Source organism: Melanerpes formicivorus, unplaced genomic scaffold, assembly GCF_026170545.1.
Source record: "Melanerpes formicivorus ecotype bairdi unplaced genomic scaffold, bMelFor1.0.p_v2 SCAF_86, whole genome shotgun sequence".
Classification (NCBI taxonomy): domain Eukaryota; kingdom Metazoa; phylum Chordata; class Aves; order Piciformes; family Picidae; genus Melanerpes; species Melanerpes formicivorus.
The window spans coordinates 2,619,213-2,690,134 of record NW_027142438.1 but is presented as its reverse complement, the minus strand read 5'-3'; the positions used below and the strand labels follow the sequence as shown (position 1 = coordinate 2,690,134).

The 70,922-nt window shown below is 51.2% G+C and overlaps 1 long non-coding RNA gene across 1 annotated transcript; it reads left to right on the top strand.

The window, feature by feature from the left end:
- The first annotated feature begins 22,779 nt into the window (after nt 1–22,779).
- Nucleotides 22,780–44,324, top strand: LOC137454845 (uncharacterized). Its single transcript, XR_010990689.1, has 3 exons — nt 22,780–22,830; nt 27,350–27,469; nt 43,876–44,324. It is a non-coding gene; the product is annotated as an uncharacterized lncRNA (long non-coding RNA).
- Nucleotides 44,325–70,922: the final 26,598 nt, after the last annotated feature.

Genomic DNA, 70,922 nt, shown 5'->3' with positions numbered 1-70,922 from the left:
AACTGCCCTGGCAGATTCCAAACCCATTGGGGCAGGATTTAAGCATCAGGAGAGGTAAATGTGGGGAAAAAGACTCTTAGAAGCTTGCATGAAAGAAACAAAGGGAGGAGGCTCACTACCAGGAGGCTCAGGGGTGACCTCATTGCCCTCTACAACTACCTGAAAGGTGGTTGTAGCCAGGAAGGGGTTGGCCTCTTCTCCCAGGCAACCAGCACCAGAACAAGGAGACACAGTCTCAAGCTGCGCCAGGGGAGGTTTAGACTCGAGGTGAGGAGGAAATTCTTCACCGAGCGAGTCATTCGTCATTGGAACGGCTTGCCCAGGGAGGTGGTTGAGTCATCGACCCTGGAAGTGTTCAAGAGGAGATTGGACGTGGCACTTGGTGCCATGGTCTAGGCATGGGGTCTGTGTTGATAGGTTGGACTCGATGATCCTCGAGGTCCTTTCCAACCTAAGTTATACTGTGATACTGTGATACTGTGATACTGTGATACTGTGATACCAATCCAAGCACCCCAGGAACCTGTGGCTTGACTTGGAGATTTTCCTGCTGCAGAACAGAATGGGTTGGACTTGGGGTTTCTTTGTCTTCTTGTTGTGTTGGTGTTTTGTTATTTTGTTCCTAGCAGATGATGACAGAGGGTGAAAATTAAGGCATTGGAGCACCTTGCTTTGTTGCCATGTCAGGAGTGAGCCCCAGGAAGTCTTTCAGTGGCACTGTGGCTGTGCTGCTCTAAATGCTTGCTGCTGGTGCTGGGGGAGGGGAGGCCAAGCTGCATGTGAGCAGAACATCAATTAATGGAGAGGAGAGACTGGGAAAAGCAGGAAAACAAGACTCCAGTTATCACATCCCAGAATGGCAGAGCTTAGAAGGGACCTCTGGAGCCCAACCCCCCCCCCCCCCCGCCAGGGCAGGCTTTAACCTTCCAAACAGTTCAAACCCTCAGGAGGTACCTCTCAAGCTGTTGGATGCTCACAACCCAAAGCCTTTTTTTTCTGCCAGCTTGAAAAAATTCTTCCTCCTGATTTTTCTCCTCTGGTGTTTTCCAGCAGATCTGCATGGGGTCCAAAGAGGACCAGGCTGGAGGAGGCCTTCAGCAACCTGATCTTGTGGGAGGTGTCCCTGCCCATGAGAGGGAGCTGGAACTGGATGATCTTGAAGGTCCCTTCCAACCCAACCCATTCTATGAATGTGTGGTGGAGTCTCCATCTCTGGAGTCATTCAAAACCCACCTGGATGTGATCCTGTGCAACCTGCCCTCTTCTAGCATGGGGGTTGTACTGGATGTCCTTCAGAGGTCCCTACCAACCCCTCACATCCTGTGATGCTGGAGCAAGATGTGCAGTGAGGCTCAGGGTGGAAGGGACCTCAGAGCTCCTCTGCTCCAAGCTCCCCACCATGCCCAGGGACACCTCTCAGCTACACTCAGCTGCTCAGGGCCTCATCCAGCCTGGCCTGCAGCACCCCCAGGCAGGAGGCAGCCACAGCCTCCCTGGGCATCCTGTGCCAGAGGCTCAGCTCCCTCACACTGAAGAACTTCTTCCTCAGCTCCAGTCTGACCCTGCTCTGCCTCAGCTCCAAACCATTGCCCCTTGGCCTGGCTCCAGACCCCCTCAGGAGAAGCCTCTCTGCAGCCTTCCTGCAGGATCCCTTCAGGTCCTGGCAGGCAGCTCTGAGGTGCCCCTGGAGCCTTCTCCTCTGCAGGCTGCACAGCCCCAGCTCCCTCAGCCTGTGCTCCCAGCAGAGCTGCTCCAGCCCTGGGATCATCCTTGTGGCCTCTTCTTCCTTCCCATTGGAAAAGAAACCCCCAAATGGAGCAGGACAGAGCTGGCAGTGCAAAGCTTCTTGTGGAGAGATTGCTGTGGTGTGATATGGAATGAAAACCCTCAGGGCTGCTGCTCTTTCCCTAGCCAAAACAAAAAGGGGTTTTTAACAAATCCAGGTCAAGGTTTGATTCTCACCACCTCCCCTTCCCCCTTCCCCCCTCCCCACTGTTATTTCTACTTTAGCAGCTCTCCACATCACGTCCTTGGCTGTGCCATTGCAGCCTGCACCACCCTCTGTCTGCTGCGAAATTTATTGATCTCATTAGAAGATAAAAATGACAAAGATAGATCAGAATGTTTCTGAGAAATGTAAAACCATTAGCAGGTCATTGTCAAAGGTAGAACACGTCCTCTTAAGCTGCTTAGCAGCCTGGTGGCAGCCTATGATACAGGGATTAACCTGTGCCAGGAGTGACTGAGGGGCTGGCAGGGGATGGTTAATATGCAGCCTGCCTGCAGAGCTTGGGAGCTGCCTCATCCAGCGATGCAAAGGGGAGATAAAGAGACAGACAGGAAGGAAACAAAGGGCCAGGAGGTTGCCTTCCCCCTCCTGGAGCTTGGGCTCTGGGAGAGAAGAGTGGGGCTTAAAGCTTTGGGCTGGAGCTAGGGTTGGTTTGGGTCTTTTTGGTCTGCAGTTAGGGTTGGTTTGGGGTCTTTGGTCTGCAGTTAGGGTTGGTTTCATAGTTTCATAGTTTCATTCAGGGTTGGAAGGGACCACAAGGATCATCTAGTTCCAACCCCCCTGCCACGGGCAGGGACACCCCACACTAGATCAGGCTGGCCAGAGCCTCATCCAGCCTGCTCTTAAACACCCCCAGGGACGGGGCCTCGACCACAGTATCACAGTATCACAGTATCACTTAGGTTGGAAAGGACCTCGAGGATCATCGAGTCCAACCTGACACCGCAGACCCCATGACTAGACCATGGCACCAAGTGCCACGTCCAATCTCCCCTTGAACGCCTCCAGGGTCGATGACTCAACCACCTCCCTGGGCAACCCGTTCCAATGCCGAATGACTCGCTCGGTGAAGAACTTCCTCCTCACCTCGAGTCTGAACCTCCCCTGGCGCAGCTTGAGACTGTGTCCCCTTGTTCTGGTGCTGGTTGCCTGGGAGAAGAGGCCAACTCCCTCCTGGCTACAACCACCCTTCAGGTAGTTGTAGAGAGCAATAAGGTCACCCCTGAGCCTCCTCTTCTCCAGGCTAAACAATCCCAGCTCCCTCAGCCTCTCCTCATAGGGCTTGTGTTCAAGGCCTCTCACCAGCCTTGTTGCCCTTCTCTGGACACTCTCAAGTGTCTCAATGTCCTTCTTAAACTGAGGAGCCCAGAACTGGACACAGTACTCAAGGTGCGGCCTAACCAGAGCAGAGTACAGGGGCACTATGACCTCCCTGCTCCTGCTGGCCACACTATTCCTAATGCAGGCCAGAATGCTATTGGCCCTCCTGGCCACCTGAGCACACTGCTGGCTCATATTCAGGTGGCTGTCGATCAGCACACCCAGGTCCCTCTCTGTCTGGGAGCTCTCCAGCCACTCCGACCCCAGCCTATAGCTCTGCATGGGATTACCATAGCCAAAGTGCAGCACTCGGCACTTGGACTTGTTGAAAGCCATCCCATTGGACTCTGCCCATCTTTCCAGTCGGTCGAGGTCCCTCTGCAGAGCCTTTCTACCCTCTAATTGACTAACATCTGCCCCTAACTTTGTGTCATCTGCAAACTTGCTGATGACTGACTCTACCCCTTCATCCAGATCATCAACGAATATGTTGAAGAGGACAGGGCCCAGCACTGATCCCTGGGGGACACCACTGGTGACTGGCCTCCAGCTGGATGCGGCACCGTTCACGACCACTCTCTGGGCCCGGCCCTCCAGCCAGTTCCTAACCCAGCACAGAGTGTAGTGGTCCAATCCACAGGCTGACAGCTTAGTCAGCAGTTTGCTGTGGGGGACGGTGTCAAAGGCCTTGCTGAAGTCTAGGTAGACCACATCCACAGGCCTCCCCACATCCACCAGGCGGGTCACCTGATCATAGAAAGAGATCAGGTTGGAGAGGCAGGATCTGCCCTTCCTGAATCCATGTTGGCTGGACCTGAGCCCTTGGCCATCCTTCAGGTGCGCAGTTATTGCTGCCAGGATAATCTGCTCCATCACTTTCCCTGGCACTGAGGTCAGGCTGACCGGTCTGTAGTTTCCAGGTTCCTCCATCCGACCCTTCTTGTGGATGGGGACCACGTTGGCCAGTTTCCAGTCATCTGGGACCTCACCAGTGAGCCAGGACTGGAGGAAAATGATGGAGAGTGGCCTAGCTAGCACATCCGCCAGCTCTCTCAGCACCCTAGGATGGATCCCATCTGGTCCCATGGACTTGTGGATATCCAAGTGGCTCAGCAGGTCCCAAACTAACTCCTCATGGATTTCCAGGGTATTACTCTGCTCCCCGACCCCAACGCCCAGCTCCGGAGACCACTCGTCCTGAACTCCTGCCTTGCTGTTAAACATTGAGGTAAAGAAGGTGTTCAGGACCTCAGCTTTATCCTCATCCTCAGTAACTGTGTTCCCCTCCAGGTCCACTAGGGAGTTCAGGTTCTTCCTGCCCTTCTTCTTATTGTTAATATATTTATAAAAATGCTTTTTATTGTCTTTGACTGAGGTGGCCAGCTTCAGTTCCAGCTGGGCCTTAGCCTCCCTAATTTTATTCCTACATAATCTAACAGCTTCCTTGAACATACTTCGAGAAGCCTTCCCCTCCTTCCAAAGGTGATACAGCCTCCTCTTCCCCCTTAAATCCTCCAGGAGCTGCTTGCTCATCCAGGCTGGTCGCCTTCCCCGCCGGCTTGCCTTCCGGCACATGGGAACCGCCAATTCCTGTGCCTTCAAGAGCTCCTGTTTGAAGTAGGTCCAACCCTCCTGAACCCCTTGGTTCATGAGGGCTGGTACCCAGGGGACTTTGCAGGCAAGTTTTTTAAATAGGCTGAAGTTCGCCCTTCGGAAGTCCAAGGTGGAGGTTCTGTTGGTGCTCCTCCCAATCTCCCTGCATATTGAAAACTTCACTATCTCGTGGTCACTGCACCCTAGGCAGCCTCCCACGATCACATCTCCCACCAGCCCTTCCCTATTGCAGAACAGCAGGTCAAGCAGAGCCTGTCCCCTGGTAGGCTCACTTAACAGCTGTGTCAGGAAGCAGTCCTCCATTCTCTCCAGGAATCTTCTGGACTGCCTCCTCCCTGCTGAATTAAGTTCCCAGAAGATATCTGGGAGGTTGAAGTCACCAACAAGGACAAGATCAGATGATCTTGAGACAGCCTCCAGTTGCTTGTAGAACAACTCATCAGCCGCCTCATCCTGGTTGGGTGGTCTGTAACAGATTCCAATCAGGATGTCAGACTTGTTAGGTTGTCCTCTGATTTTGACCCACAGGCTCTCAACTACCTCATCTTCCACCACAAGTTGTGTGGCAGAGATTGACTCTCTAATATACAGAGCAACCCCTCCTCCTCTTCTCCCTCGCCTGTCCCTCCTAAAGAGCCTGTAACCCCCCATTGTAGCACTCCAATCGTGGGTGCTGTCCCACCAAGTTTCTGAGATGGCGACTACATCATAGTCGCCCTGATGGATTAGGACCTCCAACTCCTCTTGCTTGTTGCCCAGGCTGCGTGCATTGGTGTACATGCATCGCAGCTGGGTTCCTGACTTCTCAACTGACCCTACCTTGCGCCCTACTCTTACCTCTGCAGAGGGACCGATTGCCTCACCCACCCCCTTCAGACCTAGTTTAAAGCCCTCCTAATGAGCCCTGCCAACTCCAGTGCCAGGACTCTTTTACCCCTTCTAGATAGATGCACCCCATCAGGACCCAGCAGGTCAGGTGCAGTGAAAGTTGCCCCGTGGTCATAGAACCCAAAGTTCTGCCGCTGGCACCATCCCCTGAGCCAATAGTTGATGGTGTGGGTTCTCCCATTCCTCTCAGTGTACACCCCTGACACTGAAGGAATTGAGCAGAACACCACTTGAGCTCCTGCCCCATCAATCAATTGTCCAAGGGCCCTGAATTCCTTCTTAATTGTCCTAGTGCCCTTCCTGTCAATCTCATCACTCCCAGCCTGTATTACCATCAGAGGGTAATAGTCAGTGGGCTGGATTAATTCAGGGAATCTCTTCGCAATGTCCCTAACCCCTGCCCCTGGTAGGGAGCAGACCTCCCTGTGGGATGGGTCGGGACGACATATGGGTCCCTCAGTACCCCCCAGGAGAGAGTCCCCAACAACTATAACCCTTCTCCCTTTCTTTGTGGAGCTAGTCGTTATAGCCGGTGGGGACCGCTTGGGCTTAGGCTTCCCCCCAGAGCTGGCCGTTACAGCTGGTGGGGTCCGCTTGGCCTTAGGCTCCCCTCTGGATGGCTGCTCTTCAGCCTCAGCCCTCTCATCCTTACTGCCCTCAGCCTGCAGGGCCTCATACTTATTATGCAAGGGCAGAGGAGGAGGAGGAGAGGGTTGGGGTGGATTTCTCTTGCCACCCCTGGCAGGGACCCGTATCCATCCCTCTCCGCCTCCAGGAACCCTTCCCTCAGCAGGGGAGATCTGCAGAGCCTTCTCCCGCAAGTCTAACTCCCTTTCGCTTTCCCTTATGGTCCTTAGCCTAGCTACCTCCTCCTTCAGCTCGGCCACTTCATCCTTCAGCTCTGCCACCATGCTGAGGAGAAAATTCACCTGCTCACACCGGACACAGCTGTCCTCTCCCTCCCCCTCTATTCCAAGTGCCAGGCTGAAGCACTCTCTGCAGCTGACAGCCTGGACTCCAGCATGTTGGTGAAACAGCTCTGTCTGGGCAGACGCTGCTTTTTTACCCTTCGTCCGAGTGACGACCATGATGCAATGTTTAAGGTTCGGGTTTTCTGTTTGGGATTTTTTTTTTTTTTTTTTTTTTTTTTTTTTTTTTTTGTCACCCGGCTGCTAGACAGCTACTGAGCCAAAATGGCGCCGCGCGCACAGCCCGGGCGGCTTTTAAAACTGCCGCGGCTGACGTCAGGCTCCCGTGACCCGTGCAGGCTCTCGTGAGCACGATCCTGCCGGCTCCTCCCCCTACTAGCAGTCCTCCCGACCCGCGAAGCCCCGAAAGGAAAGCAAAAGCAAAAGAAAAACCCCGAGAAACTCACAGCTTAAGCGGAGCGGTTCCGGACGAGCGGTCCCGATCAGCTACTGAGCCAAAATGGCGCCGCGCGCACAGCCCGGGCGGCTTTTAAAACTGCCGCGGCTGACGTCAGGCTCCCGTGACCCGTGCAGGCTCTCGTGAGCACGATCCTGCCGGCTCCTCCCCCTACTAGCAGTCCTCCCGACCCGCGAAGCCCCGAAAGGAAAGCAAAAGCAAAAGAAAAACCCCGAGAAACTCACAGCTTAAGCGGAGCGGTTCCGGACGAGCGGTCCCGATCAGCTACTGAGCCAAAATGGCGCCGCGCGCACAGCCCGGGCGGCTTTTAAAACTGCCGCGGCTGACGTCAGGCTCCCGTGACCCGTGCAGGCTCTCGTGAGCACGATCCTGCCGGCTCCTCCCCCTACTAGCAGTCCTCCCGACCCGCGAAGCCCCGAAAGGAAAGCAAAAGCAAAAGAAAAACCCCGAGAAACTCACAGCTTAAGCGGAGCGGTTCCGGACGAGCGGTCCCGATCAGCTACTGAGCCAAAATGGCGCCGCGCGCACAGCCCGGGCGGCTTTTAAAACTGCCGCGGCTGACGTCAGGCTCCCGTGACCCGTGCAGGCTCTCGTGAGCACGATCCTGCCGGCTCCTCCCCCTACTAGCAGTCCTCCCGACCCGCGAAGCCCCGAAAGGAAAGCAAAAGCAAAAGAAAAACCCCGAGAAACTCACAGCTTAAGCGGAGCGGTTCCGGACGAGCGGTCCCGATCAGCTACTGAGCCAAAATGGCGCCGCGCGCACAGCCCGGGCGGCTTTTAAAACTGCCGCGGCTGACGTCAGGCTCCCGTGACCCGTGCAGGCTCTCGTGAGCACGATCCTGCCGGCTCCTCCCCCTACTAGCAGTCCTCCCGACCCGCGAAGCCCCGAAAGGAAAGCAAAAGCAAAAGAAAAACCCCGAGAAACTCACAGCTTAAGCGGAGCGGTTCCGGACGAGCGGTCCCGATCAGCTACTGAGCCAAAATGGCGCCGCGCGCACAGCCCGGGCGGCTTTTAAAACTGCCGTGGCTGACGCCAGGCTCCCGTGACCCGTGCAGGCTCTCGTGAGCACGATCCTGCCGGCTCCTCCCCCTACTAGCAGTCCTCCCGACCCGCGAAGCCCCGAAAGGAAAGCAAAAGCAAAAGAAAAACCCCGAGAAACTCACAGCTTAAGCGGAGCGGTTCCGGACGAGCGGTCCCGATCAGCTACTGAGCCAAAATGGCGCCGCGCGCACAGCCCGGGCGGCTTTTAAAACTGCCGCGGCTGACGTCAGGCTCCCGTGACCCGTGCAGGCTCTCGTGAGCACGATCCTGCCGGCTCCTCCCCCTACTAGCAGTCCTCCCGACCCGCGAAGCCCCGAAAGGAAAGCAAAAGCAAAAGAAAAACCCCGAGAAACTCACAGCTTAAGCGGAGCGGTTCCGGACGAGCGGTCCCGATCAGCTACTGAGCCAAAATGGCGCCGCACGCACAGCCCAGGCGGCTTTTAAAACTGCCGCGGCTGACGTCAGGCTCCCGTGACCCGTGCAGGCTCTCGTGAGCACGATCCTGCCGGCTCCTCCCCCTACTAGCAGTCCTCCCGACCCGCGAAGCCCCGAAAGGAAAGCAAAAGCAAAAGAAAAACCCCGAGAAACTCACAGCTTAAGCGGAGCGGTTCCGGACGAGCGGTCCCGATCAGCTACTGAGCCAAAATGGCCACCTCCCTGGACAACACATTCCAGGGTTTCACCACTCTCATGGTGAAGAACCTCCTCCTCACATCTAGCCTGAATCTCCCCACCTCCAGCTTCATTCCATTTCCCCTAGTCCTATCACTACCTGAGATCCTGAGAAGTCCTTCCCCAGCCTTCCTGTAGGCCCCCTTCAGATACTGGAAGGCCACAATTAGGTCACCTGGGAGCCTTCTCTTCTGCAGACTGAACAGCCTCATGTCCTTCAGTCTGTCCTCATAGGAGAGGTGCTCCAGCCCTCTGATCATCCTTGTGGCCCTTCTCTGGACACGTTCCAGCACCTCCACATCCCTCTTGTTTGGGTGTACTGGTCTGGAGTTAGGGTTGGTTTGGGTTTATTGATCTGGAATTAGAATTTCTTCGGGGTCTTTGGTCTGGACTTTGGGTTAGTCTGAATTTCTTGTTCTGGAATTATGGTTGGTTTGGGTTATTGGTTTGGAATTCGAGTTAGTTTGGGGTCTTTGGTCTGGACTTTGGATTGGTTTGGGTGTATTAGTTTGGAATTAGGGTTGGTTTGGGATCTTTGGTGTGGAATAAGAGATGGTTTGGGTTTCCTGGTCTGGAATCAGGGTTGGTTAGGATATTTTTGGCTAGAATTAGAATTGGATTTTGTCTTTTTTTTGGTGTTGAACTGGAGTTGGTTTGGTTTTCTGACCTGGAATTAGAGTTGTTTGGGGATTTTGGTCTAGAATGGGAGTTGTTTGGCACATTTGGTGTTGAATTAGAGTTGTTTTGTTTTGGTTTCATTTGGTCTGAAATTAGAGAGGTTTTGGAGTTCTTTGCTCTGTGGTTAGAGTTGGTTTGGTTTGGTGGTTGGTTGCTTTTTGTTTTGGTCTGGAATTAGGGCTGTATTATTTTTAAGTTGGGTTTTGCTTCCCCAGGCAAAGGATCCTCTTGTGCTTTGCTCTAAGCCAGGCTGAGCTTGGCTGAGACCCTAAGCCAGCTGGTGCACTGGGTACAAGAAGAATTCCCCCTTCTTTAGAGGACATTTGCATAGTTACCATCAGTATCTCTGCTCAAAGGCAGGACCGGCAGAGGGCCCTGGCCAGGCTGGATCCATGGCTGAGGCCAGTGGGGTGAGATTCAACAAGGCCAAGTGCTGGGTCCTGCCCTTAGGTCACAACAACCCCATGAAGGCTGTAGAGTGGCTGGAAAGTGCCCATCAGAGAAGGACCTGGGGGTGCTGGTTGACAGCAGCTGGAGATGAGCCAGCAGTGCCCAGGGGGCCAAGAAGGGCACCAGCAGCCTGGCCTGGAGCAGCAGTGTTGTGGGCAGCAGGAGCAGGGCAGGGATTGTGCCTCTGGATCAGCACTGCTGAGGCCACAGCTTGAGTGCTGGGTTCAGTTTTGGGTCCCTCATGGCAAGAAGGACATTGAGGAGCTAGAGCAGGAGATTCTTTACCAAGAGGTTGGTGAGACCCTGGAAGAGGCTGCCCAGAGAAGCTGTGGCTGCCTCATCCCTGTTAAGTGTTCAGTGCCAGGCTGGATGTGGCCTTGAGCAACCTGGGCTGGTGGGAGGTGTCTCTGCCCATGGCAGGGGGTTGTAGCTGGTTGAGCTTTGAGGTCCCTTCCAACAGAAGCTATTGTATGATTCCAATTCAGATTGCCTAAGCCCCCAGAGCTATTTCAGTGTCCATTCTCCTGTCCAAGATGAAGCTCCAGAGGCTCTGCAGGTCCTTTCCTTGTCCCCCATGCCCGCTTCCTGCAGAGGGAAAACTCCTCTCGTGTCCTGGGATCAGCCCTCCCAGCCTGGCTTAGTGCAAAACGCTGATGCCCACTGGCTTTAACACCATTCCCATGGCTGGTGCTCCAGGGGCAGGGCTGTTTCCCATGGCCTGCTCTCCCAGGCTCCTGTAATCCTGCTGCTGCCAGCCTATGCTTGCGAGGGATTAAGGCGACCTTGAAAGGTTGCAGTAAGGAGCTGCCAAGAACAATCAAAAGCCTGAAAATCCTGCCTGCCATTGGGGGATTAAAGGAGCTCAGGGCTGCTTAGGTTGTCTGAGGGAAGGTTAAGAGGTGACTTGGTCATGGGCTCAAAGTCCCAGGCTGAGAAAGGGTTTTCCCATACAGAGGCAAAGCCATCACGAGATCCAGGGGTGGAATGCTTCATCCTGGAGAGGTTCACAGGAGGCTGAGGCAGCTGAGACAACTTCTGGCTTAGGGAGCTGCTGGAGTCTCAGGCATTTTGCTGGTTCCAAACATCATATTTATGGTTTTGTTTGTTTCTAACTGTGTCCAGTTCTGGGCCCCTCAGTTTAAGAAGGACATTGAGACACTTGAAGGTGTCCAGAGAAGGGCAACGAGGCTGGGGAGGTGTCTGGAGCACAGCCCTGTGAGGAGAGGCTGAGGGAGCTGGGGTTGCTTAGCCTGGAGAAGTGGAGGCTCAGGGGAGACCTTCTTGCTGTCTACAACTCCCTGGCACTGGAGTTGGCAGGGCTCATTAGGAGGGCTTTAAACTAGGTCTGAAGGGTGTGGGTGAGGCAATCGGTCCCTCTGCAGAGGTAAGAGTAGGGCACAAGGTAGGGTCAGTTGAGAAGTCAGGAACCCAGCTGCGATGCATGTACACCAATGCACACAGCCTGGGCAATAAGCAAGAGGAGTTGGAGGTCCTGATCCATCAGGGCGACTATGTTATAGTCGCCATCTCAGAAACTTGGTGGGACAACACCCACGATTGGAGTGCTACACTGGGGGGCTACAGGCTCTTTAGGAGAGACAGGCGAGGGAGAAGAGGAGGAGGGGTGGCTCTGTATATTAGGGAGTCACTCTCTGCCACACAACTTGAGGTGGAAGATGAGGGAGTTGAGAGCCTGTGGGTTAAAATCAGAGGGCAGCCTAACAAATCTGACATCCTGGTTGGAGTCTGTTACAGACCACCCAACCAGGATGAGGAGGCTGATGAATTGTTCCACAAACAACTGGAGGCCGTCTCAAGATCATCAGATCTTGTCCTTGTGGGCGACTTCAACCTCCCAGATATCTTCTGGGAACTTAATTCAGCAGGGAGGAGGCAATCCAGAAGATTCCTGGAGAGAATGGAGGACTGCTTCCTGACACAGCTGTTAAGCGAGCCTACCAGGGGACAGGCTCTGCTTGACCTGCTGTTCTCCAATAGGGAAGGGCTGGTGGGAGACGTGATCGTGGGAGGCTGCCTAGGGTGCAGTGACCACGAGATAGTGAAGTTTTCAATATGCAGGGAGATAGGGAGGAGCACCAACAGAACCTTCACCTTGGACTTCCGAAGGGCGAACTTCAGCCTATTTAAGAAACTTGTTTGTAAAGTCCCCTGGGTACCAGCCCTCATGAACCAAGGGGTTCAGGAGGGTTGGAGCTACTTCAAAGAGGAGCTCTTGAAGGCACAGGAACTGGCAGTTCCCACGTGCCGAAAGGCAAGCCGGCGGGGAAGGCGACTGGCCTGGATGAGCAAGCAGCTGGAGGATTTAAGGGGGAAGAAGAGGCTGTATCACCTTTGGAAGGAGGGGAAGGCTTCTCAAGGTATGTTCAAGGAAGCTGTTAGATTATGTAGGAATAAAATTAGGGAGGCAAAGGCCCAGCTGGAACTGAAGCTGGCCACCTCAGTCAAAGGATAATAAAAAGCATTTTTATAAATGTATTAACAATAAGAAGAAGGGCAGGAAGAACCTGCACTCCATATTGGACCTGGAGGTGTACACGATGACTGAAGACGAGGAAGAGGCTGAGGTCCTGAACACCTTCTTTGCCTCAATGTTTAACAGCAAGGCAGGAGTTCAGGACGAGTGGCCTCCTGAGCTGGGCGACGGGGTCGGGGAGTAGTGTAGTGCCCCGGTAATCCATGAGGAAGTAGTTTGGGACCTACTGAGCCACTTGGACACTCACAAGTCCATGGGACCAGATGGGATCCATCCTAGGGTGCTGAGAGAGCTGGCAGATGAGCTGGCCAGTCTGCTCTCCATCATTTTCCTCCAGTCCTGGCTCACTGGTGAGGTCCCAGATGACTGGAAACTGGCCAGTGTGGTCCCCATCCATAAGAAAGGTCGGATGGAGGAACCTGGAAACTCCAGGCCGGTCAGCCTGACCTCAGTGCCAGGGAAGGTGATGGAGCAGATTATCCTGGCAGCAATAACTGCGCACCTGAAGGATGGCCAAGGGCTCAGGTCCAGCCAACATGGATTCAGGAAGGGCAGGTCCTGCCTCTCCAACCTGATCTCCTTCTATGATCAGGTGACCCGTCTGGTGGATGTGGGGAGGCCTGTGGATGTGGTCTACCTGGACTTCAGCAAGGCCTTTGACACCGTCCCCCACAGCAAACTGCTGGCTAAGCTGTCAGCTCGTGGCTTGGACCGCAACACTCTGTGCTGGGTTAGGAATTGGCTGGAGGGCCGAGCCCAGAGAGTGGTGGTGAATGGTGCCACATCAAGCTGGTGGCCAGTCACCAGTGGAGTCCCCCAGGGATCAGTGCTGGGCCCTGTGCTCTTTAATATCTTCATTGATGATCTGGATGAGGGGGTCGAGTCAGTCATCAGCAAGTTTGCAGATGACACCAAGTTAGGAGCAGATGTTAGTCAGTTAGAGGGTGGAAAGGCTCTGCAGAGGGACCTCGACCGACTGGACAGATGGGCAGAGTCCGATGGGATGGCATTCAACAAGTCCAAGTGCCGAGTGCTGCACTTTGGCCATGGCAACCCCATGCAGAGCTAGAGGCTGGGGTCGGAGTGGCTGGAGAGCTCCCAAACAGAGAGGGACCTGGGTGTGCTGATCGACAGCCAGCTGAATATGAGCCAACAGTGTACCCAGGTGGCCAAGAGGGCCAATGGCATCCTGGCCTGCATTAGGAATAGTGTGGCCAGCAGGAGCAGGGAAGTCATTGTGCCCCTGTACTCTGCTTTGGTTAGGCCACACCTTGAGTACTGTGTCCAGTTCTGGGCCCCTCAGTTTAAAAAGGACATTGAGACACTTGAAGGTGTCCAGAGAAGGGCAACAAGGCTGGGGAGAGGCCTTGAGCACAAGCCCTATGAGGAAAGGCTGAGGGAGCTGGGATTGTTTAGCCTGGAGAAGAGGAGGCTCAGGGGTGATCTCATTGCCCTCTACAACTACCTGAGAGGTGGTTGTGGCCGGGAGGGGGTTGGCCTCTTCTCCCAGGCAACCAGCACCAGAACAAGGGGCCACAGTCTCAAGCTGCGCCAGGGGAGGTTTAGACTCGAGGTGAGGAGGAAGTTCTTCACCGAGCGAGTCATTCATCATTGGAATGGGCTGCTCAGGGAGGTGGTGGAGTCACCATCCCTGGAAGCGTTCAAGAGGAGATTGGATGTGGCACTTGGTGCCATGGTCTAGTCATGGGGTCTGTGTTGATAGGTTGGACTCGATGATCCTCGAGGTCCTTTCCAACCTAAGTTATACTGTGATACTGTGATGGGAGGTTGTAGCCAGGTGGGTGTTGGTCTCTTCTCCCAGGCACCCAGCAGCAGAACAAGAGGACACAGTCTCAAGCTGTGACAGGGGAGGTTTAGGATGGAGGTGAGGAGAAAGTTCATTCCAGAAAGAGTAATTGGCTCTTGGAATGTGCTGCTCAGGGAGGTGGTAGAGTCACCATTACTGGAGGTGTTTAGAAAGAGGATTGGATGTGGCACTTGGAGCCATAATTTAGTTAGTCCTGAGGTGTTGGGTGACAGGTTGGACTGGATGATCTCTGAGGTCTTTTCTAAACTTATTGATTCTGTGATTCTATGATTCTATACCTTGACCAGGATTTCTGGGGCTGTGTAGAATAGAATAGAATAGAATAGAATAGAATAGAATAGAATAGAATAGAATAGAATAGAATAGAATAGACCAGGTTGGAAGAGACCTTCAAGATCATCGCGTCCAACCCATCAACCAATCCAACACCACCTAAACAACTAAACCATGGCACCATGGAGACTCCACCACCTCCCCAGGAAGCCCATTCCAATGGGCAATCACTCTCTCTGTATAGAACTTCTTCCTAACATCCAACCTAAACCTCCCCTGGCGCAGCCTGAGACTGTGTCCTCTTGTTCTGGTACTGGCTGCCTGGGAGAAAAGACCAACATCCGCCTGTCTACAACCTCCCTTCAGGTAGCTGTAGAGAGTAATAAGGTCGCCCCTGAGTCTCCTCTTCTCCAGGCTAAGCAATCCCAGCTCCCTCAGTCTTTCCTCATAGGGCTTGTGTTCCAAACCCCTCACCAACTTTGTTGCCCTTCTCTGGACTCGTTCCAGCAAGTCAACATCCTTCCTAAACTGAGGGGCCCACAACTGGACACAGTACTCGAGGTGTGGCCTAACCAGTGCAGTGTACAGGGGCAGAATGACCTCCCTGCTTGCTGGCCACACTGTTCTTGATGCAGGCCAGGATGCCATTGGCCCTCCTGGCTGCCTGGGCACACTGCAGGCTCATGTTCAGCCTGCCATCGACCAGTACCCCCAGGTCCCTCTCTGCCTGGCTGCTCTCCAGGCACTCTGACCCCAGCCTGTAGATCTGCATGGGGTTGTGGCCAATGTGCAGAACCCGGCACTTGGATGTGTTTAATCTCATTCCATTGGACTCTGCCCATCTGTCCAGCCTGTTGAGGTCCCTCTGCAGAGCCTCTCTACCCTCCAGCAGATCAACTCCTGCCCCCAGCTTGGTGTCGTCAGCAAATTTACTGATGATGGACTCAATGCCCTCATCCAGATCATCGATAAAGATGTTAAAGAGCACAGGGCCCAGCACTGATCCTTGGGGCACACCACTAGTGACTGGCCGCCAGCTGGATGTGGCACCATTCACCACCACTCTCTGGGCTCGGCCATCCAGCCAGTTCCTAACCCATCGCAGTGTGCTCCCGTCCAAGCCATGGGCTGACAGCTTGGCCAGGAGTTTGCTGTGGGGGACGGTGTCAAAGGCCTTGCTGAAGTCCAGGTAGACTACATCCACAGGCCTCCCCACATCCACCAGGTGGGTCACCTGATCATAGAAGGAGATTAGGTTGGTCAGGCAGGACCTGCCCTTCCTAAATCCATGCTGGCTGGGCCAGATCCCTTGGCCATCCTCTAAGTGCTGTGTGATTGCACTCAAGATGACCTGTTCCATGATCTTGCCTGGCACTGAGGTCAGGCTGACAGGCCTATAATTCCCTGGCTCATCCAACCTGCCCTTCTTGTGGATGGGCACAACGTTGGCCAGCTTCCAGTCTTCTGGGACCTCTCCAGTGAGCCAAGACTGCTGGAAAATGATGGAGAGCGGCTTGGCTAGCTCATCTGCCAGCTCTCTCAGCACCCTAGGATGGATCCCATCTGGTCCCATGGACTTGTGGGGATCCAAGCTGCTGAGGAGAGCTCCAATTACCTGCTCATGGAACATAGGGAAACTGTGCAGCTCCCTGGCTCCTTCTGCCAGCTCTGCAGGCCAGCTGTCAGGAAGACGTTCTGTCCTGCTAGTAAAAATTGAGGCAAAGAAGGTGTTAAGTACCTCTGTCTTTTCCTCATCCCTTGATACAACATTTCCCTCCATGTCAACCAAGGAGTGGAGGTTGTCTCTGCCTTTCCTCTTGCTATTAATGTATTTATAGAAGGACTTTTTGTTGTCCTTCACAGCAGAGGGCAGTTTTAGCTCCAAATATGCTTTTGCCTCCCTAATTTTCTTCCTACAAGACCTAGCAACATCCTTAAACATTCCGTGGGTTGCCTCACCTTTCTTTTTTTCCCTTAGTTCTATTAAAAGTTCATTACCCATCCAGGCTGGCCATCTGCCCCGGCGGCTCATCTTCCAGCACATTGGCACAGCCTGTCCCTGCGCCTGCAACAATTCTTCCTCAAAGAAGGTCCAGCTCTCCTGGACCCCTTTATTTTTAAGGGCTTTATCCCAAGGAACCCTCTGAATTAGTTCCTTGAGTAACCTGAAGTCTGCCCTCAGGAAGTCCAGAGTGGAGGTCTTCTTGCTGCTCCTCTTAGCTTGACCGAATACTGAAAATTCAATTATCTCGTGGTCACTGGCCCCGAAACACCCTCCGACCACCACATCACCCACCAGCCCTTCCCTATTGGTGAAGAGGAGGTCAAGCATAGCCTTGCCCCTGGTAGGCTCACGCAGCACCTGGGTGGGGTAAGAAGCTGTCCTCCATGCACTCTAAGAACCTCCTAGACTGTCTCCTCTCTGCTGTGTTGAGATCCCAGCAGATGTCAGGCAGGTTGAAGTTGCCCATGAGAACAAGATCCAGAGATCTTGAGACAGCCTTAAGCTGCCTATAGAATGCTTCATCAACAACTTCTTCCTGGTTGGGTGGTCTATAACAGACTCCATCCAGGATGTCTGCCCTGCCGGTCTTCCCTCTAATTCTTACCCAGAAGCACTCAACCCGATCGTCCCTAATCTCTATCTCAATGGCATCTAGTGCCTCCCTGATGTACAGGGCCACCCCTTGTAGTGAAGGATGCTTATGGTCAGGATTGTGCCCATAACATTTGTGTAGGATATATTTTCTCTATGTGTTAACCCTCCTTTGTTCCCCCTCCTTTCTGGAGGCAGCAGGGGGGATCCTGGTGCCACTGAGTCCAGGTAAACAGCCTACCTGGGCGTGGTCTCACCCTGTAGTACAAGAGGCAGGCTATATGTTTGTTTCCCTGTGTATAGCATATACTCAGGCCATATTTGGTAGGTGGTAGTTCATTGGTTAATGTTTGCGTTAGCAACAGATGCTTATTGGACCAGTATTCACTGGGGCAAATGGTAAATAGGGGTCGTTTGGTAAATGAGCCCCCCCCCACCTCGGTGTTGGAGCCTGTGTGTGTGTGCCAGTGCTTTGGGAGGCCTCGTGGTCCTTTTGCCACCGTCACCCAGCTGCGTGCGGTGCCGTGGACAGCACTCCGTGGGATCAACCGCTGCCTGATCCATCGTAGGAGAAAATCTGGTAGACCGTGTGAACCAGCGTTGCTGACCTGCCACTACCCCCCCCCTCTGAGCGAGGAATTTTGTATCCTGGGAGAGAACAGCAGAGCCACGCGGTGCGGCCACGCGGCCAGTGCCATTTCCTGTCTCCTTATTACGGCACATCCGTGCCACGTTGTCTGGATTATAAACATTATTGTGGAAAGACTCCACGAAGTTCTCAGCTTGTGAGTAAGCCAAGCCCTTTTGTAGAGCTTCAGTTAGGATAGCGTTTATATTGCTCTGGGTGGAGGGTTGCCGGTCACTGACCAACCCCTCCCCCGCCACTCTGACTCAGTTTAGATTATAAGTTCTGTGAATCATTTCAATTTAAATGCCCATACATAACATTCTGTAAAGATAGTTCCACTAACCGAATATTGATACCTGTGAAGGGTGACTGTAAATACCCCGTTACAGAGTTTGTACATATATAAATAAACTTATATTTTCGTTGATGGATCTGCCGCGCATTTATGAGGGCATATCCACGACACCCCTCCACCCCTTCTTCCTTGCCTGTCTCTCCTGAAGAGCCTGTAGCCATCCATTGCAGTGCTCCAGTCATGTGAGTTGTCCCACCACGTCTCTGTGATGGCAACTACATCATAACTTTCCTGCTGTAACAAGGCTTCCAGCTCCTCTTGTTTGTTGCCCATGCTTCGTGCATTAGTGTACATGCACTGCAGCCGGGCTGCTGGTTTCACCTCTGACTCTAGCTTATCGCCCCCAGACTCTTGCTTGAGGGGACTAGTTTCAGCCCCTTCTCCCTTCAAAACTAGTTTAAAGCCCTGTTGATGAGACCTGCCAATTCCCTTCCCAGGATCTTTTTGCCTTTGGGGGACAGGCCATTCTCATATACTGTGACCTTTCCCCTCCTCTGGGACAGATGTACTCCATCTGTTGCCAGCTGACCTGGTACAGTAGAAAGTTTTCCAAGATCAGAAAACCCAAAATTCTTTTGTCTGCACCAGCCTCTAAGCCACTTGTTACCTATAGCTGCTGACCTGTTTCTTACGGTATTCCCTCCTGCAACTAAGGGTATTGATGAAAAAATTATTTGTGCACCTGACCCCTCAACCAGGTCTCCCAGGGCCCTGAAGTAATTTTTGATAGCCCTGGGAATTCTGATTGCAACATCATCATTCTCTAACTGTATAACTAGTAAAGGATAGTAGTCAGAGGGCTGCACCAGGCTAGGCAGCCTTCTGGTAACATCATTAACTTGGGCTCCTGGCAGACAACAGAGTTCCCTATGAGATGGATCTGGCTGACATATGGGGCCCTCCGTTCCCCTCAGAAGGGAATCACCAATAACAATTACCCTCCTCTTTTTTTTTTTTTTTTTTTGAGAAGTGCCTGGCTGCAATGCTCTGATGCATGTTGTGTCCAGGAGCAACTGAAGCAATCATCAGTTTAGAGTCTATCCCCTTATTTGCTAAAGGATGTTCCCTGCTGCTGGAGAAATGGAGATCAAGCCAGCTGGGGGCTGGTCACCTCTGGTGTCCCCCAGGGCTCAATGCTGGGCCAGCTCTCTTTAGTGTCTTTATCAGTGACCTTGATGAGGGGAGTGAGGAGCCCTCAGTGAGTTTGCAGGTGGCACTGAGCTGGGTGGCAGTGTTGGTCTGCTGGAGGATTGGAGGCTCTGCAGAGGGCCCTGGCCAGGCTGGATCCATGGGCTGAAGTCAGTTGTATGAAGTTTAACAAAGCCAAGTGCTGGGTCCTGCACTTGGGTCACAACAACCCAGTGGAGGCTCCAGGATTGGGGCAGAATGGCTGGAAAGTTGCCTGTCAGAAAAGGACCTGGAGGTGCTGGATGACAGCAGCAGAACAGGAGGCAGCAGTGTGCCCAGGTGGGCAAGAAGGGCACCAGCAGCCTGGCCTGGATCAGCAGTGGTGTGGGCAGCAGGAGCAGGGCAGGGATTGTGCCTCTCTGTTTGGCACTGGCAAGGCTGCAGCTTGAGTCCTGAGTTCAGTGTTGGGACCTTCCCTCCCTCCAAGAGACACATTGAAGAGCTGGAGCAGGTCCAGAGAAGAGCAATGAGAAGAGGGCTGGGGAAGAGCAGCTGAGGCAGCTGGGGGTGTTGAGTGCGGAGAAGAGGAGGCTGAGGGAGACCTCATTGCTCTCTGCAGCTCCCTGGGAGGCTGCTGGAGCCAGGTGGGGTTGGGCTCTTTTCCTTAGTAATAAATGATAGAAGGAGAGGAAATGGCTTCAGGTTGCTCCAGGGGAGGGTTAGGCTGGAGAGGAGGAAAAATGTCTTTGGTGCCAGAGTGGTCAGGGACTGGCAGAGGCTGCCCAGGGAGGTGGTGGAGTCCCCATCCCTGGAGGTGTTCCAGAACCCTGTGGCCATGGCACTTTGCGCCAGGGTTTGGTGGCCATGGTGGGGTTGAGCTGCTGGCTGGACTGGATGCTCTCAGGGAGTGTGGTGGTTTAGGCTGGGTGCTGGCCCGGATGCCACTGCACAGACCACACCTGGGAGGTCCCAAGGGGTGGGTCCAGCCCAGGGGATGGTCACAGGTGTGGTGGGTTAACGCCTTTTTCTGAAAACAAAAGAAGAAAGCAGGGTGGAGGGCTTGCGGGTACTTTACACTCCCTGAAGGGCGTTTCCCCCTGGGAAAGCTGAGTCTGTTCCACTCCCCCCTCCCTGCCCACCCAGGGTATAAAAAGCAGGACATCATAGCTGTTGGATCTCCTTTTTGGCTCCTGCCTCTGCTGGATGAGAGCTACTGCAGCTGCCCTCCTGCTCCTCAGCCACGTGGCCGGACCTGATCCTTTTCCCTGCTGCCTCTGCACCTCCTCAGAGAAAGACTTGTTTTGTATTATTCTTTTCTGTCCCCCCTCCCATCCATTCTTGTTCCTTGCCCTTGTGAACCTTTTTTTTTCCCTGTTATTGTCATATATATATATGTATTGGGTTGAACTGAGGTGGAGTTAATTCTCCTCACAGCATCGTTCTAGTGCTGTGGTTTTTTTGCAGCAGTAGTTGATAACACAGCAGTGTTTTGGCTACGGCTGAATCCAGTATCCGAGCTGTGTCCTTTCAACATTTCCCTGCCCCAGGAGTACATTGAGGGTTGGGCAGGAACTTGGGAGGGGACACAACTGAGCCAGCTGACTCAGACTGGCCAAAGAGGTATTCCATACCATATGACGTCAGCTCAGGTATAAGAAGGAAGTGAAAGAAGGAAGTTTGGGGATTCGTCTGTGGCGTTTATCCTCCCGAGGAACCACCAAGCTTAGAGAGCCCTGCTTCCCGAGACCGACCACCGTCCTGCTGATGGGAAGTAGAGACTAACATCTCTCTCTCTGCTTTCTTTGCTTCTGCGTGGTCTATTTGCTGTTTGCTTATTAGTGTTATTAAATTGCTCCTATCTTATCCCCAGCTTCTGTTATATTTTCTTTCCCTTCTTCCCCTGTTCACTTAAGAGGGGGAGTGATGGAGCGGCTTGGTGGGTATCTGGCCTCCAGGCCAGAGCCAAACCACCACAATATAATTTGAAGAAAAAAAATTATTTGCCTCTCTACTTCCAAGCTGACTCCAGATTGTTGTTTAGTGGATTTGCTCCTTACCCTTTTTTTTTTTTTTCCCTCTCCCTGTTTGGAGGGGGGGGGGGGGGGGAGTGGGGAAGAGATTCTCAGCCTTTTCCCCATTTGAGCTTTTAACTCTCAGTTAAGGCTCAAACCACTACAACAGGAAACCAGGTATTCCATTCCCATAATGCCCTGCTCCCCTATAAAATGTTTATGTGGGGTCTTCACTTTCTCTTTCATCCCCTGCTGCTGCCTAGGTAAAATGGCGTGAGCCGCCTCCCTTGGGCCTGCCCAGGCCCAAGGCTGGGTTGGAGGGGGGGAAAGTGCCCTGGGGGTTTGGGTGTACCCCCAGGTGGGGATGGGATGTTCTTGGATCTCTCTCTTTGTCATGGTGCTTGTGGTTCTCTGTAAAAACTTTCATTGTTGCTTTTTATTGTTTTTCTATTTAAACTTTCCATCACTTTTTTTGCAATCTGTTTGTCTGAGTCGTCGTTTCTGCCCCAACCCATTACAGGGAGCTTCTCCACCTCAAACCACTTTGTGATTATGATTCTGTCTCCTTGTTTCTTTGAACACCTCCAGGGATGGTCTCTCCTCCACTTCCCTGGGCAGCCTCTTCCAATACCTGACCCCTGTCAACGTTCAGAGCAGTGTTGCAGCTCTGTGTGCAAAGCAGAAGCAAGCTGACAGGCTCCAAGCTGAGCTAGCTCATGGAAACCAAAAAACAAAGGTATTTTGGGCCTTTCTGAGAGATTCTGATGCCAATCCCTCAGAAGAAACACCACTTTTCTCCCCAAATGCAAATGCTCTGTCTAGAAGCAGAGGTAGCAGTTTCACTTTGAACTGCTTCATCACCATCCTGTGCCACTGCCCAGCTCTGCTGGGTGCTGCCTGCCAGCTGGTTTTGAGGGTGTGGCCGGTTGACGTTGCCTCCTTAAGAAAGGGAATATGGTGGACGGAAGTTGGTAAACGGAAAGAATAATCTAAACTATTTCATTGGTGAAGTGGGAGGAAGCACCTTCTGAACTGGGAGTGAGCTGGGACTATCCTGGGCACTCCGGCACCCTATCTTCAGTCTTGCTTCCGCCTCTTCTTTGGGTAGCAGCTCTTTCTCTGCTGGGCTTTCTGCCAAGACTTTGGCCTTGAAACCGATAAGATAGAAGGCCTGTATTGACTCCTTTCCAATTAACACAAAACTGCTTTTAACTTCTTTCTTTCTTCTTTCTCCCTTTTTCTGACCTACTCTGGGGAAAGGGGGGGGAAAGAGGGGAGAGCGGAGGTGGGGAACCCCCTCTGCCGGGGGGGGTTACTCTCATTTCTGTGTTACTCCGTTGTATATCTTTGTATATATTGTAAATATTGTAAATTTGTAAATATTCCCCTGCAAATCCTACACTGCTTTGTAAATATAGCTCCACTGCTTTGCTAATTCAGCTTGTGAGGTTTTTTTTTCCTTTCCCTTCAATTTTTCTTTCCCTTTACTTTACAAGGGGGAAGGGAGGAGGCTTCTTGGCCTTACCCTTCCACCCCACCACAGAGGGACACTCAGGGACTTGGCCAACAGCTGCAGAATTCTGCCCCATGAGAGCTGTGTTTGTTCCCCAGGGGGCTTCTGTTCTTCACAGCACTTAGCAGGCATCAACTGATGCTCATGATACATCCACAGAACAGGTAAGGGTCATCTTCTAGAGGAAGCTGGGTCTCAAGAACAGAACAAGAATAGAATAGAATAAACCAGGTTGGAAAAGACCTTTGAGATCATCGAGTCCAACCTCTCACCCAACACCATCTAACCATGGCACCAAGCAGCCCATCCAGGCTCTCCCTGAACACCTCCAGTGTCGGGGGTCTTTGGGTTGGTTTGAGTTTTCCTGGTCTGGAATTAGGGTTGGATTGGGTTGGGGTTAGGACATTGGACATCAGGAAGTTCTTTACTGTGAGGGTGGTGGAGCTCTGGAACAGGTTGCCCAGGGAGGTGGTGGAAGGTCCATCCATGGAAACACTCCAGGTAAGGTTTGATGGGGCTGTGAGCTACCTGATCTGGTTGGGGATGTCCCTGCTGACTGCAGGGGGGTTGGACTGGATGAGCTTTGGAGGTCCCTTCCAACCAAACCCGTCCTATAATTGTGTGGCTGAAGCAGCCCACCCCAGGCCATCTTCTTCTGCATTTTGACCACTTGTGATGGAGACTAATCCAAAATACCCTAAGAAAACACAAACTCTACTGGGCTGCCACAATGTGTGTCCTGAATTAGAACAGGGAAAGTCTTTCCCTCTCCTCCCCCATCCCCCCCAAGAATAAAGAGACAAAACTTTTCTTTCCTCTTTTTGGTTTCTGGCACAAGAGATGCAAATGTGGGAGGGACAAAAGATCCAGCTCAAAAGAAGAGAGTCTTGGGAAGCCAGCAACAGATATGTTAACCCCCCCCAAGTTTCTTGAAAAGAAGCTCACCAGGACAATCTCTGCAGGGTGAAGAGAAGGCAGCAGGCACTGATTTGTTCCTTGCATGGTTTCATCTCACCTCGTTGCAGATAGCTGCTGCTCAGCAACTTCTGTGCCACCTGGGCTCAGCTCTCAGAGGCAGGATAGGCCTAGGGGGAATGGAGACTTTCTTGTGGCCTCCAGGATCTGCAGAGGGCTCCAAGAAAGCTGGGGAGGGACTTTTGAGGGCATCAGGGAGGGATAGGACTGGGGGGAGGGAGCAAAACTAGAAGTGGGGAGATTGAGATTGGATGTGAGGAAGAAGTTGTTCCCCATGAGGGTGGTGAGAGACTGGCACAGGTTGCCCAGGGAGGTGGTGGAAGCCTCATGCCTGGAGGTGTTTGCAGCCAGGCTGGATGTGGCTGTGAGCAACCTGCTGTAGTGTGAGGTGTCCCTGGCCATGGCAGGGGGGTTGGAACTGGCTGAGCCTTGAGGTCCCTTCCAAACCTGACAATTCTGTGATTCTAAGGTGTGAAGAGAAGCAGCAGCATGAGGTTGGCAGGAGGTGATCCTGGCAGGTAGAGGGATCAGGGAGCTTTGCAGATCCAGAGCAGATCATTGGCTTCTTCCATGAGGTAGGTCACTGTGGTGGGAATCAGAATTATGGTACTGGAACACATGAACCAAGAGCTCTGGTGAGCTCTGTGCACCCTCTATGTCTTCAGAGGCTTCTTCAGTCTAGGTGATGGTACCAGAGAGTTGTTTTAGTTGGAGGCTCATCAAGTCCAACTGTCAACCTAAACCCACCCCGGCCTGAGTCACAGAATTGTTTTAGTTGGAAGAGATCTCCAAGATCACTGAGTCCAACCTAAGGCCACCTAAGACATCAAACTATCTCCCCAAGTGCCATGGCCACACAGTTTTTGAACAGCTCCAGGCATGGGGACTCCACCACTTCCCTGGGCAGCCTGTGCCAGTCCCTGACCACTCTGGCAGCAAAATAACTTTTCCTACTCTCCAATCTAACCCTCCCCTGGTGCAACCTGAGGCCATTCATTCTCATCCTACCAAGATGGCCACCAGCAGCCTGGCCTGGCTTAGCAGTGGTGTGGGCAGCAGGAGCTGGGCAGAGATTGTGCCCCTGGACTGGGCACTGGTGATGCTGCACCTCAGGTCTTCTTGAGGGTAAGAAGGCTTTGCAGGAAGCCCAACCCCACCTGGCTTCAGCCTCCTCTCAGGGAGCTGCAGAGAGCAAGGAGGTCTCCCTCAGCCTCCTCTTCTCCACACTCAACACCCCCAGGGCCCTCAGCTGCTCCTCCCCAGCCCTCTTCTCCAGACCCTTCCCCAGCTTGGTTGCCCTTCTCTGGACCTGCTCCAGCTCCTCAATGTCCTTCTTGGAGATTGAACCCAGGAGTGAAGGTGCAGCCTCACCACTCATATAATGCCCCCAGAGGAATCTGATCATTTACAAAACAATCAATAATGATCAGTAATCGTCAGCTGGAGGGACTTTTGACAAGGCTTGTAGTGACAGGATGAGAGGGAATGGATTGGAGCTTGAGGAGGGCAGGTTGAGACTGGAGATGAGGAAGAAATCCTTGGCAGTGAGGGTGAGGAGACTCTGGCACAGGCTGCCCAGGCAGGCTGTGGCTGCCTCCTGCCTGGAGGTGTTGAAGGCCAGGCTGGATGAGGCCCTGAGCAGCCTGGGCTGGTGGGAGGTGTCCCTGCCCATGGCAGGGGGTTGGAGCTGGATGAGCTTGAAGATTCCTTGCAAGCCAACCCAGTCTCTGAATCTCTGAACTGAAATGGGCTGGAGGATGTCCTCTCCCTTCAAATGAATGTATTTGGCACCTCCTGGAGAGGGAAGAAAAGAAAAGGAGGAGGAAGTTCAGCACTTCTGAACATTTACATCTCAAGCATTGGTGGAACTGCTCCTAGCAGCATTTGGACCCCAGAAATCAGATTTCTGCTGAACTCCAGAGTTACTCAGCTCAGGAACCAAGAGAGCAGCAGAAGTGAAGGGGGGGGGGGGGGAGAGGAGGTGTTGTGCAGCAGTTTCCCAGCTGCTTGTGGGGGGTTTGAACCTGTGAGCTCCATCCCTGCCACCTCAAGCCGTGGCGCAGTGCTTCCAACCAGAGCCCTGCTCGTGGGGAGGGCAGTGAAGCAGAAGTGACATACAGTTGCTCTCAGAGCTGCCTGCTGCATGGGCAGAGGCTAAGTTTGGGGTTTTCTGGTTGAATGTCTTCTACACCACACATCATTCCCCCACCCACTCCCTGCTCCCTTGTGCACACAGATGCAGCAGCAGATTTCAGGGAACTTCACTCAGCTGAGGAGAAGATGACCGAGCTCCGGGATGAGCTGTTGGTGTCTGCAGCCCCACCAGCCCTTCCCATCAGCCTTTCACATCACAGCTGGGTGGCTGGTGCTGGGAAGGGTGCTCAGCACCTAGCACTCAGCAGTCAGGACACTGACATGGAGCTGGTGAAAGCTGTGCCACCAAGAGCTGGGGTGGACCATGTTGGCACAAACTGTCATAGAATGGCTCAGGTTGGAGGGGACCTCAGGGCTCCCAGCTTGCCCTTCTCTCATGGAGCGGCTCAGCCATCTCTAAGATCCCTGCCAGCCCAAACCATTCTACAGGTCTATGAATCCTGCTTCTTCCACAGAGGTGGAAGGTTGACTTCTTTGCCAGAGCTCAGATCCAGAAGCTCTGCTCTCTCCCTGCTCTTTCCACACCTCTTCCCTGAACTGTGGAATCACAGAATGGCTCAGAGTGGAAGGGACCTCAGAGCTCCTCTGCTCCAAGCTCCCCACCATGCCCAGGGACACCTCTCAGCTACACTCAGCTGCTCAGGGCCTCATCCAGCCTGGCCTGCAGCACCCCCAGGCAGGAGCCAGCCACAGCCTCCCTGGGCAGCCTGTGCCAGAGGCTCAGCTCCCTCACACTGAAGAACTTCTTCCTCAGCTCCAGTCTGACCCTGCTCTGCCTCAGCTCCAAACCATTGCCCCTTGGCCTGGCTCCAGACCCCCTCAGGAGAAGTCTCTCTGCAGCCTTCCTGCAGGATCCCTTCAGGTCCTGGCAGGCAGCTCTGAGGTGCCCCTGGAGCCTTCTCCTCTGCAGGCTGCACAGCCCCGGCTCCCTCAGCCTTTGCTGTAGTCAGAAGTGGAGCAGCAGTTCAGCTATCAGAAGATTCAGTGTTTTGATGGTTCCCTACCTACTCCTTTGCTGCAGATGTTGACAGGGCTCCTAACTCACTGCCATGTCTTTGATCCCACCTCTTGCAGAGGACCCTGCAGGAGGCTGACTCCAGGAATTCTCTGATCAGAAGGACTTTTCTGAACCCACTGCACAGTGCTCTGTGGGCAGAGGACTGCATCTGCCAGTTTCAAGATGTGCAGTGCCTGTGGGTGGGGTGGGATGGGAGGAGAAGCAGCAATCTCAATCTCCAGCATCAATAAAGTCTCATAGAATCATATAATTTTTTGGGTTTGAAAAGGCCTCTGGGAGCATCCAGTCCAACATCAACCCAATCCCACCATGGCCACCAAGCCATGGCCCCAAGTGCCATGGCCACAGGGTTCTGGAACACCTCCAGGGATGGGGACTCTGCCACCTCCCTGGGAAGCTTCTGCCAGTCCCTGACCACTCTGGCACCAAAGACATTTTTCCTCCTCCCCTGGCACATTTCAGGCCATTTCTTCTCCTGCTATCACCTGAGGCTAGGGAGCTGCTGGTACCTCACATCAGTGTCTGTTCTCTTACAGGTTCTGCTTTTTAAGTACTGAGCTGAAGAGAAGCTCTGTGAGGCTGAAGGATTATTGTGTGACTGGAGCTGGACAGCTTGAGTCACCTGGAGTAACTTACTACAGTCTCTCACTCATTAGGTAAGTCCTTGTGCTCTGGTGGAGCTTGTTCTCACTGGTGTGATATCTGACCCATCAAACTGCATGCTCTGGCACTGGAATAGGTTGCCCAGGAAGGTGGTGGAGTCCCCACCCTTGGAGGTGTCCAAACATGTGTAGAGATTGTACTTTGGGACATGGTTTAGTGGCCTGTGACTGGTTGAGGCTGTCCCCTTAAGAAAGGGAATATGGTGGTCGGAAGTTGGTAAAAGAAAAAGACGGATCTAAACTAATTTCATTGGTAGAGTGGGAGGAAGCACCTTCTGAACTGGGAGTGCAGGAGGGTATCCTGGGCATTCCGGTACTTTTCTATCAGTCTTTCTTCCGCTCCTCCTTTGGGCAGTAGCTCTCTCTGTGCTGGGCTTTTGGCCAAGGCTTGACCTTGAAGACTGATAAACTGCAAGGCCTGTATTAACTGCTTTCCAATTAACACATAACTGCTTCTAACTTTTTTCTCTTTCTCTCTCTTTCTAACCCACTCTGGGGAAGGGGGAGAGAGGGGGGAGCGGAGGTGGGGAACCCCCTCAGCAGAGGGGGGAACTCTCATTTCTGTGCTACTTTGTTGTATATTTTTGTATATATTGTAAATATTGTAAATTCTGTAAATTCCCCTGCATATCCTATATTGCTTTGTAAATATACAGCTTCACTGCTTTGCTAATTAAGCTGTGAGTTTTTTTTTCCTTTCCCTTCAATTTTTTTCCCCTTTACTTTACAGGGGGGAGGGAGGAGGCCTTTTGGCCTTACCCTTCCAACCCTATGATGGTGGTGTTGGGTTATGGGCTGGACTGGATGCTCTTGGAGGGCTTTTCCAACCACAATAATCCTATGATACAATGATTCCATGATTCTATGGTTCAGTAGTTCAATGATTCAATGACTCCATGATTTCATGATTCAATGATTCAATGATTCAATGACTCCATGATTTCATGATTCAATGATTCAATGATTCAATGATTTTATTATGTTAGGATTCAATGATTCCATGATTTTATGATTCAATGACTTTATGAGTCAATGACTCCATGATTCTCCCCCTCTGCTCCGCTCTGCTGAGACCACAGATGGAGCTCTGTGTCCAGTTCTGGAGCCTCTGTGCCAGGAAGGATCTGGAGGTGGTGGAAGGTGTCCAGAGAAGGGCCACGAGGAGGAGCAGAGGGCTGGAGCTGAGGGAGTTGGGGTTGTGCAGTCTGGAGAAGAGAAGGCTCCCAGGAGACTTAATTGTGGCCTTCCAGGATCTGCAGGGGGCTCCAAGAAAGCTGGGGAGGGACTTTTGAGGGTGTCAGGGAGTGATAGGACTAGGGGGGGGATGGAGCAAAACTAGAAGTGGGGAGATTGAGATTGGATGTGAGGAAGAAGTTGTTCCCCATGAGGGTGGTGAGAGCCTGGCACAGGTTGCCCAGGGAGGTGGTGGAAGCCTCATGCCTGGAGGTGTTTGCAGCCAGGCTGGATGTGGCTGTGAGCAACCTGCTGTAGTGTGAGGTGCCCCTGGCCATGGCAGGGGGGTTGAACTGGCTGATCCTTGAGGTCCCTTCCAAGCCTGACAATTCTGTGGTTCTATGATTCAATGCTTTTATGACTCAATGATTGATTTAATGACTCAATGATTGTTTCCATGATACAATGATTGATTTCATGACTCAGTGATTGATTCCATGAATCAGTAATTGATTTCATGATTCGGTGATTGATTCCACAATCCAGTGATTGATTCCATGACTCAATGATTGTTTCCATGACTCAATGATCCCATGGTTTCATGATTCTATGATTTCATGATTCCATGGTTCTATTATCCCAGGACCTTACAGCTCCATGACTCCATGATTCTACAAATCATTACAAACCGTGTCTTTTACCCTTGCAGGTGCTATTCAAACCTTGTTGTCTTGTGTTGTTTTTTTTTTCCCACCTAGGAAGAGCAACTTTCCTCAGTCCCAACTCTTTAAATCCGGAGCAGTGGGCTAGATTTTGCTCATTAGGCAACCTGATGCTAGATCCAATATTCCCTTCTGCTAAACTTAGCTCCTGCAGAACTGAAGGCTTGGAGTTGCAGGGGATAAAACATAAGGCTCTGGTTAATTGCAAATAAATAGTGCCAGAAAGATGTACAGATGGTACCTGAAGTTCACTGCTGAAGACTCATCCAGCAAGCTCTAGATAATTTGCACAACATGGATGCACAGGAAGCAGGAGAACAACTTTAGTATTATTACTATATTTTGGTGGTATCACAGGATCAGAGGATGTTAAGGGTTGGAAGGGACCTTCAAAGATCATTCAGTCCAAGCCCCCTGCCTGAGCAGGAGCACAGAATCCAGCACAGGTCACACAGGAACACCTCCAGATGGGGCTGGGAAGGCTCCAGAGAAGGAGACTCCACAACCTCCCTGGGCAGCCTGCTCCAGGGCTCTGTGAGCCTCACAGTGCAGAAGTTCCTCCTCATGTTGAGGTGGAACCTCCTGTGCTGGAGTTCATATCCATTGCCCCTTGTCCTATCCCAGGATGCAACTGAGCAGAGCCTGTCCCCTCCCTCCTGACCCCCAGCCCTCAGATAAACATTGATCAGATCCCTCTCAGCCTTCTCCTCTCCAGAATGAACAGCCCCAGGTCTCAGCCTCTCCTCCCCAGGCCATGATGCAGTCCCTTCAGCATCCTTGTAGCCCTCCCTTGGACTCTCTCCAGCAGATCCCTGTCCCTCCTGAACTGGGGAGCCCAGAGCTGGCTGCAGTATTCCAGGTGAGGTCTCAGCAGGGCAGAGCAGAGGGGGTGGAGACGCTCCCTGGGCCTGTTGGCCACACTCCTCTGCCTGCACCTCCCATTTGTTGCAACAAAACAGCAAACCCAACAGGGCAAGAATAAGAGGAAGAATTAACCAACCAAACCTCCGAGCCTGTGAAGCTCCTGACTGGGGGAAAAGGAGGGAAAACCTCCATTTCAATTTCTGTTTGCTTTCCCTTCATTAAATGATGAATGAACTCAACCAAGCTTTGAGGCAGTGGCAGGATGCAGGTGTCAATAGCTGCTGAGTGGAGGCTCTGGAGCCAAACCACTTCTGCTTTGCTGGTAAATATTTTTGCTGCCTTCCTTTGCTCATTCCCAAGCCATCAGTTGTGAACTCCCAGTGCTGTGATGGCTCCATGGAGAACATTTGTGCTTTGGTTGGCACTTAGATGAAATTTATCAACTGTATCAGATTTCAATATCAGATTTCAATTTCTTCTTCTGTTTTTTTCCCTCTTCTCTCCCCCCTCCCCCCAGGCTGACACTTCAGAAGGTTGTTGGGGATTTTATAGGCATGGATATAGATAGATGTTGGATTTTTCCCCCCCTCAATGGTTGTGTGCCAACTGCCAAAGTCACTTAATGGAATGCTGCATCTGAATGGTGCAGGGCAAGGCTCTTGCTGCCTTGGTGTTGAAGGTGCTGGAGCCCTGGAGCAGGCTGCCCAGAGAGGTTGTGGAGTCTCCTCCTCTGGAGACTTCCCAAACCCATCTGGATGTGTTCCTGTGTGACCTGCTGTTGCAAGAAGGGGCTGCTATACAATCAATGTGATCAGCGGAATCCAACTTTATTGAGCATCAGACACATCTTATATACAGTTTGCTATAATTATGCCCACTTGGCAACACACTATTGGTTACTCTCTAAAAGGTTACATCATTGTTTTCACAACTCTGTGGAATTCTTCTATCCGGTGTAATTGCTCTCTTTCCCAGATCTCGCCTCCTCCTTATCTTGCTTGCCTCCCTTCTCAGGGGCAGCTGGACTTCAGCATACCAAGCAATCAGCACTTTCTCACAGCTCCTACTCCACCACTATATTATCAACAGAGAATTCTTCAAGGCCTGAATTGCACAGGTGCTCCTGGGACCCAAGTCCCCTCTTGCTCAAAACAAACCCCAACAAATCCCCCATTTTTCTTTTGTGCAAGTAAGGCCTTGGAGGTTATGCTTTGAACACTTTGCATAATACAATTATAAACAAGTTTAACAATAGTCAAAATTAGTACAATAAAACCTAAAAACCTTAAAGCTTACTACTATAATTAACAAACATTTTTACATCAAATCTGGGTATCCCTATCAGCCACGTCTAAAAAGGTTCACTCACAGTCTGAATGCTCAATCAAAATTCATTATTGCCTGTTATGTTGGGCCATGTTACCTATACAAGGCACAAAGCTTAAGTTGAACTAGATAGAATGCTCTAACAGAGCTGGCATAATACATGGTCAAAGATAACAGACATTGTAAAAAAGGAATTTAGACCTTAATAGTTCCGATCTTTACATTTCACTCCTCTTATTAACAAAAAATACGTGATTATGCCTGAACACATTACAAAGATTAAAACATAAATGCAATCCTTAACACTGTTTTACAATCTACTTTAGGGATATGTTACATTTTTATTTTCTCTAGGATGGTCAAAAATCATAAATTGTTTAATGGTAGCAAGATTTCTTTAATCTGTAAAGGTAGATCTGGCCAGGCTCTAGCTTCACAGACAGAAAGCTTGCAGGCAATCAGCAAGAGCAAAAGAGCTTCATTGCTTTGCCCAATATAAAATTACCCATAATAATGTGTTTTTGCTCATCCTAGTAATACTGATCTCTTATTCTCTTCCCCCCCCCCCCTTTTTTTTTTTTGTTGATGTTTTCAACCGAAAATGAAAATGCATGTTGTGTTGTTATGAGTTTTGATTTTCCCTCTAGGTGTGTAAAATTATAGCAAACTGGTGAGATAACACATAAGTCCCTATTAACATTTTCTCTAATCACACAACAATCAACCAACCATAATATTCAGTCCTAATTCACATGATGCTGTGTTACATTCTTCTGATTGATGCTTTTGACCCCAGATTATCATAACAGTTATTGTGATCGATGTTTGACTTCATGGGAAATGCTGTTTCCTCTTAGTCTTGATTCTTCTGCACATTAGTGAAGGAATAGTTGTTAAAATTAATACCTATTTACTACAAACCTTAACTTATGCTAATACCAAAAATCCTTAAAACCTTAAAAGACTATGTTAAAATTAATCCATCAAATCAGTGTCTAAAAAGAAATAAAATTGTTACATTAACTAAAAAACACTTTCCAAAATTAAAACCTGTTTATACATTCCTTAACTATATTACATGGAGCTCCTTTGAAATGCCTATAGGCACACAATTAAAAAAGGTTCGAACCAAAAGAAAATCATACAATGTGAACTCATTACAAAGTACTTACACCTTACTGCAATTACTATGTACCAAGTACTTATAAATACCAAATGCTTACTTATTCATTATGCTTATTAGAAAAACTTAACAAAGCTCTAAATAACAAATCTCTGAAAGACATTACAATCAGAAATGACAAAATGAGTACTGTTGCTTTAAATCTGAACAGAGCCATGGTCGACAGTAGCCGTACCAGAAACTGCTGGGGGGGGGGGGGGGGGGGTGCTGAGGTTAAGACCACACCCAATTGCTGCATCACATCCCGGCCCACCAAAGCATTGATTACATTAGGCAATGGCATAACTGTAACTGTAATTAAGGCCTGTTTTCCTTCAATCTTCACTACAATTTTGTGACTACTCTGCATTACTGCTTGAGCTCCTCCAACACCTTCTACTTCTCCTATTGCTGGTTCTAAAGGCCAGTGTCTCGGCCAGTGTGCATTACTCATGATTGTGATGTCAGCACCAGTATCTAGCAGGCAAATTAATTTCACGTGCTGAGACCCGTACCAAAATTCAACACCAGCGACTGGTCGTCTTCCCATTGGTATAGTTAAGAGAGCCAGTCCCCCTGTGGATCCAAAGCCTTTGTCACCTTGTACAGGCTGATCACTGTAATCCGCATCAATTACCCCTGGCAATACCATTACCCCTTTAACACCCATAGATGATCGACCCATTAACAATGCTCCTACAGGCTGACCATTGATGTATATAGGTCCCTTTACATTTGTTTCCACTTTAATGGGCCGATTATCTATTAAGGTAGCATCTACTGCTGTTGCTACGTCCAAGCCGATGTTCCCTCTGGTTGCTGGTTGTAAGGCTGAGGTGTCGTTTTCATTTCTGCGTCCTGCTGGTAATAGACTGGAGCTGCCACTTGTGTCCCGGCGCGGCAGCTCTTCGCGCTGCTCTGGCCGTTTCCCGAACTTTGACGTGCATTGGTGGAATGAGAATTACTTTTACAATTATCACACCATACAAATTTCACTCTACATTGTGATCGGATATGCCCTTCTTTACCACACTTATAACATCGTATCTTCCTTTGAAAAACATCCCCTTGTTGCCCCCTCGTATTAGCCTTTAAAGGAGCTAAGGCTGCCAATGTTTGGGTTTGTGACTCCGCAACCTCTTCCAATTTCAGTGATCGTTCAGCCAATTTGTGCATAGTATCTATGAGAAAAGCCTGTGGACCAGAAGGTATGTTAGCTGCTCTTTCCAGCATCTCCTCAATTGTGGCCCCCTGTGGTAAATTTACCAACACTGATTTTGTTTTTGTATTAGCTCCTTCAAAAGCTACATTTTTTAACATATAACCCTTTAAATAGTCAGGAATATCTGCCTCATTGCCTCACATACACGATCTACAAATTCTGCGAACGACTCTTCTGGCTTTTGTCTTAAAGACATATAGTGCGGCCTTTTAGGGTCTGCTTGTACTCTTTTTAATGCCTTTTGGGCACATTCCATTGATTCCTGAAAGACCGCAGGACCACTTCGAACTTGTCGTACAACACCAAACCATTGTCCTGTTCCCATTAATTGTTGTGCTGTGACTCCAGCCAGAGGATCCCCCTGCTGCCGTTGTGTATTCTCTGAGAGCTGACAAAACTGACCCCAAAACTTATCAAACATGATCATTTGAGAAGGAGTCAAAATCATTCTCATCAGTGTCCTAATGTCCTCTGGAACCAACAAATCACTACCCCATATATACTGCAGCATTTGTCGGGCAGGCTCGCTATGTAGCCCGCTTTCAGCTACCGTTGCTCTCAATTGCTGCAAAATCTTCCAGTCCAAAACCTGATAGTGTCCTTGATTATGATCAATATCATACGTTACAGGAAAACACAGTACCTTAGACAACTCAGCAGCCACATCGTAACATCCATTTTTCATAGCCTCCTGAGCAATCGCTTTCCAGTTGATTCGCACAACCGCTCCCGAGCTAGGTTTCTTCTCCGTTTTATTTTCTAAGAGCATTTCTTTTCCCTGGGAACTTTCTAAAATCAGTTTTTGACACATACGCTCCACCAACTTTTCTAACTGAGCTGGAGAAATAGATAACGGTGTCTCCCTCTGATTTACTGTCTCAGTTTGTGATTCTACGCTGTCGTTCAGTTCAGCCAAAGCCCCCACTCCCTTAGCCAGGCAGGCTGCGCCTGGGGCTAGGTCATTAGGCGCCTCGCTGAATTCCGTCGGTGGGGGTGGAGGTGGAAATTCAGGTCTTGCAGGGCACGGTAGTGGTATTGTGCTCTGTGCCGGAGGCGGCCCCGGGCGATATTTTTCAAACACCTCCTTCGGTCGCAATTCAGATACAACTGGCGCTGCATCCCGTTCTGACAAATTCGCTGAAACTGCAGCAGCCATTCGCTGTTCCAGTTCATAGGTTTTAACACAGTTCATGCATTCTCGCCACGACTTTTGCAGCTTTATAGCAGTTTTATCACCATCTATTACCAAGTCCCACAACTTGTTCCCGTATTCTCTCCAACAAGCTTCATCAAAATAACTATCTCCGCTAGGGAAATGCCCTAAAGCGGATCCATGGGCCAAAAGTCCAGGCATTACTTTAGACGATATCTCTGCCTTACGCTTTTCTAAAAAGCACTTAAATAAATCATACGCCGCCTGCCTATCCATTACTATCTATTATGCGGTAATACCTGTGCGCACAGACTACTCAGAGCAGTATCGGCTTACGGCGTCTTCGGTCTTCTGCTGTTTCCTCCGCCTCTCTGTGGGTCGGTAAACACAGCACCAGTACTGCTATCCTGGACTGGAATACTTCTTGCTTTCCGCGCTCTCGAACCCTGATAGTCCTCGTCGGAACGGCACGGCTCCCTTCTTCGCCGTGACTCCTTTCGGAGATTTGCAGAACCCTCCTTTTTGGGTTCAGGACCCACTCTGTGGGGTCCCTGTTCAAGGCGCCACTGCCCGCATTCTCCACCACTGTTGCAAGAAGGGGCCGCTATACGATCAATGTGATCAGCGGAATCCAACTTTATTGAGCATCAGACACATCTTATATACAGTTTGCTATAATTATGCCCACTTGGCAACACACTATTGGTTACTCTCTAAAAGGTTACATCATTGTTTTCACAACTCTGTGGAATTCTTCTATCCGGTGTAATTGCTCTCTTTCCCAGATCTCGCCTCCTCCTTATCTTGCTTGCCTCCCTTCTCAGGGGCAGCTGGACTTCAGCATACCAAGCAATCAGCACTTTCTCACAGCTCCTACTCCACCACTATATTATCAACAGAGAATTCTTCAAGGCCTGAATTGCACAGGTGCTCCTGGGACCCAAGTCCCCTCTTGCTCAAAACAAACCCCAACAACCTGCCCCAAGTGATGCTGCTCTGGCAGGGGGGGCTTGGACTGGATGATCTCCAGAGGTCCCTTCCAACCCTTCACATTCAGTGATTCTGTCTCTCAGCCTTGTCTCCAGCAGCAGCTCTGTCTGCAGGAACTGCAATGAAATTCTGCAGCAGGGCCAGAGAAGGGCAACCAAGCCGGGAAAGGTCTGGAGAAGAGGGTTGGGGAGGAGCATCTGAGGACCCTGGGGGTGTTGAGTGTGAGAAGAGGAGGCTGAGGGAGACCTCATTGCTCTCTGCAGCTCCCTGAGAGGAGGCTGCATTGAGGTGAGGGTTGGGCTCTGCTCCCTAGTCTCAAGTGATAGGAGAGGAAATGTCCTGAAATGGTGCCAGGAGAGGGTTAGGTTGGAGAGGGATTGGCAGAGGCTGCCCAGGGAGGTGGTGGAGTCCCAATCCCTGGAGGTGTTCCAGAACCCTGTGGCCTTGGCACTTGGGACCATGGCTTGGTGGCCATGGTGGGGTTGGTTTGCTGGTTGGACTGGATGATCCCAGAGGCCTTTTCCAACCCAAACTCTTCCATGATTCTATCCTCTGGCTGTTGCAGACAGAATTTCCTTGGATTCATGGACTTGAAGAGGCAACAGAAGCCCCAGCAGAGCATCCTCTCTGACTACCTGTGACACACAAGGCACAGAATTTCATCCAGCTACCTTCTAGCAGAGTGCTTAGGAAGCAGGAGCCAAACCCTGGGCTGGATGTGGAGCAGAGCTGCTCCACCAGGCTGGAATCTCAGAGATTCATAGGAGCTGGAAACTTGGCAGTAGCTTGAAGTGAGAAAGGGCTCTTGTTGGGTTAACCTCACTGAAAATGGTCACTTCTCTTTTAAGAGCAGTGCTGAAAGAGCCTTGCTGGGAAGGAGTTTATGCAAAAGGTTTTAAACCTTAGAAGAAAATTATTCTCAATACTTTTCCCCTCCCTTTTTTCCTCCCTCTAAGCCTTTCTGGGCTTGCTGTGTTCCCTGCTGTCATTTAAACTTCTCCCTTTATTGGATCTCCTGAAGCAAAGGTGTAAAGTTAGCATAGTATCTTCATAGTAGTATGAAGCAGAACAAAAACTATTTCTCTTTAGCTTGAAACTTGTGCCAAGAGCCTCAGTTGTAATTAATTCACACCCTAGCACTGTGGGAGGGGGAATAGCACTAAATAATGTCAGGAAAATCTGGATTTCAAGGAACAGAATGGGTTGGGTTGGAAGGGACCTTCAAGATCCTCCAGTTCTAGCCCCTCTGCCATGGGCAGGGACACCTCCCACCAGCCCAGGCTGCTCAGGGACTCATCCAACCTGGCCTTGAACACCCCCAGGGAGGGAACATCCACAGCCTCCCTGGGCAACCTGTGCCAGAGTCTCCCCACCCTCCTGGGGGAGAATTTCTTCCTAATGTCTCATCTCAGTCCAGCTTCTTGCAGTTTGAAGCCATCACCCCTTGTCCTCTCCCTCCATGCTTTTGTCAAAAGCTCCTCTCCAGCTCTCCTGGAGCTCCCTTGAGGCACTGCAAGGCCACCAGAAGGTCTCCCTGCAGCCTTCTCTTCTCCAGGCTGCACAACCCCAACTCTCTCAGCCTGGCCTCCCAGCAGAGCCCTTCCAGCCCTGCCAGCAGTGCTGTGGCCTCCTCTGGCCCCTCTCCACCAGGTCCCTGTCTGTGCTGAGAGCTGCCCTAGCACTGCAGGGGGGTCTCAGCAGAGTGCAGCAGAGGGGCAGAATCCCCTCCCTGCCGCCCACACTGCAGGGGACCAGCCCAGCACACAGCTGCTTTCTGGGCTGCAAGTGCCCATTGCCTGGCTCATCACCCAGCACCCCTAAATCCTTCTCCTCCATTCTCCACCCAGCCTGGCTTTCTGCACCCAACCCAGGTGCAAAACCTTGCCCTTGGGTCTACTAACACTGAAATTTGCACTGAAGGAGAGAGACCCAGAGCTGAGAAGATCTTGAACTCCAAAGTACAAGTCCTTCTCCTCCATTCTCCACCCAGCCTGGCTTTCTGCACCTGCCCCAGGTGCAGAACCTTGCCCTTGGCTTTGCTAAGAGTGAAGTTTGCACTGAAAGAGAGAGACCCAGAGCTGAGAAGAACTTGAACCCCCAATGTTCGGAGATGGAAAGTGCCAAGGAGCTCCAAGGTAGAGCCCATGGTTTGCTATATTTGCTATATTTGGCCAAACAAGATGTCTCATCACTCTTCTTGCCATCTGTATGTGTGTGTGGATGAAGTTGTTCTATTTAGAGCAGATACAGCCTTAGCATGGAGCTCCAGACAGGCTTCTACCTGCTCAGAGCTGTGGGGATGAAGGATGCCCTCAGACAGCACTGGCACAGCCGATGCCAGAAGCTCCTGCAGCCTGCACACCACTGAAGGCTTGGTGCACACCAAAGCTCTGCAAAAGTCCTCCCAATGTTCTCCCTTCCTGCTCTCCTAACCCAAGGGACGGTGTAAAGGAAAATAGGGAAGCCAAACCTGGAGTGTTGTGGCCAGGTCTGGGCTCCTCAGTTCAGGAAGGACAGGGAACTGCTGGAGAGAGTCCAGGGGAGGCTATGAAGCTGCTGGAGCAGCTCTGTGAGGAGAAGAGGCTGAGAGCCCTGGGGGTGTTGAGCCTGGAGAAGAGCAGCTCCAGAGGGGAGCTGAACAATGCTCAGCAAGAGCTAAAGGGTCAAGAGGAAGGGTTCAGACTCTTCTCAGTGGTGCCCAGGGACAGGGCAAGGGGCAGAGGGCACAAACTGGCACCCAGGAGGTTTCACTTGAGCTTAAGGAGAAACTTCTTTGGTGTGAGGCTGCTGGAGGCCTGGAGCAGGCTGCCCTGAGAGGTTGTGGAGTCTTTGGTTTTGGCATAGAGCAACCAGTTTGTGGATTCTGGTCCTGCCAACTGGAATTTAGCTGCAGTGCCATGAAAGCTGTGGAGCAGAGCCTCAGCAGCACAGCAAAAGCCTCCTTGCCCCAGCTACCAGGCAGGGTAAAATTCCACCCACTGTGGAGAGCATGGCATTCACAGGAGGGTTGCACTTCTAGCCTCCTGGGAACACAACTGCCAGGGTGGGCACTGACTGCTGCCCTGCTGCTGCCCTGCTGCTGCCCTGCACTACAATTCAAACTGAAAAAGACTTCTTTTTCTCTCTCCATCTTTTTTTTCTTCTTCTCCCCCTTTTCCCCCCCTTTTTTTCTCTCTTTTTTTTCTTCTTCCCCCCTCCCCCCCTTTTTTTCCCTTTTTCTTCTTTTTCCTCCCTCCTTTCTGCCCCTTTTTTCCCCTCTCTCTTTTTTCTTATTCTTCCCCCCTCCCCCCCTTTTTTATTCTTTTTTATCTCTTTTTTTCTTCTCCCCCCCATATTCCCCCTTCCCCCCCTTTTTGCACTCTTTCCCCTTCATTTTCCTCCCCTTTTTTCTCTCTTTTTTATTTTCCCCCTCCTTTCCCTCCTTTTTTCCCTTTTTTTTAAATTCTTCCCCCCTCCTTCCCTTTTTTCCTTTCCCCCCTCTCTTTTTTCTTCTTTATTTCCCCTCCTTCCCCCTTGTTTTTTCCTCTTTTTTCTTCTTCCCCCCTTCCCCCATTTTTCATTTTTTTCCTTCTTTTTTCCGTCTTTTCCCTTTTTTTCTCTTTTTTCTTCTTTTTTTTCCCCTCTCCTTTCCCCCTCCTTTTTTTCCCCTTTATTTTTCCTCTCTTTTTTCTTCTCCCCCTTCTTCCCTCTTTTCTGTCTTTTTTTCTTCTTTCCCCCCCCTCCTTCCCCCCCCCCCCTTTTTTTCCCCCCTTTTTTATTTTCCTTTTTTTTTTTTCTTCTGTCTTTTAAACTTTCTTTTTTTTTTTTTTTTTGAGGGGGTGTGGAGCCCCTGAGGAGGAACTCAGCCTGGCAAATGGAGAGAGAAGGTCGGGGTGGGGGGGGGGAAGAAAAAAAATATAAAAGGCAAGCAAAAGGTAAAAACTGAATCTGTGTCTGAGAGCCAAGTGCCATGGGATGGAACATCGGGGCTAGGAGCCCTCACAGAAAGTGCTTTTTGACTGTCAGAGGCCTACCTCCTATTGAGATTGAACACATACAAGTGCCGGGTTCTGCATAGTGGCCACAGCAACCCCAGGCAGTGCTACAGGCTGGGGTCAGAGTGGCTGAGAGCAGCCAGGCAGAGAGGGACCTGGGAGTGCTGGTTGACAGTAGGCTGAACATGAGCCTGCAGTGTGCCCAGGTGGCCAAGAAGGCCAATAGCATCCTGGCCTGCATCAGGACCAGTGTGGCCAGCAGGAGCAGGGAGGTCATTCTGCCCTGTACTCAGCACTGCTCAGGCCACACCTTGAGTCCTGTGTCCAGTTCTGGGCCACTCAGTTCGAGAAGGACATTGAGACACTTGAAGGTGTCCAGAGAAGGGCACCAAGGCTGGGGAGGGGTCTGGAGACCTTCTTGCTCTCTCCAACTCCCTGAAGGGAGGTTGTAGCCAGGTGGGGGTTGGTCTCTTCTCCCAGGCACCCAGCACCAGAACAAGAGGACACAGTCTCAAGCTGTGCCAGGGAAGGTTTGGGCTGGATGTTAGGAAGCAATTCTTCCCAGCAAGAGAGATTGGCCCTTGGGATGTGCTGCCCAGGGAGATGGTGGAGTAACCATCACTGGAGGTGTTCAGGAGGAGACTTGATAGGGTGCTTGGTGCCATGGTTTAGTTGATTAGGTGGTGTTGGATGATAGGTTGGACTCGATGATCTTGAAGGCCTCTTCCAGCCTGGTCTGGTCTATTCCATTCCATTCCATTCCATTCCATTCCATTCCATTCCATTCCATTCCATTCCATTCCATTCCATTCTATAGCTAAGGTGGTGTGGTGGTTTAGGCTGGGTGCTGGCCTGGATGCCACTGCACAGACCACACCTGGGAGGTCCCTACGGGTGGGCCCAGCCCAAGGGGTGGTCACAGGCAGGTCCCATAATGCCCTGCTCCCCTATAAAATGCCCATGCGGGGTCTCCACTTCCTCTTTCGTCCCCAGCTGCTGCCTAGGTAAAATGCAATGAGCTGCCTCCCTTGGGCCTGCCCAGGCCCAAGGCTGGGTTGGGGGGGGAGGAAAGAGCCCTGGGGGGGTTTGGGTGTACCCCCAGGTGGGGATGGGATGTTCTTGGGTATGTTGTGGGATTTCTCTCTTTGTCATGGTGCTTGTGGTTCTCTGTAAAGCTTTCATTGTTGTTTGAGTTTAAATTGTTTTTTCTATTTAAACTTTCCATCACTTTTGCAATCCCTTTGTCTGAGTCGTTGTTTCTGCCCTGTGGTGGGGAGGGGGTTTGCCCCAACCCATTACAGGTGGGGAATGCTTAGAGCCTTCCACTCCTCTCTTTTCACACCAAGCTGCACTGAATTCCATTCAACCCAAGGGAGACCCTCATGGGATCCAACTTAGATTTATGATTAAAAATAAATAAATAAAGGGATAAAATCCAATCCAGACCCAGGGAGCTGCTTCTGAAGAGCACTGCAACTGTTGCCTAGCTAACAGCCACAGCTCCTCCAGCACCTCTCTCGCTGCTTTTTTGCACTCTAGCTTGCAAATGAATGCAGTCAGTATGAGACATCAGAGCTCCAGCACTCCACCATCCCATTCTTATTCAAATATATATATATAAAACAGATATCAAAATCCACTTTTTAGTTTATTTGTTATGATTTTTTTGGGGGGGGGGGGGATTTATTTCCTTTTCTTTTGAAACTTCCATTGTGTTTTCCTTCCTCCCCACCTTGCCCAGGGTTACAAACTGGTTAGGTGGGGGGGAGGTGGGGGGGGGGAAGGAAATGTTATCACCTTGCAAAATAATCTCAGCCTCTTTGGTGTTTCAAAAGGAGCAGTTAATCATATTAGAAGTATTTTCATATTAATAGGAAGGGAGGGGGGACAGAGAGGGTTAATGCTCTCCTCCTGCACTCAAGCCTCCAGCAAGAGAGGGTTTTAAATATGTATACATATATATATATATATTTATATGTGTGTGTATGTATCTGTGTGTGTATATATATATACACATATATATATGTATATATATAAAATATATAAAAATTAATCTGCTTGCAACAAGATTAGCACCAAAAGCTCTCACGTCCCACTCAGGAGCTGAAGCAGGGTCACATCAAAAGCACAGCCTGGAATTTGGAATCAGAAGTGGCAATCTGTCGTTGCTGAGAGGGAGCTGGGGAGGTAGGGCTGGAGTGGATCACGCACAGGAATGCAGGGAGCCAGAGGGGTGGTCTGGGTTGGAAGGGGCTTCCCAAAGGGCATCCAGTCCAACCCCCCCCCCACCCCCCTCTCTGCAGTCAGCATCCCATGACAGGATGGAAAGTGCATGAGGAGCATGGAGAAGTCATGGAGTTCCTCTCAGAGTATAGAACTTCTTCCTAATGTCCAACCTCATCCAGCCTGGCCTGGAACACCTCCAGGCAGGGGACAGCCACAGCCTCCCTGGGCAGCCTGTGCCAGAGTCTCCCCAGCCTCACTGCAAAGAATTTCTTCCTCCTCTTCAGTCTCAATCTCCTCTCTCCCAGCTCAAAGCCATTGTCCCTTGTCCTGGCACTCCCAGCCCTTGTCACAAGTCCCTCCCCAGCTCTCCTGGAGCCCCTGCAGGTAGTGGAAGGCTGCTCTGAGGTCTCCCTGGAGCTAGAGTTTGGATGAGCTACCTTGTTGTGGTGCAGCCTCACTGCCAAGGATTTCTTCCTCATCTCCAGCCTCAATCTGCCCTCCTCAAGCTTCAATCCATTCCCTTTCATCCTGTCACCACAAGCCCTTGACAAAAGTCCCCCCAGCTGATGACTACTGATCATTATTGATTGTTTTGTAAATGACCAGACTCCTTTGGGGGCATTATATGACTGGTGAGGCTGCACCTTGACTTCTGGGTCCAATCTGGGGCCCTCACTCCAAGAAGGACATTGAGGAGCTGGAGCAGGAGCTGGAGCTGGAGAAGGGCAAGGAAGCTGGGGGAGGGTCTGGAGAAGAGATTTGGGGAGGAGCAGCTGAGGGAGCTGGGGGTGTTGAATGTGGAGAAGAGGAGGCTGAGGGAGACCTCATTGCATCCAACAAGGAGGTTGGAGTGAGGTGGAGATCATAGAATGATAGAATGCCAGGGGTCAGAAGGGACCTCCAGAGGCCATTGAGTCCCTTCTCCCTAGAATCAGGTGATGGGACGAGAGGAAATGGCCTGAGATGGTGACAGGGGAGGGTTAGGTTGGAGAGGAGGTTTTGAAGGCCAGGCTGGATGTGGCTGTGAGCAACCTGCTGCAGTGTGAGGTGTCCCTGCCCATAGCAGGGGGATTGGAACTGGCTGAGCCTTGGGGTCCCTTCCAACCCTGACAATTCTGTGATTCTATGAGGGTCAGGCACTGTCTCAGGATGCCCAGGGAGGTGGTGGAACCCCCATCCCTGGAGGTGTTCAGGAACCCTGTGACCATGGTGGTGTTGGGTTGATGGTTGGAGTTGTTGGTCTTAGAGCAGAGCAGAGCTGAATCAGCTCTCTTGACCTGCTGGCCACACTGCTTTGGATGCAGCCCTGGATGGGGTTGGCTTTTTGGGGGGGGTCGATGCCATCTCTCTCAACATCCTTCCCCCTTCTCTCTGTTGCTCCCAGGGAGTCTGATCAAAATGGGAGCAAAACTTCCTTGGATTTTGGTACTTAGGTTCTGCTCCACTTTGCCTCTCTCCTCTGTTTCTTAACTCCACTTTCAGTTTAGATTCCCTTTGCCCTCTTCTTCACATCCCTCATCATTCCCCCCACTTCCCTCTGCTGCTCTTCCTCTTCCTGACCTGCTTGACAACTGTGAAATTCCTTCAGCAGGGACGAAAATGCAGATTTGAAGGAAAGGCTTTCAGCTCAGAGCAAGAAATGTGTTGACAGGGCTCACAGGAGGTCTCCAGGAGATCTGGGAAAGTGGCAGCATTTTGGGAGCCAAAACAACAACCACCACTGTAGGAAAGCAGAAAGTATCTATGGAAGGTTTCAGGAGAAGAAAGAACAACAGGCCACTGATACTGGAAGGATAGCTTGATGATAAAGAAGAGCTGACCTGCTAAACAACCTGAAGTGCCAGACAGAAGGACACTTGCCTCCATGCTGGAGAAGATCAACCTGATATGGGATGAAGATAACAATGGACAGCTGCATATCAAAGGAGAAAACCCAATTAGCAGCAGTGGTGCAAGAATGTCAGGGAATTGCTTACCCTGCTCGATTTTTCCTATATAAGCTGCTTGTTCTGTACCAATAAACGATTCCTGCTTCACCAACAAGGGAGTCCGTGCATGCTTTCCGAAAAACCACCACCAAAAAAAACATAAAAGCCAGAGAAGGTCTGAGGAATCACCTGGGCTTGGGACTGCCTTAAGGAGGTCACCAAGGGGATGGAGGAATGGTTTTACTTGGGGAGGTGTCTCGGTCCAGAGAGGGAAAGAGACTCAAGTTCTTTTAGAACATTCCCGTGTTGTGAAATTAGAGGCACAAACGAGGCCAAAGTATCAACAGCTAGACTATTTATTACATAAATAAAGTGGACATAAGAAGAGGAGAGGGAGAAAAGGGAGAGGGAGAAAAGGGAGAGGGAGAAAAGAGAGAGGGAGAGAGAGAAGAGAGAGAGAAGAGGAAAGGAATTATATTACCATACCCCTCATCCCCCCCAAGACAGTTAAAGTCTGTGGAGGAAAGGTGCTGCAGGAGATGTTGGGTCTGTAGAGAAACGGTGCTGAGGCTTTTGCTGGAGAAGAGCTGTGGTCCTCTGGGAAGATGTTGGGTTGGTACAGGAATGGTGCTGAGGCTCCTCTGGGCAGCCTGGGTCTGTAGAGAAAGGGTGCTGAGGCTTTGGCTGGAGCTGTGGCCCTCTGGGCAGCTTCTTTTCTCCGGAGCAGCATTGTCCCGGCTTTCCCTTCTCAGCAGCATGGTCCGTCTCCTGTATTTTCCTTCATCTCCGTTTTTCTCCTCTGTTTCTCTCTGTTTCTCTCTACAGTTTATACAATTTTTAGTCCTTAGGTATGTATTCAAATATTGTCCCTCAGGAATTCCAGGGGCAGGAAATAATCCTTAGGTCGTTTCTCCAGAAATCTTTCTGTGTATTGCTGTGTGTTTGGGCAAGATTTTGGATGGAGGGGGGGGGAATCTCCATCTCCCCCGTCTCCATTCAGACAATCCCCCCACATTCCTTACACATCAGGAAACAGGTGGTAAAAACCATTGTGTCACCCTGCCCAGGGTACTTGATGGGTGGAGATTGTCTTGCCCTGAAGGCGTGAATGGCTGGGTCATTGTTGTAGGCCAGCTGTGGCCCAGTGAGCAATGTTATCTTTGCACCTTCCAAGAGTCCTTAGTGGCTCTGCACAATGCATATTGTCTGGGCAAACAGCAAGTGATTTTATCTTTGTTGAGTACACCAAGAGAGACAAACTTATTAGTCTCTCACACCACCCCGTCAATCAGAGATAAAAGCAAGAAAGAAAGAAAAGAAAGGAAAGGAAAGAAGTTTTTAAAATAGACAAGTTTTGATTGGCTAATGGCACAAATCTGTTGTACACCATTAGACACAAACTGCATATTGGACACTACATGTTGAATCACTGTATACAACAGGGATTTATACAAGATTGACAATACTAACAAAATATAACAAAATTAAACCAGGTAATTACACAAGGTGAAAGCATCCTTGTTCCTCCTGGAAGCCAGGAGAACAAACAAACCCATACCCCCCCCCCCCACCCCGTCAGTCCTTCAGTTTGGAATTGAAGTGAGAGCTTCTGTCCAGATCTGAATGTCTGTGGGGTTATGAAAAGTACAGTCCTTGAAGAGATGTCTTCTGTGATGCACAACTTGAGAAGTCTTCCACATTGTAGCAAGACAAGTCCTTCTGACAATACATCAGGTAGTCTTCAGCATTAGAACTTAAATTTAGCATTAGAACTTAAATAAGAAACACAACCTTGAAACATACAAAACTGGTATTTCCAGGTTACCATACAGAGCCACCCTCTCAGGTGATAATTACTTTGAATGGGCCTGTAAGTATCGTTGATTGTTTCAGGTTCCCTCAAAGCCAAGCTAAACACAAACAAAAGCCTTTTTCCAAACCAAGTACAATTTTTTGGTGATCTCCTGACTCATGCTTCGCCCCCCTATTCACCACTGGGAAGTGAAGCCCTTGGTTGCCCTGGGGGGCATACCCCTCCCCTCACCAAATGGTCTCACCAAGAGGAGAGCAGTGACCTCAGCCCTCTTTTTAGGCTCGGGCCAGCATTTCACAATGATTTCTAATTGCCTCGTGGCTACCCCATCAACCACTTCTTTTGGAATACCTTTCTTCTGACCCACCCCCCACCAATATTGCCGGGTATTCAAGTGTTCCCTGCCCCTAGCCAGGTGCCTACTAGGAATAAGGCACATCTGGCCCTGGGGGCTTGGTGGGTGAGTCATTTTCACATGTCTCAAGCCTCTAGTTTGAGGTTTTTTAATTTCCTCAGGAATACTATACTGCCTAGCATAATCTAATAACTCCCTCCCCACATCTTGCCATGTTCTGGAAGAAAGTGGGGTATTAGCTATTTCTTTTTGGAGCTGGATACCTCTTATTTTAAGCAAGTCAGGGAGACCCCTGATCAAAGGAGTCATTCTGTTTGCATCCACCAGGAGAGAAAGGGAGGATTAAAAATGATGTTTTAGTTCCCTTTCATATATCATCTGCAGGCATGCAGCCTTTTGCACATTCTCCATTATCTGATTCATCCCTCCCTGCAGAACTACAGGTTCACTTCTCTCCTTTGGATCAAACCCCCCTGCCCAATAGGCAGCCCTCTGAGTAAGACTCAGGGGTCCAGTTCTGTTTTTTGTAGTTAGAAAAACATTATCACCCCAATAGCCCATGGCTTCAGCTTCTGTTAACAGAATCTGATCACCTCCAGTTTTTGAAACTCGCCAGACATGTTCCACCTCAGATTCCCCAGCAGAGCGTGCAAATACTGTACGAATTTTGGCCAGCACAGTGCAGGAGAAAGGTGTGTCTTTAGTTTTGCTGGTGGGGGTAGATTCCCCATCCTCATATAAAACTTCAGTTTTAATGAGAGGTCTAACATGCACAGCAGTTTCCTTAGCTTTTGTCAGTTCTGCCCGAGGGCACATAGGGGAAGACTCCAAGTAATTCACACCCTCTTTTGAGTCCAAATACGAATTTTGCCTCCTCTCCTTTTCCAATTGAATTTTAAGATCTGCCACTACGTCTTTCAAAGTGGCAACATGGCTTTGTAGTGATGAAACTAAGTCCTGCAAAGAGGAAATAGTTTTATTCTCCTGCTCATGCCATTCCTCTTTCTCCTTCACTGAGGCGTCTAAACAGGCACCTAAAACCGCACAAGTAAAACCTTTGCCTTTCCCGGCTTTTGCTCTTGCATCTTTCTGCAGGGCCACAATTCTATCAGCCACACTCTGGAAATTATGCCAATTTTCACGGGCCCAGTCAAGTACCTGTACAGATGGGCAGGCACCGTGAACTTCTAAAAGGTTAAAAAGCCGCTCACTCCTGGCCATCTCTTTTGTTTCACAAAGCATTTCTTAACAGGGCACTAAGTCTCACGGGGAAGTCAGATCAAAACACTGTTTGTACCAGCAAAATCTTCCCTGGAAAAACGTACACTTTTAAAAGGCTTACTCCAAAATAATCTTCTCCAGGAAAAATGCACAATAGATTTCTCAGGAGAGGTCACACACAAGAAAAAAACCAACAACCTGGGCTTCTCAAAGAAGTCACACTATTTCCCTGGGAGAACCCACACTTGCAAAAGCTTCTCAGCTTTTGTACCTCAAATTTTCTGTTACACCAGGTCAAGAAAAAAAACAACTGTTTCTTAGGGAAGAGTCACTCTGTTTCCCTGAGAGAACACACACCGGCAGTATTTTCTCAACTTTTGCTTCAATACTGGGCTTCTCGGGAAAGCCACACTTTCCCCGAGAGGATACACACTTTACAAATATCACCAAAACTGGGTTTCCCAAAACAGGGTACTGAGAATTCTCAGGGAGGTCACACTATAAAGTCAACAGTTGTACCCCAGATAATCTTCCCCGGGAAAGCACATACATTTAAAGCTTTTGAGAACTCCCACACGGTCTCTCTGAAAATTTCGCTTCGGCCTTCTCTGGCCACGTCCCTCTTGAGAGCGTGAAAACGCAAATTTGGACTCCGCACTTCGCTTTGTACTCAGAGTACGTCTCAGACACACACACACATTTCGGGGTTCTCAGAAATGCCATAATGTTGCTGTGATACTTTTCACTGCACGGGAATCCTGCCGACTACGCCATTTAAATGTCAAGGTCCGGAGACATTAAATGTCTTGGTCCGGAGACACAGTTCTTTTAAATATTCCTGTGTTGTGAAATTAGAGGCACAAACAAGGCCAAAGTATCAACAGCTAGACTATTTATTACATAAATAAAGTTGACATAAGAAGGGGAGAGGGAGAAAAGAGAGAGGGAGAGAGAGAAGAGAGAGAGAAGAGGAAAGGAATTATATTACCACACCCCTCACCCCCCCAAGACAGTTAAAGTCTGTGGAGGAAAGGTGCTGCAGGAGATGTTGGGTCTGTAGAGAAACGGTGCTGAGGCTTTTGCTGGAGAAGAGCTGTGGTCCTCTGGGGAGATGTTGGGTTGGTACAGTGTCGTAGTTTGGGCTGGGTGCCCTCTGCTACAGGGGTGTCTCCTGTGTCCAAAAGTCCAGCCAAGTGGGTGGACACAGGAAATTAGGTTATTTCCTACCATGATCCCTTGCACCACTATAAGTTTCACGGCGGGGTCTGGCACTTCCTCTTTCCTTCCTCTCCGCCACCTGGTACCTGGGGGAGAGATCTCCCGGCCATGGGCCTGGTTAGGCCCAAGGCCATGGGGGGATGGGCAGTCTCAGATCTGGCCAGCTGAGACTAGCCTAGCAGTGGGGGGGGAAGGAGGAGCCCTGGGGGTTTTGGGTGCACCTTCAGGTGGGGATGGGATCTCTCTGGGTCTGTTTTGTGGTTCTTCTTGTCACTGTGTTTCTAGTTCTCTGCATGCACTCACTTTTTTTTTTCTCTATTTAAATTTTCCATCACTTTTGCAATCCGTTTGTCTGAGTCGTTATTTCTGCGCGTGGTGGGGAGGGGATCTGCCCCAACCCATTACATACAGGAATGGTGCTGAGGCTCCTCTGGGCAGCCTGGGTCTGTAGAGAAAGGGTGCTGAGGCTTTGGCTGGAGCTGTGGTCCTCTGGGCAGCTTCTTTTCTCCGGAGCAGCATTGTCCCGGCTTTCCCTTCTCAGCAGCATGGTCCGTCTCCTGTGTTTTCCTTCATCTCTGTTTTTCTCCCCGTTTTTCTCCTCTGTTTCTCTCTGTTTCTCTCTACAAACCAGTAGTTGCTCCAGTCTTTTATACAGTTTTTAGTCCTTAGGTATGTATTCAAATATTGTCCCTCAGGAATTCCAGGGGCAGGAAATAATCCTTAGGTCGTTTCTCCGGAAATCTTTCTGTGTATTGCTGTGTGTTTGGGCAAGATTTTGGATGGGGGGGGGGGAATCTCCGTCTCCCCCGTCTCCATTCAGACAATCCCCCCACATTCCTTACACATCAGGAAACAGGTGGTAAAAACCATTGTGTCACCCTGCCCAGGGTACTTGATGGGTGGAGATTGTCTTGCCCTCAAGGCGTGAATGGCTGGGTCATTGTTGTAGGCCAGCTGTGGCCCGGTGAGCAATGCTATCTTTGCACCTTCCAAGAGTCCTTAGTGGCTCTGCCCAATGCATATTGTCTGGGCAAACAGCAAGTGATTTTATCTTTGTTGAGTACACCAAGAGAGACAAACTTATTAGTCTCTCACAGGAGGGTTGTTAACCTTTTAATGAAACTTAAGGAAGGTGGAGTTGGGGAGAGCAGCTCTGGGGGAAAGGACCTGGCAGTCCTGGTGGGCAGCAGGATGCCCAGGAGCCAGCAATGTGCCCCTGTGGGCAAGGAGGCCAAGGGCATCCTGGGGTGCATCAAGCAGAGTGTGGCCAGCAGGGCAAGGGAGGTTCTCCTTCCCCTTTACTCTGCCCCGCTGAGGCCACACCTGGAGTATTGTGTCCAGCTCTGGGATCCCCAGTTCAAGAGGGACAGGGAACTGCTGGAGAGGGGACAGCAAAGGGCTGCAGCAGTGCTGAGGGGCCTGGAGCAGCTCTGTGAGGAGGAGAGGCTGAGAGCCCTGGGGCTGAGAGCCTGCAGAAAAGCAGCCCCAGAGGGCTCTGATCAATGCTGATCAATCCTCCAAGGGTGGGGGTCAGGAGGCTGGGACCAGGCTGTGTTCAGTGGTGGCCAGGGACAGCACAAGGGGTAAGGGGCACAGAGTGGAACAGCAGAAGTTCCTCTGAACATGAGGAGGAACTTCTGTGACTGAAGGCTGGCAGAGCCCTGGAGCAGGCTGCCCAGAGAAGTGGTGGAGTCTCCATCTCTGGAGTCATTCCAGACCCTCCTGGATGTGTTCCTCTGTGCCCTGCCCTGAGTGACCCTGCCCTGGCTGGGGGCTTGGACTGGCTGATCTCCAGAGGTCCCTTCAAACCCCTCCCACTCCATGATCTGGTGCTGTGCTACTGTAAATCCAACCTCCTGTTATTCCAACTCCTGTTCCTCATGATCAGCGGCACTTTGGAAGAGCTCAGCCTCTAAGACACTCCTGAATTTCAGCTACTCTGCTGCATTTCCATTTATAACCTGACATCATTCCCACACAGCATATGGTATTAATCTAGTGTAAACACCATGTTATGATGATCTCCCAACACATACAGCTGACATCAAAATGCCTTCAAGTACAATATTTCCAAGAGCTGTCATGTCTGCATGCTTGGTACCAAGCTTGCTCTGCTTCACTTTTTATTTCTGCTTCAGGCAGACAGGAAGGGATCCAAGATAATTAATGGCTTGGAGCTGACAGGTTGGGGGTGGTCTCTTCTCTCTAGTCTCAGGTGCTGGAAGGAGAGGAAATGGCCTGGAGTGTGCCATGGGAGGCTTAGGTTGGAGAGGAGGAAGTCTCTTTGGTGCAGGAGTGGTCAGGGACTGGCAGAGGCTGCCCAGGGAGGTGGTGGAGTCCCCATGCCTGGAGGGGTTCCAGAACCCTGTGGCCATGGCATTTGGGGCCATGGTTTGTTGGCCATGGTGGGGTTGGGTTGCTGCTTGGGGTTGATGATCTCAAAGGGCTTTCCCAAGCCAAACAGTCCCATGGTTCCCTGTTCCTGTGTCCCAGGGACAGTGCAGCTGAGGAGCTGCCTCAGAGGGCAGGGTGCCTGTGCTGGCCCTGCTCACCCACAGCTACACTTTGCTGTCCCTCACTCTCTGATGAGCTCTGGTGAAGGTTTGATTCTTCCCTGGCATTATCCTGGCTCATATTTGAGGCTCCAGTCAAGGCTGTGCTGCCTCTTCATTAATATTCTGTTCTGCTGCATAGGTTCATGGAATGATTTGGGTTGGAAGGGGCCTTGAAGATCACCTAGTTCCCAGGCAAAAGGATTTCTTTGGGGTTTATCTTCTATTAACCAGAAGGACTTAACAAGGACAGGCTGCCCAGGGAGGTGGGGGAGTCCTCATCCCTGGGGGTGTTCCAGAAAGGTGTGGCCATGGCATCTGGGCCATGGTAGTCTTGTGTTGAGAGTTGGACTCAGTGTTCTCAGAGGGCTTTTCCAACCCAAATGATTCCATGATTCTGTGATGTATTATCCATGGGAAATAAATGAAAGGAGATATTTTCACTGTTTGCTAAAAATAGAAAGAACTCCTTGTGGATGATCTACTTCTGGTGCCCCATTAGCCTTTCACAAGGAAATGGCTGCTTAGCAGCATCCTGGGCAACCTGCTCCAGGTGGCCCTGACTTAGCAGGGGGGTTGGTATTGGTGATCTCCAGAGGTCCCACTGGATGTGATCCTGGGCAACCTGCTCTAGCTGACCCTGATTTAGCAGGGGGCTTGGTATGGATGATCTCCAGAGGTTCCCCCTGGATGTGATCCTGTGCTCTAGGTGCCCCTGCTTTCCCAGGGGGGTTGGACTGGATGAGCTCCAGAGGTGCCTTCCAAAGCCCCATGCTGGGCTGCTTCTAAAATCAACATCTTAATTTGCCAAGAGAGACAGCTAAGCAAAGAGCGGGGGGGGCAATAAACCTGCAGTAATTCCACTGCCAGTTTCCATCCAGGGTGACTAGGAATTGAAGTGAGCCCAGGGGCTGAGTTCCTGCACATCCAAGCATCCCCCAGTGTAGTGAAGGATGCTTATGATCAGGATTGTGCCCCAAACATTTGGGTAGGATATATTTCTGTATGTGTTAACCCTCCTTTGTCCCCCCCGCTCCTTTCTGGAGGCAGCAGGGGGGATCCTGGCGCCACTGAGTCCAGGTAAACAGCCTACCTGGGCGTGGTCTCACCCCTGCAGTACTAGAGGCAGGCTATATGTTTGTTTCCCCGAGTATATCACAGTATCACAGTATCACAGTATCACTTAGGTTGGAAAGGACCTCGAGGATCATCGAGTCCAACCTGACACCGCAGACCCCATGACTAGACCATGGCACCAAGTGCCACGTCCAATCTCCCCTTGAACGCCTCCAGGGTCGATGACTCAACCACCTCCCCGGGCAACCCATTCCAATGCCAAATGACTCGCTCGGTGAAGAACTTCCTCCTCACCTCGAGTCTGAACCTCCCCTGGCGCAGCTTGAGACTGTGTCCCCTTGTTCTGGTGCTGGTTGCCTGGGAGAAGAGGCCAACTCCCTCCTGGCTACAACCACCCTTCAGGTAGTTGTAGAGGGCAATGAGGTCACCCCTGAGCCTCCTCTTCTCCAGGCTAAACAATCCCAGCTCCCTCAGCCTCTCCTCATAGGGCTTGTGTTCAAGGCCTCTCACCAGCCTTGTTGCCCTTCTCTGGACACGCTCAAGTGTCTCAATGTCCTTCTTAAACTGAGGAGCCCAGAACTGGACACAGTACTCAAGGTGCGGCCTAACCAGAGCAGAGTACAGGGGCACTATGACCTCCCTGCTCCTGCTGACCACACTATTCCTAATGCAGGCCAGAATGCTATTGGCCCTCCTGGCCACCTGAGCACACTGCTGGCTCATATTCAGGTGGCTGTCGATCAGCACACCCAGGTCCCTCTCTGTCTGGGAGCTCTCCAGCCACTCCGACCCCAGCCTATAGCTCTGCATGGGATTGCCATAGCCAAAGTGCAGCACTCGGCACTTGGACTTGTTGAAAGCCATCCCATTGGACTCTGCCCATCTTTCCAGTCGGTCGAGGTCCCTCTGCAGAGCCTTTCTACCCTCTAATTGACTAACATCTGCCCCTAACTTTGTGTCATCTGCAAACTTGCTGATGACTGACTCTACCCCTTCATCCAGATCATCAACGAATATGTTGAAGAGGACAGGGCCCAGCACTGATCCCTGGGGGACACCACTGGTGACTGGCCTCCAGCTGGATGCGGCACCGTTCACGACCACTCTCTGGGCCCGGCCCTCCAGCCAGTTCCTAACCCAGCACAGAGTGTAGTGGTCCAATCCACAGGCTGACAGCTTAGTCAGCAGTTTGCTGTGGGGGACGGTGTCAAAGGCCTTGCTGAAGTCTAGGTAGACCACATCCACAGGCCTCCCCACATCCACCAGACGGGTCACCTGATCATAGAAAGAGATCAGGTTGGAGAGGCAGGATCTGCCCTTCCTGAATCCATGTTGGCTGGACCTGAGCCCTTGGCCATCCTTCAGGTGCGCAGTTATTGCTGCCAGGATAATCTGCTCCATCACTTTCCCTGGCACTGAGGTCAGGCTGACTGGCCTGTAGTTTCCAGGTTCCTCCATCCGACCCTTCTTGTGGATGGGGACCACGTTGGCCAGTTTCCAGTCATCTGGGACCTCACCAGTGAGCCAGGACTGGAGGAAAATGATGGAGAGTGGCCTAGCTAGCACATCCGCCAGCTCTCTCAGCACCCTAGGAATATACCCTAGGAATATAGCATATACTCAGGCCATATTTGGTAGCTGGTAGTTCATTGGTTAATGTTTGCGTTGGCAACAGATGCTTATTGGGCCACCATTCACTGGGGCAAATGGTAAATAGGGGTCGTTTGGCAAATGAGCCCCCCACCTCGGTGTTGGAGCCTGTGTGTGCGTGCGTGCCAGCCAGTGCTTCGGGAGGCCTCGTGGTCCTTTTGCCACCGTCACCCAGCTGCGTGCGGTGCCGTGGACAGCACTCCGTGGGATCAACCGCTGTGTGATCCATCGTAGGAGAAAACCTGGTAGACCGTGTGAACCAGCGTTGCTGACCTGCCACTACCCCCCCCCTCTGAGCGAGGAATTTTGTATCCTGGGAGAGAACAGCAGAGCCACGCGGTGCGGCCACGCGGCCAGCGCCATTTCCTGCCTCCTTATTACGGCACATCCGTGCCACGTTGTCTGGATTATAAACATTATTGAGGAAAGACTCCACGAAGTTCTCAGCTTGTGAGTAAGCCAAGCCCTTTGTAGAGCTTCGTTTAGGATAGAGTTTATATTGCTCCGGGTGAAGGGTTGCCGGTCACTGACCAACCCCTCCCCCGCCACTCTCTCACTCAGTTTAGATTCTAAGTTCTGTGAATCATTTTGGTTTAAATGCCCATACATAACATTCTGTAAAGATAGTTCCACTAACCGAATATTGATACCTGTGAAGGGCAATTATAAATACCCCGTTACAGAGTTTGTATATATATAAATAAACTTATATTTTCGTTGATGGATCTGCCGTGCATTTCTGAGGGCATATCCACGACACCCAGAGGGGAGGTGGAAGGCAGCAGCCTTGCTGCTCTCTGCCAGCCCAGTAGAGGGGAGAGGGTAATGCATTATGCACCACCTGGCCCAGCCAGCACCATCGTTGTCCTGATGGCTTCTCTGTGCTCCTGACTAATGACTTCGAGCTGCAAGTCTTCAGAATCTGATTTAATAATGAGATTTGAGGACCATTTGCCATTAGGCAGTGATGAGTCAGCGGGGCTGAGCTGCCATCACTTTCATTACTCTGGGATTAAAAGAGGACAGAGAACTTCTCTGTGTTAATGGCACCACAGGTTTTGTCTCAGCCAGCAATGAAAGGAAACAAATTTCCTCTACCCATGGAGGAAAAACAAATGTGTGGCTGGAGCTCAGAGCTGCCTGTGGAGAGGGAGAGTCCTGAGGGCCCAAAGGGACTTGGGCACAGATGGTGGGGACTGTTTTCTGCTCCTTTCTACGTGTGGTGGGGAAGCCAGTGGCAGATGGTGGCAGTGGGGACAGCTTCCCAAAGAAAGCCATTTCCTGTGATGGAACAAGGAGGTGGAGTTGATAGAATCATCAGAGATCAGAGAGTCAGGAAATCACTGAGTCATCAATCAGAGAATCATTACAAATTCATTAAATCAGAGAATCACTGAGCCATAAAACCATAGAGTCCTAAACTAATGGAATCATAGAATCATGAATATCATCACATCATCAAATCATTTAATCACAGGATCATGGAATCATCTAATCATAGTAGCATCGATAGATTGGGTTGGAAGGGACCTTTAAAGGTCATTTACTCCAAGCCTCCCCTAACCATCTGCAACAGAAAGGCAACCAAGCTGGGGAAGGGTCTGGAGAAGAGGGTTGGGGAGGAGGAGCTGAGGGAGCTGGGGGTGTTGAGTGTGGAGAAGAGGAGGCTGAGGGAGACCTCATTGCTCTCTGCAGCTCCCTGAGAGGAGGCTGGAGCCAGGTGGGGGTTGAACACTTTTCCTTAGTAACAAGAGAGAGAATGAGAGGAAATGGCCTCAGGTTGCACCAGGGGAGAGTTAGGTTGGAGAGGAGGAAAAATTCCTTTGGTGCAGGAGTGGTCAGGGACTGGCAGAGGCTGCCCAGGGAGGTGGTGGAGTCCCCATGCCTGGAGGTGTTCCAGAACCCTGTGGCCATGGCACTTGGTTTGGTAGCTGTGGTGGGGCTGGGTTGATGTTGGACTGGATGCTCTCAGAAGGCTTCTCCAGCTGAAACAGTTCTTAGACTCTACCTATGAGCTCAGGTTGCTCCCAGCCCCATCAAGCCTGACCTTGAATAGGGATAGAGCCTCTAACACCTCCCTGTGCAACCTGTTCCATTGTTCCACCACCCTCAGAGTCAAGAACTGCTTCCTAATGCCCAATGTATTGATCTTCTCCTTGCACATCCCAGCCACAGCAAATCAATGCAGGCAAAAATGAATCCTGGTGGTTTGGGAGATGACCAGGAAGAGATTCATGCAGGTCCTGGACCTACTGAGAAGATATTAAGCTAGGAACTGATTCATTTGCTCATTTTTCAGAATGCTGCCTTGATATTTAAACCCAGAGGAGAGATTTTCACCTCTTCTGCTGAGCCAAGTGAGCTCTTTCCTCTCAGAGAAGTGAAATATTGGCACACACAGGATCACAGCATTGCAGGGGATGGAAGGCACCTCCAGAGATCATCCAGTCCAAGGTCTCTTCCAGAGCAGGGGCACCCAGGGCAGCTCACACAGAACACATCCAGCTGGGGCTGTGTGGTGGTTTAGGCTGGGTGCTGGCCCAGATGCCACTGCACAGACCACACCTGGGAGGTCCCTACGGGTGGGCCCAGCCCAAGGGGTGGTCACAGGCAGGTATTCCATTTCCCATAATGCCCTGCTCCCCTATAAAATGCCCATGCAGGGTCTTCACTTCCTCTTTCGTCCCCAGCTGCAGCCTAGGTAAAATGGCGTGAGCTGCCTCCCTTGGGCCTGCCCAGGCCCAAGGCTGGGTTGGGGGGGGAGGAAAGAGCCCTGGGGGGGTTTGGGTGTACCCCCAGGTGGGGATGGGATGTTCTTGGGCATGTTCTGGGATCTCTCTCTTTGTCACGGTGCTTGTGGTTCTCTGTAAAGCTTTCATTGGTGTTTGTTTTTAAATTGTTTTCCTATTTAAACTTTCCATCACTTTTGCAATCCGTTTGTCTGAGTCGTTGTTTCTGCCCTGTGGTGGGGAGGGGGTTTGCCCCAACCCATTACAGGCTGGAAAGCCTTCACAGAAGGAGGCTCCACAACCTCTCTGGGCAGCCTGCTCCAGGCCTCCAGCAGCCTCACTCCAAAGTTGTTTCTCCTCATGTCAAAGAGAAATCCTCCTGAAGTGTATTTGGTTGAGGGTAGGCCTGAGCTTAGACCTGGGAGCTCTGTTGAATCAGGATGAAGGCCCTGGAGTCCCTGAAGATCAGCAGGTGCCTGATGGAGGAAACATCTGCTGTGGGCTGTGGTGCTCCCTCAGATCCCATGGAAGCTGGCTGAAGGGCTGACATTGCAGTCAATGCGAGCTGAGAGCACTCAGGACCTCTCAGGGTCAGCTTTCTACATGATTAAAGACCCCTGAGGCACAGTAAAAGCACTTCCCCTTCTCACACAGGGGCAAGGAAACTCTCCTGCCTCACTTTCATCCTCCAGAGAACAAGAGAGGGCCCCAGCCTGTGTCCTTGAAGAGAACAAGGTATGTTCCATCGCACTAGGGGCCATGGTGGGGTTGGGTTGAAGGTTGGCCTGGATGATCCCAGAGGCCTTTTGCAACCTTAATGATTCTGTAAATTCAAATAACTTCCCCATGCCAAGTCTGCCTTGCCCATAATGGAAGCTGCTGAGTGATCTCCCTCTGCCCTTATCTCCACCCATGAGCTCTTGGTTGTATTTCTCCTTCCTTGTCCACCTGAGGAGGGGCAGTGAGAGAGCAGCTTGGACGCCTGGTGTCCATCAAAACCTAAGGGACAAGCAATGGGACAAGGGGAGACAGCCTCAGGTTGTGCCAGGGGAGGGATAGCTTGGACATGGCCCTTCATGACATGCTCTGTTGACTGTGGTGGTGTGGCCTTGATGGTTGGACTCGATGACCTTAGAGGTCCTCCCCAGGCATTGGCAGAGGCTGCCCAGGGAGGATGTGGAGTCCCCATCGCTGTAGGTGTTGCAGAACCCTGTGGCCATGGCACCTGGGGCCAGGGCTTGGGGGCCATGGTGGGGCTGAGTTGCTGGTTGGACTGGATGCTCTCAGAGATCTTTTCCAACCCAAACAATTCTGTGGTTCTGTGAGGAACAATTCCTTCCCCAGAAGGGTTGTCAAGCCTTGGACCATGCTGCCCAGGGCAGGGCTTGGATCCCCATCCCTGCAAGTAGTGATAGAAGGAGAGGAAATGTCCTCAGGCTGCCCCAGGGCAGGTTTAGGTTGGGGATGAGAAGCAACTTGTTGACTGGAAGGGTTCTCCAAGCCTGGCACAGGCTGCCCAGGGAGGTGGCTGAATGCCCATCCCTTGGAGGGGTTTCAGAGGGGCAGAGCTGTGGTGCTGAGGGCCATGGCTCAGCCCCAGCCTTGGTAGGGTTAGAGAATGGTTGGACTGGATGAGCTTCAAGAGCTTTTCCAGCTGAAATGATTCTGTGCTCCTCCAGCTCCTCCACATCCAGACCAGGAGGTTTCAGCCCCTGAACCTAGGCTGCCCAGGGAGGTGGTGGAGTCACCACTCTTGGAGGTGCTCCAGAAACCTGTGGCTGCTGAGAGATCTCCTTCCTGGCTGAAGCTGATGATCTTGGAGGTCTTGACCAACCTTAATGACTCTATGATTCTATCAGAGAATTAAGCTGGGCTGAAGGTTGGCCTCAATGATCTCAGAGAGCTTTTCCAGCTGAAATGATTCAGTGCTCCTCCAGCTCTGTCCACATCCAGGCCAGGAGGTTTCAGCCCATGTTTGTTAATCAACTTAGCTTTTGGCAAGGGTTTCCCCCCTCCCTCCCCCCCCCTCATTAGAAGTGCCTTGAAAATGCTTCCATTAATTAAAAGCAGCTTTAATGGGGCTCCATCCATTCAGAAAATTACAGCAAGGGATGCTGCTGACACATCTGCTGGTGAATTTTCTCTGCCTGAGCATCTCATACCTGTCCTGGGTAGTACAGGGAGGGAAAAACACTACTATGAGAGTTGTGGTGGGTTAACGCCTCTTTCTGAAAACAAAAGAAGAAAGCAGGGTGGAGGGCTTGCGGGTACTTTACCCTCCCTGAAGGGCGTTTCCCCCCTGGGAAAGCTGAGTCTGTTCCACTTCCCCCTCCCTGCCCAGCTAGGGTATAAAAAGCAGGACATCATAGCAGCTGGAGCTCCTTTTTGGCTCCTGCCTCTGCTGGATGAGAGCTACTGCAGCTGCCCTCCTGCTCCTCAGCCATGTGGCCGGACCTGATCCTTTTCCCTGCTGCCTCTGCACCTCCTCAGAGAAAGACTGGTTTTGTATTATTTTTTTCTGTCCCACTCCCATCCATTCTTGTTCCTTGCCCTTGTGAACCTTGTTTTTCCCTGTTATTGTTATATATTTATAATTTGAAGAAAAAAAAAAAATTATTTGCCTCTCTACTTCCAAGCTGACTCCAGATTGTTGCTTAATGGATTTGCTCCTTACCCCTTTTTTTTTTTCCTCTCCCTGTTTGGAGGGAGGAGGTGGGGGGGGAGTGGGGAAGAGATTCTCAGCCTTTTCCCATTTGAGCTTTTAACTCTCAGCTAAGGCTCAAACCACTACAATTTTTGGCGCCTCCAACGTGGGGGTTGGAAATTGATCTTGTATTGGGAAAGCAATACTTTTTTCTGAAAAAGGAGCTAGAAGTAGAAATGGCAATTTTAAAGAACCTGATGGTCCAAGCCTTTGCATGGGCTTTTGGCTGGATCTTTTGGACCCACATCTACAAATTAATAACTTCCCATGTGGTGTGGTTAATGATAGAGATGCTGATCAAGTGGATAAAAACTTTACCAATTAAGTTAGGCATGTATCTCTTGAATTCATTGAATTTCACTGTCAGTGGTAACTTTTCTAACATAGGAAACTTTCCTGAAGCAAGTTATGAAACCAATGGTGTAGATAAAAGTGCCTGTGATGGAAAATTGCTCTACGTTGCAATATGCTCCATATGCCTAAATGTAATCCTTATAGTGGCATTTGCTGGGACCCTGTTGGGTGGAGGACTAGCTAACCCATTAAGAGCTGTTTGGAGGGCGATAACACACTCCTTTGTGCTCTTTAATGACTGGGGGCGTGTCTGCTGTGGGCATTGTAAGCACTCTGTAGACACAAAGAGGGAGGGGTGGGGTTGTAATGACTGTGCCTGCTCTCAGCCTGAGCCCCAGGCACAAGGGTTTGCCCCACCACCAGCAGTCCCACAGTTGACCCCTGATGCTCCTGCCAATGCAGTCTCTCTAGCACCGGTCACCACACGCAGGAAAAGAAATCAAAAATCATCGCCAAGCACAGATGGTAAAGAAGGAACCTCAGCAGGCCCCAGCACCTCACAGAACCCATCGGTGGATGAAGATGATTCAGACCAGGAAATAACTGTTACATCGCTGCCCAGAAAGGAACTAATGCAAACTCGTCTGGACTACGCAAGGAAAGAGGGTGAGCCAATACTAAGCTGGGCCCTGAGATGCTGGGACGAGGGGGTGGACACAGTGGACTTGGATAAGAAGGAGGCGAAGCTTTTAGTCTCCCTGACTCGTGATGCTGGTCTGGACAAAGAGTTAGCCAAACTTGATGGAATACACACTCTCTGGGCCCGGATTCTGAATGCCATCAAGAGCCGGTACCGCTCAAGAGATGACCTGCCCTGGGCCCCAGTTAGATGGACAGCTATGGAACAGGGCATTCGGTATCTGAGGCAGATGGCCGTGATGGAAATAATTTATGGGGATGGCCAGCTCCCTTTGGACCCAGATGAGGTGCCCATGAGATGGCCCTTCGTAAAGAAACTCACCCAGGGTGCTCCTCAGAAATATGCTCACACATTAGGAGGGATACTCTTGACTGGACAGGATGGAAGTCCTAAAACTGTCTGTGAGTTTGCCAATGATTTAAGGGAATATGAGGACAGCGTAAATCAGAAACCCCTGATCTCAGCCATAGAAACTATGGATAAAGACATTGTCAAAGAGATCAAGACCTCCATGTCTGAACTGAAAAAGGGGAGCGATGCCTCCTTTTCCCCTTCTCCTTCAGAATGGGTCCAGGTTTCGGCAATCAGGAACAGGCGATCTTCCCCTAGGAGATCACCCCAAGCCAATCGGGGAATGTCAAGGGGGTCTCTGTGGAGGTTCCTCTGTGACCATGGAGAGGACATGGACACCTGGCATGGCCAACCCACCTCTGCCCTCTGGAACAGGGTGCGGGAACTGCAAGGTGGGCACCACGGGGATAACTCATCTAGGAGAAGAGCTGCCCCAGTTTCCTGGTGTGGTCCCTCTCGCTCAAGAGACCCTTCCCCTAGTAACACAGGACCATGTGACAAGTGTGGACATTGCCGCCAGCATTAGAGGTGCCCTACCTCCAGCCAGGTGGAGGCCAGGGACAACAGAGTATACTGGGATGTGTATGTGAAATGGCCTGGCACTTCAGAAGCCCTGAAGTACCGAGCTCTGGTGGACACACGGGCCCAATGCACCCTGATACCATCGGGGTACAAAGGGGCTGAGTCCATAAGCATTCAAGGAGTCACAGGAGGCTCACAAGACTTGACTGTACTGCAAGCTGAGATAAGCCTGACCGGGAATGAATGGGGAAAGCACGACATAGTGACTGGTCCAGATGCACCTTGCATTCTTGGCATTGACTTTCTGAGGCAGGGATGCTTCAAGGACCCTAGGGGGCACAAGTGGGCGTTTGGGGTGGCAGCTGTGGAGACTGCAGGCAAAGAACAGCTGTCCACCATGCCCAAGCTTTCAGATGACCCCTCCGTAGTGGGCAGCCATAAGGTGCAGGATTTGAAGTTACCTATTGCCTCTCGCATAGTACATCGCAGGCAATACAGGACCAACAGAGACTCTCTGCACCTCATACACCAACTGATTCGATGACTGGAGAGCCAGAGCGTGATCAGCAAGGCTCACTCCCCCTTCAACAGCCCGATATGGCCAGTGCGGAAGGCAAATGGGGACTGGAGACTGACTGTGGACTACCGTGGCCTGAATGAAGTGACCCCTCCGATCAGCGCTGCCGTGCCGGACATGCTGGAGCTCCAGTACGAGCTGGAATCGAAGGCGGCCAAGTGGTATGCCACAATTGACATTGCTAATGCCTTTTTCTCCATTCCCATTGCAGAAGAATGCCGGCCACAGTTTGCTTTCACCTGGAGGCGAGTACAGTATCAATGGGGAATAGGTTACCTCAGGGCTGGGTCCATAGCTCAACCATCTGCCATGAGGTGATCCAGACTGCCTTGGAGAAAGGTGGAGCTCCTGAGCATCTGCAGTTCATCGATGACATCATTGTATGGGGTGAGACAGCAGAGGAAGTTTACCAGAAGGGTAAGAGGATAATTGACATCCTGCTGGAGGCTGGCTTTGCCATCAAGAGAAGCAAGGTGAAAGGGCCTGCCAGGGAGATCCAGTTCCTGGGTGTTCAATGGCAGGATGGCCGTCGCCACATCCCTCAGGAGGTGGTGAACAGGGTAGCCACTATGTTGCAGCCCACAAACAAGAAAGAGACACAGTCGTTTTTGGGGCTTGTGGGCTTCTGGAAAATGCACATTCCTGGGTACAGTCAAATTGTGAAGCCTCTCTTCCATGTAACAAGGAAGAAAAATGATTTTGTGTGGGGACCTGAGCAGCAGGTGGCGTTTGACCAGATCAAACGAGAGGTGGTCCATGCTATGGCTCTGGGACCTGTTCGAACTGGGCCAGAGATCAAGAATGTGCTGTACACTGCGGCTGGTGAGAATGGTCCTACATGGAGCTTGTGGCAGAAGGCTCCTGGTGAAACCAGGGGCAGGCCCCTAGGTTTCTGGAGTAAGGGGTACAAAGGCTCTGAGGCCAACTACACCGCGACAGAGAAGGAAATCCTAGCTGCCTATGAGGGCGTCTGGGCTGCCTCTGAGGTAATTGGGACTGAGTCACCTCTATTTCTAGCTCCGAGACTTCCAGTCCTGACCTGGATGTCCAAAGGGAGAGGCTCAACCCCACATCATGCCACAGATGCTACCTGGAGTAAGTGGATGGCCCTGATAACTCAGCGAGCTCGGATGGGGAACTTCGAACACCCTGGCATAGTGGAAGTGATCACCAACTGGCCAGAGGGTGCTGACTTTGGAATGCCACCAGAGCAGACAGTGACCCGTGCTGAGGAGGCTCCCCCATATAACGATCTCCCTGACAACGAGAAGGGCTATGCTCTATTTACAGATGGGTCCTACCGGCTTGTAGGAAGCAAGCGGAGATGGAAGGCAGCTGTCTGGAGCCCAACAAGGCAAGTGGCAGAAGCAAGGGATGGAGAAGGTGAATCCAGTCAGTACGCAGAGGTGAAAGCTGTCCAGCTGGCCCTGGATATAGCAGAATGTGAGGACTGGCCAGTGCTGTACCTCTACACTGACTCCTGGATGGTAGCCAACGCCTTGTGGGGGTGGCTGAAGGAATGGAGGAGGAACGGGTGGCAGAGAAAAGGGAAGCCTGTTTGGGCCGCTGACCTGTGGCAAGACATCGCCGCCCGCCTGGACAGGCTGCCAACCAAGGTACGGCACATCGATGCACACATCCCCAAGAGCAGAGCCACAGAGGAGCACAAGCACAACCACCAAGCAGACCTGGCTGCTAAGATCTCCCAAATAGACTTGGACTGGGAACACAAGGGTGAGCTGTTCTTAGCTCGCTGGGCCCATGACACTTCTGGCCACCAAGGGAGAGATGCCACATACCGGTGGGCTCGGGACAGATCCGTGGACATCTCTATGGAGGCCATCTCACAGGTCATCCATGAGTGTGACATCTGTGCTGCCATCAAACAGGCCAAGCGCATGAAGCCTCTGTGGTATGGGGGGAGATGGTCAAAATATAAATATGGAGAGGCCTGGCAGATAGACTACATCACCCTTCCTCGGTCTCACAGTGGCAAGCAGTACGTACTGACCATGGTGGAGGCAAGTACAGGGTGGCTGGAGACCTATCCAGTTCCTCATGCCACTGCTCGCAACACCATCCTGGGCCTAGAGAGACATATCCTGTGGAGACACGGCACCCCTGGGAGGATTGAATCAGACAATGGAACCCACTTCAGGAACCATCTCATAAGGGACTGGGCAAAGGAACATGGGATTGAGTGGATTTACCGCATCCCATACCATGCACCAGCTGCAGGGAAGGTCGAGCGCTACAATGGCCTGCTAAAGACCACCCTAAAAGCCATGGGGGGTGGAACCTTCAGGAACTGGGAAAAGCACCTAGCTCAAGCCACTTGGTTAGTGAACAGCAGAGGATCTGTGAACCGAGCTGGTCCTGCCCAGTCCGACCTGCTGCAAACAGTGGATGGAGATGGAGTTCCTGTGATTGCTGAGAAGAACCTGCTGGGGAAGTCAGTGTGGGTTTTCCCTGCTGCTGGTGGGGGCAAACCAACCCGAGGGGTGGTCTTGGCTGAGGGGGCCTGGTCACACGTACTGGGTTATGTTAGAAACTGGGGACATTCAGTGTATCCCACAGCAGAATGTGACTCTGGCTGAGAGAGGATGAACTCAGAGGAGGCAACCCTCATCAATGTAATTATGTGAATAGTTATAAGTTGTTCTAAGTTTCTCCATCCTAGTTTAATACCAGCCCAGCATCCAGGACCCAACATACCCACTGCACACCAACCCAAAGAGCATCATCTCACCTGTACCCATTCCTGATGTCCCTACAGCAATGGACTGTTCCCTATGTCCATACAGCAACGGACTGTTCCCTATGTCCCTACAGCAACAGACTGCTCCTGACGTTTTCCTTTCCCTTTCAAAGACAGACTGATTCCTGATTCTTCTCCACATGCCTGCCCAGTTCAAGCACCACCTACAGTGACCATCACCAGAGAGAGAGACTGCCCTGGGAGAGAGCGAGCCGGGATAGCAAGAGACTTGCACCGAGGATTCAAATACCACGTGTCAAAATCACATGAAGGGGCTGTGGCAGGAGAGAAGAAGTGGAACAGAGGGGTGGATTGTGGTGGGTTAACGCCTCTTTCTGAAAACAAAAGAAGAAAGCAGGGTGGAAGGCTTGCGGGTACTTTACCCTCCCTGAAGGGCGTTTCCCCCCTGGGAAAGCTGAGTCTGTTCCACTTCCCCCTCCCTGCCCAGCTAGGGTATAAAAAGCAGGACATCATAGCAGCTGGAGCTCCTTTTTGGCTCCTGCCTCTGCTGAATGAGAGCTACTGCAGCTGCCCTCCTGCTCCTCAGCCACGTGGCCGGACCTGATCCTTTTCCCTGCTGCCTCTGCACCTCCTCAGAGAAAGACTGGTTTTGTATTATTTTTTTCTGTCCCACTCCCATCCATTCTTGTTCCTTGCCCTTGTGAACCTTGTTTTTCCCTGTTATTGTTATATATATATAATTTGAAGAAAAAAAAAATTATTTGCCTCTCTACTTCCAAGCTGACTCCAGATTGTTGCTTAGTGGATTTGCTCCTTACCCCTTTTTTTTTTTTCCTCCTCTCCCTCTTTGGAGGGAGGAGGTGGGGGGGGGAGTGGGGAAGAGATTCTCAGCCTTTTCCCATTTTAGCTTTTAACTCTCAGTTAAGGCTCAAACCACTACAAGAGTGATGGGAGCAGGTGAACTGTGGCCAGCAGAAGGTGAGGGGCAGGGAAGGAAGGCTTGATGCCACCCTCAGCTTTTCCAGGCGTGCACCAGGAGGGTGGAGAGTGGCTGAATAATAAAATATTCCTCTGAAAAAATCAACCTGGAGAGCTGGAAGGCTCCAGTGGGAAAAGGAGCCCCAAAAAAAGCTGAAAAGATGAGTTTGAAGAGGTGGAGCTCCTGGAGCAGGCAAGGAGGAGGCTGAGCTGAACATCTCAGTGGTAGCCTGGGGAGGCTTCTCTCCACCCTCAGCTGAAGGCATAAGTAGCCAGATTATCATTATAATTACCTTGGCTTCATCTCACTGTTTATCTGCCATGACACCCACCCTGCCACCTGCCTGCTATTAATTCATTCAACACTTAACTTCAGCTTCTTTTTTCCCCTCCCTTTTGAACATATTTTCCCTTTTCTCTTTTTTTCTTGGTTTCCTGTTATCCTTACTTGAATCATAACAACAAAAAAAGCACAATAACACAGGAGGCTGTTCTTAGAAACACACTCAAGGAATATTTGCTGGCCCATGACATCATGGATTCCTCTCTGGTGTTTTTTCCCCCTCTTTTAAAGCAAAAAAAAAAAAAAAATATACTACTACTAATAATAAAATACCAACCCCCAACAAAACAGCAGAAAAAGAACCAACTCCCCCCCGAAAGAAACCCAACCCAGAATGCTTCACCTGATTGGATTTTGAGAGTCACCCCTGGAAAGCTCTGGCATAGAACCACAGAACTGTCAGGGTTGGAAGGGACCTCAAGGCTCAGCCAGTTCCAACCCCCCTGCCATGGCCAGGGACACCTCACACCACAGCAGATTGCTCACAGCCACATCCAGCCTGGCTGCAAACACCTCCAGGCAGGAGGCTTCCACCACCTCCCTGGGCAACCTGTGCCAGTCTCTCACCACCCTCATGGGGGACAACTTCTTAATAACATCCAATCTCAATCTCCCCACTTCTACTTCTTGCTCCATGCCCCCCAGTCCTAGCCCTCCCTGACACCCTCAAAAGTCCCTCCCCAGCTTTCCTGCAGCCCCCTGCAGATCCTGGAAGGCCACAATTAGGTCTCCTCAGAGCCTTCTCCTCTACAGACTGCACAACCCCAACTCCCTCAGTCTGTCCTCAGAGCAGAGCAGCTGCAGCCTTCTGCTCCTCCTCGTGGCCCTTCTCCGGACACCTTCCAGCACCGCCAGATGCTTCCTGGCACAGAGGCTGCAGAACTGGACCCAGAGCTCCAGCTGTGGTCTCAGCAGAACGGAGCAGAGGGGCAGAATCCCCTCCCTGGCCCTGCTGGCAATGCATTAGACTGCCAAGCCCAGAGCAGCTGAGAAGTTTCATCACATTGAATCTCTATGGATGGTTTTGACTTTTCAGTCACCCAGAACAGTTCCTGAGCTTGAAAGAAGAGAACAACAATAGCACCCTGAAGCCTCCTGCTCGGAAACAGATCAGGACAAGCACCCTGGAGCCTCCTGCTCTGCAACAGCTCAGGAGAAGCACCCTGAAGCCTCCTGTTCTTCAACAGCCCAGGACATGTTCCTGAAGGCTTCTGCTCTTCAGCAGCTCAGGACAAGCTCCTAAAACCTTCTGCTCTACAACAGCTCAGGACAAGCTCCCTGAAGCCTCCTGCTCTACAACAGCTCAGGACAAGCATGCTGAAGCCTCCTCCTCTACAACAGCTCAGAACAAGCTCCTGAGGCCTTCTGATCTACAACAGCTCAGGACAAGCTCCCAGAAGCCTCTTGCTCTGCAACAGCACAGGACAAGTTCCTAAAGCCTCCTGCTCTAGAACGACTCAGGACAAGCACCCTGAAGCCTTCTACTCTACAACAGCTCAGGACAAGCACCCTGAAGCCTTCCGCTCTACAGCAGCTCAAGATCAGAACCCTGATGCCTCCTGCTCTACAGCAGCTGAGGAGAAGCACCCTGAAGCCTCCTAATCATCAACAGCCGAGGACAAGTTCCTGAAGCCTTCTGCTCTGCAAGAGCTCAGGACAAGCACCCTGAAGATTTCTGCACTGCAACATCTCAAGACAAGCACCCTGAAGCCTCCTGCGCTGCAACAGCTCAGGACAAGCTCCTGAATCCTCCTGCTCTTTAACATCTCATGACAAGTTCCTGAAGCCTCCTGCTCAATAACAGCGCAGGACAAGCACCCATATACCTCCTGCTCGGCAACAGCTGAAGGGCAAGCAAGCTGAAGCCTCCTGCTCTACAACAGCTCAGGATAAGGTCCTGAAGCCTTCTGCTCTACAATAGCTCAGGTCAAGCAACTGAAGCCTCCTACTCTAAAACAGCTAAGGATAATCACCCTGAAGCCTTCTGCTCTGCAACAGCTCAGGACAAGCACCCTGAAACCTTCTGGTCTGCAACACCTGAGGACAAATACCCTGAAGCCTCCTCCTGTACAACAGCTCGGGACAAGTACCATGATACCTCCTGCCCTAAAACAGCTCAGAACAAGCACCCTGATGCCTCCTGCTCTGCCACAGCTCAGGACAACCAACCTGAAGCCTCCTGCTCTACAACACCTCAGGACAAGCACGCGGAAGCCTTCTGCTCTACAACACCTGAGGACAAGCACCCTGAAGCCTCCTGCTCTTCAACAGCTCAGGACAAGCACCCAGAAGCCTCCTCCCGTACAACAGCTCAGGACAAGCACCCTGAAACATCCTGCTCTACAATACCTGAGGGCAAGCACCCTGAAGCCTCCTGCTCTTCAACAGCTCAGGACAAGCACCCTGATGCTTCCTGCTCTACAACAGCTCACGACAAGCTCCTGAATTCTTCTGCTCTCTAACAGCTCAGTACAGCTTCCTGAAGCCTTCTACTTGGCGACAGCTCAGGACAAGTTCCTGAAGCCGCCTGCTGTACAACAGCTCAGGACACGTATGCTGAAGCCTTCTGGTCTACATCAGCTCAGGACAAGCACCCTGAAGCCTCCTGCTGTGCAATAGGTCAGGACAAGCTCCTGAATTCTTCTGCTCTTTAACAGCTCAGTACACCTTCCTGAAGCCTCCTGCTCTACAACATCTCATGACAAGTTCCTGAAGCCTCCTGCTCAACAACAGCTCAGGACAAGCACCCATATACCTCCTGCTCGGCAACAGCTGAAGGGCAAGCACGCTGAAGCTTTCTCCTCTGCAACAGCTCAGGTCAAGAACCCAGAAGCATTCTGCTCTGCAACAGATCAGGACAAGTACCCTAAAGATTTCTGGTTTGAAACAGCTCACGACAAGCATCCTGAAACCTCCTGGTCTGCAACAGCTCAGGACAAGCACCCTGAAGCCTTCTGCTCTACAACAGCTCAGGACAAGTTTCTGAAGCCTTCTGCTCTTGAACAGCTCAGGACAAGCACCGTGAAGCCTGCCTCTGTGCAATAGATCAGGGCAAGCAGCCTGATGCCTCCTGCTGTGAAACATCTCAGGATAAGCACCCTGAAGCCTTCTGCTCTACAGCAGCTCAGGACAAGCCCCCTGAAGCCTTCTGCTCAACAACAGCTCAGGACAAGCACCCATATACCTCCTGCTCGGCAACAGCTGAAGGGCAAGCACGCTGAAGCCTTCTGCTCTACAACAGCTCAGGACAAGCACCCATATACCTCTTGCTCTACAACAGCTCAGGGCAAGCCCCCTGAAGCCTTCTACTCTACAACAGCTCAGGACAAGCACCCTGAAGCCTTCCGCTCTACAGCAGCTCAGGATCAGAACCCTGATGCCTCCTGCTCTACAGCAGCTGAGGAGAAGCACCCTGAAGCCTCCTAATCATCAACAGCCGAGGACAAGTTCCTGAAGCCTTCTGCTCTGCAAGAGCTCAGGACAAGCACCCTGAAGATTTCTGCACTGCAACATCTCAGGACAAGCACCCTGAAGCCTCCTGCGCTGCAATAGCTCAGGACAAGCACGCTGAAGCTTCCTCTGCTGCAACAGCTCAGGACAAGCTCCTGAATCCTCCTGCTCTTTAACAGCTCAGTATAAGTTCCTGAAGCCTTCTGCTCTACAACATCTCATGACAAGTTCCTGAAGCCTCCTGCTCAACAACAGCGCAGGACAAGCACCCATATACCTCCTGTTCGGCAACAGCTGAAGGGCAAGCAAGCTGAAGCCTCCTGCTCTACAACAGCTCAGGACAAGGTCCTGAAGCCTTCTGCTCTACAATAGCTCAGGTCAAGCAACTGAAGCCTCCTGCTCTAAAACAGCTCAGGACAAGCACCCTGGAGCCTCCTACTCTAAAACAGCTAAGGATAATCACCCTGAAGCCTTCTGCTCTGCAACAGCTCAGGACAGGCACCCTGAAACCTTCTGGTCTGCAACACCTGAGGACAAGCACCCTGAAGCCTCCTCCTGTACAACAGCTCGGGACAAGTACCATGATACCTCCTGCCCTAAAACAGATCAGAACAAGCACCCTGATGCCTCCTGCTCTGCAACAGCTCAGGACAAGCAACCTGAAGCCTCCTGCTCTACAACACCTCAGACAAGCACGCTGAAGCCTTCTGCTCTACAACACCTGAGGACAAGCACCCTGAAGCCTCCTCCTGTACAACAGCTCAGGAGAAGCACCCTGAAGCATCCTGCTCTACAATACCTGAGGGCAAGCACCCTGAAGCCTCCTGCTCTTCAACAGCTCAGGACAAGCACCCAGAAGCCTCCTCCTGTACAACAGCTCAGGACAAGCACCCTGATGCTTCCTGCTCTACAACAGCTCACGACAAGCTCCTGAATTCTTCTGCTCTCTAACAGCTCAGTACAGCTTCCTGAAGCCTTCTACTCGGCGACAGCTCAGGACAAGTTCCTGAAGCCGCCTGCTGTACAACAGCTCAGGACACGTACGCTGAAGCCTTCTGGTCTACATCAGCTCAGGACAAGCACCCTGAAGCCTCCTGCTGTGCAATAGGTCAGGACAAGCTCCTGAATTCTTCTGCTCTTTAACAGCTCAGTACACCTTCCTGAAGCCTCCTGCTCTACAACATCTCATGACAAGTTCCTGAAGCCTCCTGCTCAACAACAGCTCAGGACAAGCACCCATATACCTCCTGCTCGGCAACAGCTGAAGGGCAAGCACGCTGAAGCCTTCTGCTCTACAACAGCTCAGGACAAGCATCCATATACCTCCTGCTCGGCAACAGCTGAAGGGCAAGCACGCTGAAGCCTCCTGCTCTACAACATCTGTGGTGGGTTAACACCTTTTTCAGAAAAAGGTGTTAACCCACCACAATCCACCCCTCCGTTCCACTTCCTCT